The following is a 61,705-nucleotide window of genomic DNA, read 5'->3' as shown; positions in this document are numbered from 1 at the left end:
ACCAACTCCAAGACGTTATGGATGATATGAACTCACATGTTAGACACAACGCCTCGTTTAGTGGAGGGCCATTACACCGACCTCAGGTTGACCTGACGTGGTCACATGACATTAGACGTGGTCACCTGACGAGGTCACCTGACATGGTCACCTGACACTAGATGTGGTCACCTGACGTGGTCACCTGACACTAGACATGGTCACCTGACGTGGTCACCTGACGTGGTCACCTGACACTAGACGTGGTCACCTGACGTGGTCACATGACATTAGACGTGGTCACCTGACACTAGACGTGGTCACCTGACGTGGTCACCTGACACTAGACATGATCACCTGACGTGGTCACCTGACACTAGACGTGGTCACCTGACGTGGTCACCTGACCGGGTCTCTCTCAGATTGGGATGCAGGACGCTCTCTGCCCTCTGAGGGGCAGGACGCTGCCAGCAGGGGGCCGCGGGGGGGGGGGCAGCAGGGGTAATTGGGGGCACGTATTGATCTGCTCATCTGGGCCGTATGGGGGGGGGGGTCACATGAGACCCACACAAAGACCCACACACACTGCTGTAGTTTGACTTGAAGCTGAGATAAAGGGCAGAAGTTGAGCAGAGGGGGGGGATTGGGGACAAATGTTGTTGTTGTTGTTGCTGTTGTTGTTGTTGTTGTTTCAGAAGCGCTGGCTGCTACACGCCGACAGCGACAGATCTCATTGAAGGGTAGTTACGAAGCTTCAGCGTGTGGAGCGAGAGACACACAGACACACACACACACACTCTTAACCTATTTTATTTGGATCAAAATCTGGCAAAATGTTGCCATCTTTTGGCTTTCTTCTTATGTAACCCTTCAACATTTTAAATGTTAAAAGGTTACAACATTGTAACAGCACCATGCTTAAAGGTCTTACAGTCATGTCCTTATTTTTCCTAGATCTTTTGCAACCAGGTCAGCCCACCGCTCATACCTGGCCACATGCAGTCCTTTGTAATGATGACATCCGTTCGGAATGTGCGCAACAGTTTCATTCTCCTGATGATTTTGTCGGCATATGCAGTATGGGTTGTGTTTTGACCGGTACCATATTGCTAGGTTTTGTTTTGTTGGAAGACGTTGCAGTCGCGCTTTCACCATAAAGATTACAAAGTCTTCTGAAATGGAATAATTAGTTATTACAGAATGAGAAACAGAATGATCTGCGTAAGGCAGTGCTGCTAACTTCCCTTGGAGTTTTAGGCTTGACCAGCGCTGCGCGTTGGCGTCCGTCAGCGCTGGGGGAGAGAGGCTCTGCCTGTTAGGTCTGTAGATGTTGGGCTGAGATCTCGTCGTTCAGGATCGATAGAGCGTAAACCTGCGGGTGCGTTATGATGTCGTCGGTCAGGGGAGCTCCGTCGGGGCCTTGCCAGGAGAGCAGTAATCCGGTGCAGGATCCAGGGATTGTTGGAATCCAGCCAGTCGGAGAGCACTCCGAATCCGGCGGCCTTGATGTCGACTTTTCCATTTTGCTTCAGTTTGAACCCGAGGAACTGGGGTTCATTCTGGGAAGCGATGGGTATCTTGCGGTGTAGGAACAATGATTTGCGCACACACACACACACACACACACACACACACACACACACACACACACACACACACACACACACACACACACACACACACACACACACACACACACAGCCCTTGCATTGCATCAGAAGCATCTTAATGGTATTTACTCTGCCAGGTCTGAGACACTATCCTGCGATGTGAGCTACTTTCACTTAACTCACACACACACAAACACACACACACACTGTGCATACACACTCTGTATACCCTCACACACACTGTCCCCTGCGATGGCTGAGTGCTCTGAGCGTAGGGCGGTGGCAGCTGACCTGCCGCTGTGCGACCAGCCAGAGCTACACAATGAGGCTCTTTGTGGCCGCTTCAAAACGCTGACCCTCCCTGTGTGTGGGGGTCTTGTGTTGTTTTTGTGCTTGTGCAATGGGTGTGTGTTTTTTTGTTGTTGTTTGTGTGTGTGTGTGTGTGTGTGTGTGTGTGTGTGTGTGGTTTGTCTATGTTTGTGTGTGTGTGTGTGTGTGTGTGTGTGTGTGTGTGTGTGTGTGTGTGTGTGTGTGTGTGTAAATGCACTGATGCAAAAGACAGGCTTGACCCAGATCATATGCAGACGTAACCAGGCCTGACAGTTTGTCCTTTTGAATGCCTAGCGCCTCACACACACACACACACACACACACACACACACACACACACACACACACACACACACACACACACACACACACACACACACACACAGGCCATTTCCAGCCCCACTCTCCTACCCTTTTAGGCTGGGTTTCTAATGTAAAACACTTCATCTGTGCACACACACGCACACACACACACACACACACACACAGACACACTCTCTCTCTCGCTCTCTCTGAGCGCAGCGGTCTCCTTTGTGCTCCTGGAGCTCTCTTCAGTGCGTCTGATGGTATCAGCGGCTGGGGGGCAACGTGCCGCGGCCCCCGTCAGACGTCGTCTCCCCTGGACTCGTGTGTTGCTCCATGTTTTATTGAGTGTGTGCCGAGCGTCTCTGCGTGTTCCGAGCTGAGCCGTGTGTTGTATCAATTAATATTGATCCCAATGCATGTTGCATCGGGACAGACGGAGGGCCGGGGACAGACGCCGGATGCTATGATGAGACATTAACTCACACTCACACTAAAGCGCCCGTTTAGTGGAAGGGTTGGCAGCACATGAGTGTCTGAGGGGCAGCAGGTTGGGGAACATGGATGTTACTACAGGTACTCCATTACACTGACCTAACGTTGGCACTAATGTTTAGCTCATTATCTCCAGGGGAAGAGGAGGGTTGCTAATTACCAGAGGCTGAATACCAGCCGTGGCGAGTATGGATTTGGACAATCCCTGACCCTTCAATATATATTTTAATTAGCATACCATAGAGCTTGTGAATCTAGTCGTGTGTATATGCTTACCAAAACACCCGGCAGCAGAAGAGGGAGGGGGAAACCCAGCAGATCACGGCACTCCGGCGCTCTCTCTTTCTCCAATCAAGCGCTTGACGGGGGCTGAACAGAGGGAGGGGCTGGCGGGGGCTGGCGGGGGCCGGAGGTTAATGGCACTGCAGAGGTTAAGCAGGGATTCGCTGCTCTGGACGGCGGGGGAATAAAAACGTTGTTCTGGCGCCCGGATCGATACGCACTCTCCCACCGCGAGGAGGGGTCGGGGGGAGGGGGGCACTCTGATCCAGAGGAGAATCTGATTAACAAAGACATCATAAACTTTGCATTGATCAAAGGGTATAATCGTTAGAAAGCAATAAAGCCTTGTGTGTCCTCGTTTCATATCAAAATATGCATTCCAATGAATTTGCCTTTTCAGCACCAGACTAATTCTAATGAATGTGTTTTATCATGTTTTGTCCCGTTAGGATATAACCCCAGATGTTCAGCCGGATGAAGACTGCTTCTTCGCTATTCAAACTCTTCACAATGTCCAAACAACCCAGATATATAATCAGGCCGGGCTATATTATATATATTATATATATCTCTCTTCATGACTCCCACTTGAACCTCCTGGCCATCATATGGAAGGCCACTGTGATCAGAGCGACTGGAGGAAAGGAGAAAGTGGAACACCTGTCCTCCTTCCTCCTCCTGAAGGCTCCTTCTCTCCTCCTCCCTCCTCCTGAAGGCTCCTCTCTCCTGCTCTCTCCTCCTGAAGGCTCCTCTCTCCTCCTCCCTCCTCCTGAAGGCTCCTCTCTCCTCCTCCCTCCTCCTGAAGGCTGCTCTCTCCTCCTCCCTCCTCCTGAAGGCTCCTTCTCTCCTCCTCCCTCCTCCTGAAGGCTCCTCTCTCCTGCTCTCTCCTCCTGAAGGCTCCTCTCTCCTCCTCCCTCCTCCTGAAGGCTCCTCTCTCCTCCTCCCTCCTCCTGAAGGCTCCTTCTCTCATCCTCCCTCCTCCTGAAGGCTGCTCTCTCCTCCTCCCTCCTCCTGAAGGCTCCTCTCTCCTCCTCCCTCCTCCTGAAGGCTCCTCTCTCCTCCTCCCTCCTCCTGAAGGCTGCTCTCTCCTGCTCCCTCCTCCTGAAGGCTCCTCTCTCCTCCTCCCTCCTCCTGAAGGCTGCTCTCTCCTGCTCCCTCCTCCTGAAGGCTCCTCTCTCCTCGTCAGGCTGGTTGACGTGCGTCCGCGGTGGCCCCGCTGCACGTGGCTGTGATCCTCCATTAACGCTGATCGGCCGCTTTAGACGCTGGCACGACGACCCATCAGCTGCCCGCTAAAGGACGGAGATAAGTAGTCCACCATTTCACCTCCACTGCGATCCTCCGGCGGCTCCTTCTTTATTTAACCGCCTGTTTGTCTTTTATTAACCGTTGCGCAGTCAGATATCTTTTACTTTGAAGGGCCCTCGTGTCTTTTACTTTGAAGGGCCCCTACTGTCTTTTACTTTGAAGGGGCCCTGTTGCTCTCATACTCTCCCGAACACCGAAGCAGTAAGAGGCAGACAGACAGAAAGACAGACAACAGCCTGAAGGTAAAACAATCAACTATCAACCAACCCGAGCAGGACTCCAACAAAACACTTCATTTAGATTAAGCTCTCAACCTCGACGAAACGGACAGACCAGGAGGCAGGATGGGACAAGCAATTAGCAATTAGCGAAATGCCTTAATGACCTAAGGGTCCTTTGGGGGGGGGGGGGGGCTCAGAACTTGTGCTTCAGGTCGATGCTCTTCTGTGTGTTTAGAGGGGCCTATCATCGCTTTATTATATTATTATATATTTCTACCTTAAGCTTCAGCAAAAACTTTTGTTGATCATCCCCATAAAAGTGACCACATATTGGTAATATACGCTCTCTGCATCACAGAACTTGGCGTGAAGATGTAGTTGCTCATACAAGCCACCTTGAGATGCTTTTAAGCCGATGAGACAATTATGATTATTATTATTTCCCCCACAGGGCTAGAGCTTATGATTACAGCAGCTCAAGTACATCTCTATCAGAAGTCCACAGTGGGGTCCTCAACACACCTCTGATGTATAGATTCAACTGGATATACCATAGATACAGCTTTAGGCCTACCCTACATCAACTATAGAAACCTTCTCATGGTAAGTAGATGGAGATAAAGACAGATAGACGATCGATGAAGAACGCAGACAGACAGATAGAACACAGACAGAAGAATATATAACGAAGACAGACAAAAAGACAACAGACAGACAGAAAGATAGAACGCAGACAGAATGATAGAATGCAGACAGACAGAATGATAGAATGCACAGACAGAATGATAGAACGCAGACAGACAGAATGACAGAATGTAGACAGACTGATGGGACCACGTTGGACAGACAGACACTCTGCCAGACCTAATGGGTGGCTGACAGACAGACAGTACAGTGTGTTCTGTGTGTACTCCTGTTTCTCGGTGTTGTTGCTGTTTATGAACCCAGCAGCCCTTTCCTGGCAGCAGTCCACCCCTCCGTTTGTTTTGGGCGAACAGAGAAAGTGGTCATCAATAATTGTTCCCATCCCGCCGTCTGCGCGCGCAGCCCTCTCCGATGGTAATTTATGGAACGCTTTAACGTTAGAGCCACATCCATATCCATCTGTGTCATGCTCAATATATTGCAGTTTCCCATTAAAATTATCCACTTAAGCATTGTTTTGATTAATGGCCCAGCGACACATTAGGCGTCGCTGCCGTCTCCTCTCCGGGCGGCTCTCCTCCCGGGTCTGACCCCCCCGGCCAGCGATTTACTGGGCAGGAAAGCCAGGGCTGACCCCGGCTAATTCAGACATTAAAAACTTAATACAGCATTAATAAGTACAACGCTACACGTTATGGATATTAACCAGCGTCTCTGTGGAGGGATGCATTATTCACTATAGGTTGGACCTGCACCTGCTATGGTGATGGACTGGAGCCGTCCAGGGAAGAGTTTAGACCTTATCAGTAGTATGAGAGCGCCTGAACTAATAACTAATAACTCACAACCAATCTGACAGACTGCAGGGGCTAGTCAATCACTCCCTGAGTGTTCGAGGCCCTGTTTAGATAGGATGCCACTGTGTTGGTGATGGGTCGTTACAGCAGAGGACCACAGAGCTGTCAGGACACCAAACATCTCCCAACAGATACAGGCTCCTGACCCACAGTCAGTAGGTCCATCCCAACAGATACAAGCTCCTGACCCACAGTCAGTAGGTCCATCCCAACAGATACAGGCTCCTGACCCACAGTCAGTAGGTCCATCCCAACAGATACAGGCTCCTGACCCACAGTCAGTAGGTCCATCCCAACAGATGCAGGCTCCTGACCCACAGTCAGTAGGTCCGTCCCAACAGATGCAGGCTCCTGACCCACAGTCAGTAGGTCCATCCCAACAGATACAGGCTCCTGACCCACAGTCAGTAGGTCCGTCCCAACAGATACAGGCTCCTGACCCACAGTCAGTAGGTCCATCCCAACAGATACAGGCTCCTGACCCACAGTCAGTAGGTCCATCCCAACAGATGCAGGCTCCTGACCCACAGTCAGTAGGTCCTACGCTTGAGGTTCTGTGAGGTCTTTACCTGAGTCAACGTTTTACCTGGAGGTCCGCTTAACAGCGTTCGATCTTCACGATTGTTCTCCTGGATCTTTTGATTTCCAGCCTTCAGGAGTGTGTTCACGACGGCACGCGCTGACGCTCCGTCCTGGAACACCTGCAATATTTAATGAACGCGTCGTAACAGAAAAGGCTTTCATAGTGAAATGAAATTATACCTCCACACAAAGCGATAGTAAAGCTACCGAGGGCAGCGGCCCAGGGAAGGGAACAGAGGAGCCCACCCCCCACGTAGTGGTCCACCCCCCCATGTAGTGGTCCAGGTCGTAGGGCAGCAAGGGTCTAGGGGGGGTCCTCGCTCCGGGAGGTCTACAGGTGGTCTGTGGACCTGGGGGATCAAACACACAGCCCCACCCCCCCCATCATGGCTGTTCTTGTTACCTGCTCTCTGGATTCGTATCTCTGGATACGATGAAGACGTTGATGAAGACGATGTTAACAGGATACGACATCGGAGGCAACAGGATATGACAGAGGGGGGGTATATCCAATAGTAATCTTTATTTTGCACCACATCTCACGAGGCAGTCTATGATGCCGAATGTTTCAAGTCAAACCTCAGTGCTTCTCAATGAGATCAAGACAATTACAAAATGAAAAAAACAGGAAAAATAGCATTTATCACGACAAAACGAGTCATCAGAATATCAACACCAATGCAAGCGCGGTTCATGAGAAAAAAAAGTGGATATTCTTACTATTTTAATACACAAACGCAATATCTTATATAAAAATACAATAGAGGGGAGGCAGTGAGGAGAGAAACACAAAACACCAAAGTTATACAGGAACTCATAACTCAATAACCAAAGCTGCTCCAGAATATACAAATAAACCAAAAGCAAGATATCTAGCCCATAGCCAAGGCATTAAAAACACAGACAAAATAATCCACTAATTAATAAATACTAAAGAAAGCGCAGCCTTTAATGCTGAAATGTGTTTTATCGATCGATCAGATGAATATTTGTGCTTCATCCATGTAAAAATAAAAGAGTGTATAAAAACAATGCTAGTACTCATTGATTCAAACCCCACATTAAGAGAGAGAGACATATGTACATGTACAAAGATCTGAAATCAAGGTCCTATCTGATTTAAAATACTTTTTTTCAAATCCTCGTCATACTATAATTAGTGACTTTTAATTTGAAGGTGAAATGATGTGCTCTAATTAACGACCAGAAGCCAAAAACATAAACCTAATTAAGGCCAGGGCCACACCACATAAAGCACTTTGAACTGATTGGCTGAGCAGGAGGCTTTGAACACAGATCTGCTGTCTGAACGGTTCATCGGAGTGGTTCAGTTACTGCGAGGTCGACTCGACGCGCCTCAGCTTCCCATCCTCAACAAACTCATTTCCACTACAAATGCCTTTTAAAAAACCACTAAAGTCGAGCCCATTCTGCAGCCTCTCTCGTCATCGATCCTTCAGCAGAGCTCAGCTCAAACCTTCAGGACATTAGACCACCTCTCCCACGCTAAGCCCCGCTTTTAAAGTGTTTAGAAACATCAGGAAACAGATGTTTATCTGTCCTGCCCCATCCCTCGCTCACCATTCGGAGAGGGGAGCATCCTCAGTGAAGCTACGATCCGATGGACCGGGACCCCCGGGACCCCCTCCCCCTGGAGACCCACCCCCGCCTCCTCCTCTGCTGATGGAGGCACCGCCCGTAAGGTTCTCCCGCTCCACCCCCGCCTGTCTGTCTGTCTCCCCAGGGCCGCGCCCTGCCGGCGCAACGCCTGGTTACCAGCTGCACCCCTCAGACCGGGTAACCAGCCAGACCGGGTAACCAGCCAGACCGGGTAACCAGCCAGACCAGTTAACGAGTCGGACCGGTTAACCAGCCGGACCGGTTAACCAGCGGTTAACCAGCCAGACCGGTTAACGAGTCGGACCGGTTAACCAGCCAGACCGGGTAACCAGCCAGACCGGGTAACCAGCCAGACCGGGTAACCAGCCAGACCGGGTAACCAGCCAGACCAGTTAACGAGTCGGACCGGTTAACCAGCCGGACCGGTTAACCAGCGGTTAACCAGCCAGACCGGTTAACGAGTCGGACCGGTTAACCAGCCAGACCGGGTAACCAGCCAGACCGGTTAACCAGCCAGACCGGTTAACCAGCCGGACCGGTTAACCAGCCGGACCGGGTAACCAGCCGGACCGGGTAACCAGCCGGACCGGTTAACCAGCCAGACCGGTTAACCGGCTCAGGTGAGGCCTCTGTTCAGGCCGTCTCAAGCTGAGTGGATCCCAGATGGAGTTCAACCCAGCTGGCAGAGGATCAGAGGACCAGCCCAGTGCTGGACTGGGTTGGGCTGCTGGTTTGCAGACAGGTGCCCTCGTAGCGCTCTAGGTAATGTAATAGTAACTCTACAGGTAATGTAATAGTAATACACAACAGGGAGTAAGCAGGAAAAGGAGAAGATACTAGGATTAAAAACCGTCTGTCGCTGTTGCGAAGTGTCTGTCGCAGTGGCGACCGTTTCTGTCATGTGCAAATCCATGTTTTCACAAGAGTTCCTTTGATTCCTCCGTCTCCTCATCGTAAGTATGGCTTTAGGTCGAGGCCCTTCCCTTTGTCCCCGTGAGGTCAGGTTCACGTCCCACTAAACAGGAACCCCCTTTTTTATATACTTTTGTACAATGTTCTTTTCAGAATGTTATGACATCACAGCAGTCAGCTGACCAGAGAGCTGTGTCATCACAACAGTCAGATGACCTGATCAGGTGATCTACTGTATGACGTTGATCAGCTGATCTACTGTACTAGTGATCTACTCTACTACGGTGATCAGGTGATCTACAGTACTATGGTGATCAGGGGATCTCCTGCACTACGGTGATCAGGTGATCTACTGTACTAAAGTGATCAGGGGATCTCCTGTACTATTGTGATCAGGGGATCTCCTGTACTATTGTGATCATGGGATCTACTGTACTATGTTGATCAGGGGATCTACTGTACTACAGTGATCAAGTGATCTCCTGTACTATGGTGATCTACTGTAGTACAGTGATCAGGTGATCTCCTGTACTATGGTGATCAGGTAATCTACTGTAGTACAGTGATCAGTTGATCTACTGTACTACGGTGATCAGGGGATCAACTGTACTACGGTGATCGGGTGATCTACTCTACTACGGTGATCAGGGGATCTACTGTACTACCGTGATCAGGGGATCTACTGAACTGGTGATCTACTGTACTACGGTGATCTACTGTACTACAGTGATCAGGTGATCTACTGTACTACGGTGATCAGGGGATCTACTGTACTATGGTGATCTACTGTACTATGGTGATCAGGTGATCTCCTGTACTATGGTGATCAGGGGATCTACTGTACTATAGTGATCCGGGGATCTACTGTACATCCCGTCTCCACCCATCCAATCGATTGCATAAGCACGGCAATGAACACAAAACAATCATAATCATAACTCTGTAATGAAATATCCAAATATAAACCCCCCCCGCTGGTCTTCAGGTTCCTGTCTGAACTGTTCAGCCGTTAGAAGAACCTTTGACCTTTGAGTCATCGCCACCCGGCTCTCTCCTCGGGCGGCTCAGGCTAGCAGGGCTAACAGCGCTAGCAGGATTAGCGGCGCTAGCTCTTCTCCGGCGCCACCGGTTGGCTGGGCTAGCTCTTCTCCAGGGCCACCGGTTGGCTGGGCTAGCTCTTCTCCAGGGCCACCGGTTGGCTGGGCTAGCTCTTCTCCAGGGCCACCGGTTGGCTGGGCTGTGATTTGGACTTCTTGACGGAGGCTGAGGAGGCGGAGGAGGAGGAGGTGGAGGAGGAGGAGGAGGAGCTCCAGCGGGTCTCCACCCCCGTGCTGGTCATCTTCAGCTTGCGTCTCTTGGCCAGCGGAGCGTTGTCCACGCTCTTCAGGAAGAAGCCCTCGCGCTTCCCCCGGTTAAATGCCTGGGGGGGGGGGGGGGGGGGTGAGCGAGCGAGTGAGTGAGCGAGTGAGTGAGTGAGCTGTGGGCTTTGTATGCATCAGAGGGCCGTCTTATCACTATCGATATTTCATATGCATTTTGATTCAAACCTTAAAGGGACATATTATACCACCAGGGCTGAGTGTGATTAGCCTTACAAGCTGTTTCGAAAACCTGCCCCATATGACATCACTAGTGGGCGTGTCCACCTAGATCTGTGCTGGATAGATCAGCGTACCCGGTGGACTGAAGTAAACGTTGCTCATCTCATCACGAAACAGCTTGTAAGGCTAATCACACTCACCCCTGGTGGTATAGGTCCCCTTTCATCATTTATGTCTTCTAGTTTGGGGGGGGGTCAGGCTCACCTTGTAGGTGGCGTTGACATAGGTCCTGACGGTGGGCCCGCTGGACTCCAGCACGTCGGGGGTGCAGAGGGGCGTGGTGGACATGGGGGCCCCACCCTGGAGCCAGGGGTCCTGCTTCAGGTCCGCCAGCTTCAGACGCTTCTCAGGGTCCACCGTCAGCAGACCTAGGGACCCCCAGAGAGCAGGGGTTAGACCCCCAGAGACCAGGGGGTGACACCACCAGACACCAGGGAGTGAGACCCCAGAGACCAGGGGGTGAGACCACCAGACACCAGGGAGTGAGACCCCAGAGACCAGGGGGTAAGACCACCAGACACCAGGGGGTTAGACCACCAGAGACCAGGGGGTTAGACCACCAGACACCAGGGGGTTAGACCCCAGAGACCAGGGGGTGAGACCACCAGACACCAGGGAGTGAGACCCCAGAGACCAGGGGGTGAGACCCCAGAGACCAGGGGGTTAGACCACCAGACACCAGGGGGTTAGACCACCAGAGACCAGGGGGTAGACTACAGGGTTAGACTACAGGGTTAGACTACAGGGTTAGACCACAGGGTTAGGCGTAGACTACAGGGTTAGACTACAGGCTTAGACTACAGGGTTAGACTACAGGGTTAGGGTTAGACTACAGGGTTAGACTACAGGGTTAGGGTTAGACTACAGGGTTAGACTACAGGGTTAGGGGTAGACTACAGGGTTAGACTACAGGGTTAGACTACAGGGTTAGACTACAGGGTTAGGGGTAGACTACAGGGTTAGACTACAGGGTTAGACTACAGGGTTAGGGTTAGACCACAGAGTTAGACTACAGGGTTAGGGTTAGACTACAGGGTTAGACTACAGGGTTAGGGGTAGACTACAGGGTTAGACTACAGGGTTAGTTTACAGGGTTAGACTACAGGGTTAGGGGTAGACTACAGGGTTAGACTACAGGGTTAGACTACAGGGTTAGGGTTAGACCACAGAGTTAGACTACAGGGTTAGGGTTAGACTACAGGGTTAGACTACAGGGTTAGACTACAGGGTTAGGGGTAGACTACAGGGTTAGACTACAGGGTTAGACTACAGGGTTAGGGTTAGACCACAGAGTTAGACTACAGGGTTAGGGTTAGACTACAGGGTTAGACTACAGGGTTAGACTACAGGGTTAGGGGTAGACTACAGGGTTAGACTACAGGGTTAGGGTTAGACTACAGGGTTAGACTACAGGGTTAGGGTTAGACTACAGGGTTAGGGTTAGACTACAGGGTTAGACTACAGGGTTAGGGTTAGACTACAGGGTTAGGGTTAGACTACAGGGTTAGACTACAGGGTTAGGGTTAGACTACAGGGTTAGGGTTAGACTACAGGGTTAGGGTTAGACTACAGGGTTAGACTACAGGGTTAGGGTTAGACTACAGGGTTAGGGTTAGGCTAAGCTCTTGATCTCTTGAATAAATAAAGTTGGATTGATGGGTCCTGGAGGTGTCCCCAGTCTGCCTGACCAGCCCCCTGGAGGTTAGTCACCACCAGTCAGGGGTGGATGTGAGGGGGGGGGGGGGGGGGGGGGGGAACCGATATCAAGACGGTTTAAACGTTGCATGCGTGTGGCAGCTGTAGCATAGCAACCGGTGCTTAAACATGTTGGCGTGGTTATCATGATGGATGAAGATCTGATGATCTCCTTTAGTTCCGTCCTGGTTTATACGAGGGGCGGAGCTCAGCCACCTCTCTGTCGACATCGAGCAACGCTGAGGTCCTGACGGACCCCTGCTGAGATCAGCTGACAGCCGTGAGGACGCCCCCCCCCCCCAACCAACGTGGAGCGAGGACGTTTAGAGGAGACAGGAAAACCACGACGCCAATTAGCACGACGGCGATGCAGAGAGCGTCAGCAGATCACAGGTTTAGGCACGGCAGGAATAAAGGAGGAGGAACAGAGAGGAGGAATCCAAAGCCTTCACCGCAGGAAATAAATACTATCTGTGGAGGCCGGAAGCAAACAAAGCATTTACATCGTTAGCTCAAGTGATGGAACGCAAGCACATGTCGTCCTAAGCCTTCTAAACGTGTCTGACAGAGGGGAGGAGGGGGAAGAGGGGGAGGAGAGGAGGGGAGAGGAGGGAGAGAGAGGGGAGAGAGGACATAGGAGGGAGGAGAGGGTACGAGAGGAGAGGAGGGAGAGAGAAGGAGAGGAGGGAGGGAGAGGAGGAGGGGAGGGGAGAGAGAGAAAGATGCAGAGAGGGAGAGAGGGAGAGAGAGAGAGGAGGGAAGGGAAGGGGAGAGAGGGAGGGAGAGGGAGAGGAGGAGGGGAGGGAGGGGGAGAGGAGGAGGGGAGGGAGGGAGGGGGAGAGAGAGAGAGGGAGAGGGAGAGGAGGAGGGGAGGGAGGGGGAGAGTGAGAGAGGGAGAGGAGGAGGGGAGGGAGGAGGAGGAGGGGAGGGGGAGAGAGGGAGAGGAGGAGGGGAGGGGGAGAGAGGGAGAGGAGGGGGGAGGGGGAGAGAGGGAGAGGAGGAGGGGAGGGAGGGAGGGGGAGAGGAGGAGGGAGGAGAGAGGTAGGGAGAGGGAGAGGAGGAGGGGAGGGAGGGAGGGGGAGAGGAGGAGGGAGGAGAGAGGTAGGGAGAGGGCGAGGAGGAGGGGAGGGAGTTTTCTAATATGAACGAGGAAGCCAACATTGCCTCCACTCTGTGCCAATAGGATTTTGGGAAAAAGGAAAACAAACACAAATGGATGTGTCAGCGGCCGAGCGGTCCGGGCCGTGCTGTCACGAGTCGTTAGGAGGAGAGGACGCCTCGCCGGAGCGCCGCCGGAGCGCCGACGCCACGGCCATTTCCTGGACCTTATTAAGAGGCGTCAAACACAATCCCGCGGGCGCCGATCCAGAGGCCCCGCCCAAGCTGCCCACAGACCCCGGCCACGCCCACCTTTCACCAGCTCCTTGGCCTCCTCCGACACGCCCTTCCAGGCCTCGCCGTCCAATGAGAAGTCCCCCTCCTTGATCTTCTGCATGATGTCAGAGGCGTAGGACGAGGTCATCCCGCGCTGCTCGCTGTTGAACGGGACCTGGCCGGACAGCATGGTGTACTGCACACACACACACACACACACACACACAGAGACACACACACACACAGAGAGAGACACACACACACACACACACACAGAGACACACACACACACAGAGACACACACACACACACACACAGACAGAGAGACACACACACAGAGACACACACACACACACAGAGAGACACACACACACACACACACAGAGACACACACACACACACACAGACAGAGAGACACACACACACACACACACACACACAGACAGAGAGACACACACACACACACACACACACACACACACAGAGAGACACACACACACACACACACACAGACAGAGAGACACACACACACACACACACACACAGAGACACACACACACACACACAGACACACACACCCACACAGAGACACACACACACACAGTCACACAAACACACACACACAGACTCACACGTAAGCTACTACAGTTGTCACATTTACCACGGTCCTTACTAAGCTGGTCATGGTTACTATGGTAGTCACGGCAACGGAACACACAGGGTCCGACAGGCTGCCGTCGTCATGGAGACTAAGGAACACACACTAAGTGAAGCGTACAGGAAGTACAGCCTACAGGAAGTAGAGCATACAGGGAGTGGAGCATACAGGAAATAGAGCATACAGGAAGTAGAGCATACAGGAAGTAGAGCATACAGGGAGTGGAGCATACAGGAAATAGAGCATACAGGAAGTAGAGCATACAGGAAGTAGAGCATACAGGGAGTGAAGCATACAGGAAGTGAAGCATACAGGGAGTAGAGCATACAGGGAGTGGAGCATACAGGAAATAGAGCATACAGGAAGTGAAGCATACAGGGAGTGGAGCATACAGGAAGTGAAGCATACAGGGAGTGGAGCATACAGGAAGTGAAGCATACAGGAAGTGAAGCATACAGGAAGTCGATCCTACAGGAAGAAGAGCCTCCAGCTCCAGATCCCGTCAGTGACCGGTCTAAGGGTGAGGCTGGGGCTCACCAGGATGACCCCGAGGCTCCAGAGGTCGCAGGCCTTGTCGTAGCCTGCGGCGTCAAACAGCTCGGGGGCGGCATACTGCAGGGTGAAGCAGGGCGTCTTCAGCGGCCCGCCCCCCGCCGGGCACAGCCGCGCAAACCCAAAGTCGATCACCTTCAGCACCGCGTCCTCCGCCTCGTCCGCAAACAGCACGTTCTGGAGGGAGAGGACACTCAGCACCTCCTCCGCACCTCCTCACCTACTCCTTATCTCCTCCTCTCCTCACCTCCTCCATACACACCACAGTGTGTAGTCCACACGCTGCCCCTTTAAGGAACACCTTGTGCATCTTATTCGATGACCGTCGCGATGTCCACAGTGAGTAGAATCAGACATAGCCTTTAAGTGAGAGGACTCAGAGGCTCCTCCCCCCGGCCTCTACAGGCCTGCCTCAATGACACGCCTCCCCTTTATTAGTGCCAGTGCAGCGGAACCCTGTGTGTGTGTGTGTGTGTGTGTGTGTGTCCCCCAGCTCCACTTTACACACTGCAGCAGTCCGCCGCTCGCCCTCGTAAAGACGCAAGGCCGCACCGCACTGCCCACCACTAGGCTAACGGCTCGTCTCCAGCCCCCGACGCTAGGCTAACGGCTAGTCTCTACCTCCCACCGCTAAGCTAACGGCTAGTCTCCGCCACCCACCGCTAGGCTAACGGCTAGTCTCCACCTCCCACTGCTAAGCTAACGGCTAGTCCCTGCCTCCCACCGCTAAGCTAACGGCTAGTCCCCACCTCCCACCGCTAAGCTAATGGCTAGTCTCTACCTCCCACCGCTCAGCTAACGGCTAGTCTCCACCTCCCACCACTAAGCTAACGGCTAGTCTCCACCTCCCACCGCTAAGCTAACAGCTAGTCTCCACCTCCCACCGCTAAGCTAATGGCTAGTCTCCACCTCCCACCGCTAAGCTAAGGGCTAGTCTCCACCTCCCACCGCTAAGCTAACGGCTAGTCTCCATCTCCCACCGCTAAGCTAACGGCTAGTCTCCACCTCCCACCGCTAAGCTAACGGCTAGTCTCCACCTCCCACCGCTTAGCCAATGGCTAGTCTCGAGGCTTCACTGCTAGGCTCACAGCTAGTCTCCATTCCCCCAACGCTAGGCTAACGGCTAGTCTCCACCCCCCACCGCTAGGCTAACGACTAGTCGTCATTCTCCTCTCTTTCAGCCCCCCACCCCCATAAAGGCTCAACAGGCCGTAAAAGATAAATACAAGGTTATGGGGTAGTTAGTTAGCGAACCAAACTAACGACTATCCAGGGCCAATAAAAATTCACACACACACACACACACACACACACACACACACACACACACACACACACACACACACACACACACAAACACACACACACACACACACACACACACACACACACACCTCTGGCTTGAGGTCGCGGTGCACCACCCCTGCCTCGTGCATGTGGCTGACAGCGGACACCAGGTGACGGAGCAGCTGGCTGGCCTCCGCCTCGCCAAACAGCTTCTTCCTCCGGATGCGCTCCAGCAGCTCTCCTCCACCCAGCAGCTCCATCACCAGGTAGGTGTGGTACTGCAGGAGAACAGACCACAATATTACATCACCAGGGAGGTACTGCAGGAGAACAGACCACAATACTACATCACCAGGGAGGTACTGCAGGAGAACAGACCATAATACTACACCACCAGGGAGGTACTGCAGGAGAACAGACCATAATACTACACCACCAGGGAGGTACTGCAGGAGAACAGACCATAATACTACACCACTGGTACCTGGTCGGTGTACACCTCGTGCAGCTTCACGATGTTGGGGTGGCCTTCACACTGCCGCAGAGCCGCGATCTCACTCTGGGTGTTCTGCTCCATCCTACAGACAGACACCCAGAGTAGGCAGACACACAGACAGAGTCACCCAGAGGAGACAGACCACAGACACAGAGGAGACAGACCACAGACACAGAGGAGACAGACCACAGACAGAGGAGACAGACCACAGACACAGAGGAGACAGACCACAGACACAGAGGAGACAGACCACAGACACAGAGGAGACAGACCACAGACACAGAGGAGACAGACCACAGACACAGAGGACACAGACCACAGACACAGAGGAGACAGACCACAGACACAGAGGAGACAGACACACAGACAGAGTCACCCAGAGGAGACAGACACCCAGAGGAGACAGACACAAAGACAGAGTCACCCAGAGGAGACAGACCACAGACACAGAGGAGACAGACCACAGACACAGAGGAGACAGACCACAGACACAGAGGAGACAGACACACAGACAGAGTCACCCAGAGGAGACAGACACCCAGAGGAGACAGACCACAGACACTCAGGAGACAGACCACAGACACAGAGGAGACAGACCACAGACACAGAGGAGACAGACACACAGACACAGAGGAGACAGACCACAGACACACAGTCACCCAGAGGAGACAGACACACGGACACACAGTCTACCCAGAGGAGACCGGATCAGACCGGTCCTGATCCAGATCAGACCTCACCGTCGGCTGACGATCTTCACGGCGTAGTCCAGGCCGCTCTGGATGTGGCGACACTTCCTGCAGACGGAGAAGCTGCCCTCGCCCAGCGGCCGGCCCTGGAGACACAGCGTGTAGCTCAGGAAGAACTGGGACTCCTGGAACAGAGACATCAATATAACTATAACTATCATATCTATAACTATAACTATAGTTAGTATCAAACTATCTAATATCAATATCTATAACTAGTACTATAATATCCATAACAACAACTATAGGTAGTATCAATAAGACTGAGGACATGGCAAAGGCCCATCTGGGAGATTCTCCAGAGCAAACACGGAAAGGAGTGAGAATCTCTACGAGGTTAAAGAGGGGGTACAAGCTAACAGCTTATGTGAATCTGCTGCACCCTACAGGACGACCAAGGACCCTTTGGGCCTTTAAGGGCAGTAGGACGGCTGGTGAGTAGCTTAGAGAGGCTCAGAGCGCTGCGTACCGCCAGCATGGCGCTGCGCTGGACGCTGGCCGAGCCGGGCCGGTCGCCTCCCATCTGGCTCTGGATGAAGTCGCCCATGACGGCGTTCTTGTTGAACAGGATGGAGGGAGCGATGAACGAGTACCCCTGACAGCAAGCAGCAGAGGTGGGAAGTTGGAGGGGGTTTCAACAGACAGAGAACATGGATTTAAAACATGTAAAGACACAAGAGTCTAAAGATATAAAAGGAACATCTTAATGGATCCGTAAGTGTAAGGATTCAAGAGAAACGGAAAAGGAGAAAAACAAAGTTAGAAAATACTTTTAGCTAGGAGGTTGAATCCCTCCGTCTATTTATTATTGTGATCGTATCGTTCCCTGGACACCAGCGGGTGTAGGTGTGCTAACACCGCTGCACAGCTGGAGTCCGAATCCTTTAACCTTTACCCTCGAAGCAGAATTTAAAATGACTAAACTATTGAGGCAGACAGTTTCTGCTTGTGCAGGAGGGGGGTAGGGTGGAGGAGGAGGAGGAGGAGGAGGTGGGGGAGGTGGAGGAGGAGGGGGCGGAGGAGCAGGGGGTGGAGGAGGAGGAGGAGGGGGCGGAGGATGGTGGGTTGGAGGAGGTGGGGGTGGAGGAGGAGGAGGAGGAGGAGGGGGTGGAGGAGGTGGGGGTGGAGGATGGTGGGTTGGAGGAGGTGGGGGCGGAGGAGGTGGGGGCAGAAGGTGGGGGTGGAGGAGGTGGAGGTGGAGGAGGAGGAGGTGAAGGAGGTGGAGGAGGAGGAGGTGGAGGAGGTGGGGGTGGAGGATGGTGGGTTGGAGGAGGTGGGGGCGGAGGAGGTGGGGGCAGAAGGTGGGGGTGGAGGAGGTGGGGGTGGAGGAGGAGGAGGTGGGGGCGGAGGAGGAGGAGGTGGGGGCGGAGGAGGAGGAGGTGGGGGCGGAGGAGGAGGAGGTGGGGGTGGAGGAGGAGGAGGTGGGGGCAGAAGGTGGGGGCAGGAGGTGGGGGTGGAGGAGGTGGAGAGGAGGAGGTGGGGGCAGAAGGTGGGGGCAGAAGGTGGGGGTGGAGGAGGTGGGGAGGAGGAGGTGGGGGTGGAGGAGCAGGGGGTGGAGGAGGTGGGGAGGAGGAGGTGGGGGCAGAAGGTGGGGAGGAGGAGGTGGAGGAGGTGGGGGCAGAAGGTGGGGGTGGAGGAGGTGGGGAGGAGGAGGTGAGGGTGGAGGAGGTGGGGGTGGAGGAGCAGGGGGTGGACGAGGTGGGGAGGAGGAGGTGGGGGCAGGAGGTGGGGGTGGAGGAGGTGGGGGTGGAGGAGGTGGGGAGGAGGAGGTGGGGAGGAGGAGGTGGGGGTGGAGGAGGTGGGGAGGAGGAGGTGGGGAGGAGGAGGTGGGGGCAGGAGGTGGGGGTGGAGGAGGTGGGGTGGAGGAGGTGGGGGCAGGAGGTGGGGAGGAGAAGGTGGGGAGTAGGAGGTGAGGAGGAGGAGCAGGGGGTGGAGGAGGTGGGGAGGAGGATGTGGGGGCAGAAGGTGGGGTGGAGGAGGTGGGGGCAGGAGGTGGGGGTGGAGGAGGTGGGGAGGAGGAGGTGGGGAGGAGGAGGTGGGGGCAGGAGGTGGGGGAGGAGGAGGTGAGGAGGAGGAGGAGGTGAGGAGGAGGAGGAGGTGAGGAGGAGGAGGTGGGGGCAGGAGGTGGGGAGGAGGAGGTGGGGAGGAGGGCCGTACCTGGAACAGCCGGTCCGTGCTGGGAGGGGTGACGGCGGGGGAGTACACCGGATCCATGCCCGTGAACTCCTCCGCGAAGTTGCCCGTGTCCAGCTCGTTCTTCAGCTCGGGCTTGAAGGGGCTGGCCACCTTCTTCTCCGCCAGCTCGGCCCAGCTCAGCCCCTGAGGAGACACGGGGACAGCTAATGAGCAGGCTGTTCCCCTCGGAGGTCACCCCCCCCAGAGACCTCCTGGAGGACGCGGGGGGGGGGGGAACGGAACGGGAGCGAGGAGGAGAAGATCACCTTGAAGAAGGGGTGGGCCTTGATGTCCTGGGCCCCGCGGGGGCCCGAGCCCAGCCGCCGGTGGGGGTCTTTGACCAGCAGCTTCTTCAGAAGGTCCTGAGCCACCGGCTCGATCATGGAGGGGAAGGGCGGGTCGCAGCGCAGTATCCGTCTGAGGACACACAAGGACATGGAGAAGTTCTGCTAGAGAGGAGCCCCCACGTGGGACACTAAACACTAAGGAGAAGTTCTGCTAGAGAGGAGCCCCCACGTGGGACACTAAACACTAAGGAGAAGTTCTGCTAGAGAGGAGCCCCCACGTGGGACACTAAACACTAAGGAGAAGTTCTGCTAGAGAGGAGCCCCCACGTGGGACACTAAACACTAAGGAGAAGTTCTGCTAGAGAGGAGCCCCCACGTGGGACACTAAACACTAAGGAGAAGTTCTGCTAGAGAGGAGCCCCCACGTGGGACACTAAACACTAAGGAGATGTTCTGCTAGAGAGGAGCCCCCACGTGGGACACTAAACACTAAGGAGATGTTCTGCTAGAGAGGAGCCCCCACGTGGGACACTAAACACTGTTCCTGTAAAGTACTAAAGCTTTAGCTCAGACACTCTGGGCTTGTTAGAAGACCGAATCTGAATGTGTAAGCGTCGAGAGACAGAGTGAGTGGACTGTGTAAATCTGATGGATATAATGGATAGTTAGCAGGAGCGGCCGGCGGTGAGCAGACAGCCCAGAGTGGAGCTGGAGGAGGAACCAGGAGATATGACGGAGAGAGGAGCACCACAGGGTTGGTTGGGAGGGTGATCAGGGATTGTTAGTGGATGTTGGCTGGTGGAGGGGAGAGGAGTGGGTCAGGGAGGGCGGAACCAGGTGATGAACCAGCAGATGGTGCACGAGTTAATGAGCGAGAAATTAAGAGAGGGAGGGAGCGAGGCGGGAGAGTAAAATATAGAGGGAGGGAAAGATAAATATAGCAAGGTAGAGATCGTTACCGTTTCGTAGTACGAGATATTGATATCGTCCCTTTGTTTAATATAAAACGCTCCGGTTTTTATTTCCGATGCCAATGAAGCTCTTTGAAATTGAATTGTGGCATTGGACGCAGATGGAGGGCGGCGTGAGGACCACTCACTTGGAGACCTCGCTCTGAGAGTTCCTCTCCCCCTCCAGGGTGAAGGGAGACGCCCCCGTCAGCAGCTCAAACATCAGGATGCCCAGGCTCCACCAGTCCACACACTGGGGGGGGGAGAGAGAGAGGGGGAGAGAGAGAGAGGGGGAGAGAGAGAGAGGGGGAGAGACAGAGAGAGAGGGAGAGAGAGAGAGACAGAGATGGAGAGAGAGAGAGAGAGAGAGAGAGGGAGAGAGAGAGACAGAGAGAGAGAGGGAGAGAGAGAGAGGGAGAGAGAGAGACAGAGAGAGAGAGGGAGAGAGAGAGACAGAGAGAGAAAGGGAGAGAGAGAGACAGAGGGGGAGAATATACCTTTACACATGTACATACTTTTATTCTAAAACTTGAAGAGGGAGAAAACTTTTACAGATATAGAAGACCACTTCAACCGGTCCGGTGGTATGAATATATAAGAAATATAGAAGTTACAAACCAACCAATAATAGATCCAACTTTAATGATCTGGTTTGGTCTCCAGGGACAAGGCCCTGGAGCAACGGGGGGCCCTGACCCACTGGGGGGGGGAGGAACCACTGGGGGGGGGAAAGGACCACTGGGGGGGGGGAGGAACCACTGGGGGGGGGAAAGGACCACTGGGGGGGGGGAGGAACCACTGGGGGGGGGGAAGGAACCACTGGGGGGGGGGAGGAACCACTGAAGGGGGGGAAGGAACCACTGGGGGGGAAAGGACCACTGGGGGGGCCCTGACCCACTGGGGGGGGGGAGGAACCACTGGGGGGGGGAAAGGACCACTGGGGGGGGGAAGGAACCACTGGGGGGGAAAGGACCCACTGGGGGGGGACAGGACCCACTGGGGGGGACCCACTGGGGGGGGGTGAGGCCCTGGGGGGGGCGGGCCCTGGGGGGGGGCAGGCCCAGGGTGTAGGAGCCTCCACAAGGTGTTTCTGCAGGGGACCCACTGGGGGGTCTTGGGGGTCTCACCATGCCGTGGCCCGCCTTGCCTCGGATGATCTCCGGGGCCATGTACTCTATGGTGCCGCAGAAGGAGTAGGTCCTCTCGCGCTGCATCAGGACCAGAGGGACAGGGTTAGGGTTCAGCACTGTGAGGAACCACCTGGTGGTCTGTAAAGGCCTTCAACCACCAACATGTCAACCAGTCCTGGTCCACTGGCTCCACCCACCTCCTCCTCCAGGAACTCTTTGCTGAGGCCGAAGTCCGTCAGCACGATGTGTCCCTCGCTGTCCAGGAGGATGTTCTCCAGCTTGATGTCTCGGTACACGATGCCCAGCTGTCCACAACAAGAGCAGAGCTTCACCCCCGGAACCACCTGGACCCACCGAGACAGTAGAACCCTCCTCCTCCTCCTCCTCCTCACAAAAGGAGAGCTCCCCACCCAGAAACACCTGAGACCTTGGCCGCCGGTGACCTCGCGGTCTAATGACACGCGCTCTAATGTGAAAATGGGTGGATGATTTACGAGCTCATTCCTGAAGAAGACGTGTAATAAGGAGGAGCTGCACTGTGCCGTGTCACAGCACCATTACACCTCTTGATTGGTACCTGGAGGTCATGGGGGCGATGCGAGGCTAATCAACTGGATTATAGATACTATAATGATGGACCGTTTCTGTAGCACACACATCTTAGGTTCAATTGACCCTTTAAACAGTCGCTGTGGATGAATCACGGTAACGCGACGCAGCGACGTACAGAGAATACAGAGAACCTTATTATTGAGGGGCCCGGTTAATAAGGGTGCCGACGGGAATCGGACCCACAACCTGTGGGAGCGCCCTAGGCCATGCGTTTCAAGATGTGAAACAGAAAAACATTCAATGATCTACTATATATATATATATATATATATATATATATATATATATATATATATATATATATATATATATATATATATATGTGTGTGTGTGCATGCGTTGTCTGATCAATTTCATAAGGAGAACGTTTGAAGACTGAAGAATACATTAAGGGTGAAATATCTAACTTGTTGCTATGGTAATCATGACAATGTATTGCTTAGTGCTCTGCCTATAATCCCGCCTTCCTGTCCATCTGGGAGTACCCGGGACCTCCCGGCGTGGGATTGGCTGAGGGGAGCCGGTGGGAGGGGCCTCACCTTGTGCAGGTGCTCCAGGGCCAGGATGATCTCCCCGATGTAGACCCGCACCTCCTCCTCGCTGAAGTGGTCCCGCTGGTACAGGTGGGTGAACATCTCCCCCCCGCTCACATAGTCTGGACACACACACACACACACACACACCAGGCACCCGGTAACACCCAGATCTGTGCTGAGAGGCGTCTAGATGAGGGGTAACCTCAGCGGGGTGTGTGCGGGCGCTCATCACTCTACCATGGAGAGACCAGAGTAAAGCAGCGACCGCCGGCAGGACGGAGCGCCCCCATTGGCTCTGAGCCATGCGTCAGTTAGAGCGGGGGCCAACCAGAAGCCCTCCAGGCCGCGGGAGAGGAGGTCCTGAACAGTGAAGAGGAAGCGTGCTGCTGCATCAACAGCGCTTCACTTCCTGTTTGAAGCACTTCCCGCTCTGCTGCCAGGACCAGTCCGTCAGGGAGGGGCCTGGGGGGGGGGGGTCTGTCTGGGGGGGTCTGTCTGGGGGGGGGTCTGTCTGGGGGGGGACTCACCCAGGATGAGGTGCAGCTTGCTGTGGGTCTGTCTGGGGGGGTCTGTCTGGGGGGGTCTGTCTGGGGGGGGACTCACCCAGGATGAGGTGCAGCTTGCTGTGGGTCTGTCTGGGGGGTCTGTCTGGGGGGGGTCTGTCTGGGGGGGGACTCACCCAGGATGAGGTGCAGCTTGCTGTGGGTCTGTCTGGGGGGTCTGTCTGGGGGGGGTCTGTCTGGGGGGGGACTCACCCAGGATGAGGTGCAGCTTGCTGTGGGTCTGTCTGGGGGGGTCTGTCTGGGGGGGGACTCACCCAGGATGAGGTGCAGCTTGCTGTGGGTCTGTCTGGGGGGGTCTGTCTGGGGGGGTCTGTCTGGGGGGGGACTCACCCAGGATGAGGTGCAGCTTGCTGTGGGTCTGTCTGGGGGGGTCTGTCTGGGGGGGTCTGTCTGGGGGGGGACTCACCCAGGATGAGGTGCAGCTTGCTGTGGGTCTGGAAGGCGTAGTGCAGCGTCACCAGGAAGGGCGACTGGCGGATGTGCTCCAGCACCTGGCGCTCCGTGCGCGTGTGCTCCGTCGTCTTGGCCTTCTGCACGATGGCCGCCTTCTTCAGCACCTGGAGGGGGGGGGCAGCCCACCGTCAGAGGGGTGGGGGGAGGCTGATGGTTTGTCTGAGCTGCTGCTGCTGGCTCACTGGGAGCGATGGGGGCTCCAGATACCGGGACGCCTACGACTATGAAGGAGTCCCTCTCAGTCTGTAGGCAGTGAGCGGGACTGTACTACTGTGGCCTGAGTGCTGCTGAGGGACTGTACTACTGTGGCCTGAGTGCTGCTGAGGGACTGTACTACTGTGGCCTGAGTGCTGCTGAGGGACTGTACTACTGTGGCCTGAGTGCTGCTGAGGGACTGTACTACTGTGGCCTGAGTGCTGCTGAGGGACTGTACTACTGTGGCCTGAGTGCTGCTGAGGGACTGTACTACTGTGGCCTGAGTGCTGCTGAGGGACTGTACTACTGTGGCCTGAGTGCTGCTGAGGGACTGTACTACTGTGGCCTGAGTGCTGCTGAGGGACTGTACTACTGTGGCCTGAGTGCTGCTGAGGGACTGTAGCAGCACTCAGGCCACATCAACACTTTAGCAAGATATTTTAAATATGTACATCATTCATGGAGTCATCGATTCCAGACACATAATTCTGAACCCCTAGTGAATGGTGGGGGGTTAATAGGGCTGGGTAAAAATATAAATTCATCAATTCACTGCAATGTATTTGTTCTCGATTCAGAACTTTTCTGAAATTGATTTCCATAAAAAAATATATATAAAAAAAAAGAAGCATACTCAGTCATTGTAATCTAGAAGCGAGTAGGCCTAAACCTACATGCCCTTTTACATTTGTCCTTGTTATGATTATTACTTTTATGCTGCAAGTTTAACTCAGGAACAATATTATACACATGTGTATTCCCTTTTTGCTAGTTAAAGCACAATGAAATGGTTAATTCATTTTGAAATGGTTAATTCTAAATAATATTTAGGTATTTTTGTCATCTGCCATTGTCATTTGCACGTATTATTGAATCGATATCGAAGCAATTGTATCACACTCAAATCGAAATCGAATCGAATGAAGACCTAAAGAATCGAATTGAATTGTGAGGTACCTGGCAATACCCAGCCCTAGAGGGCAATATGAAGCTCCTCCTTACCTTCATGGCGTACAGCTGGCCATCGTCATGACCGCTGGTCTTCCTCACCAGGAACACCTTTCCATAGGCTGGACACAAACACCATCAAACACCATCACACACCATCAAACACCATCAAACACCATCAAACACCATCACACACCATCAAACACCATCACACACGATCAAACACCATCACACACCATCAAACACCATCAAACACCATCACACACCATTACACACCATCACACACCATCAAACACCATCAAACACCATCACACACGATCAAACACCATCACACACCATCAAACACCATCAAACACCATCAAACACCATCACACACCATCAAACACCATCACACACGATCAAACACCATCACACACCATCACACACCATCACACACCATCACACACCATCAAACACCATCAAACACCATCAAACACCATCACACCATCAAACACCATCAAACACCATCACACACACACCATCAAACACCATCAAACACCTCCACCTAACCCTTACACTACAGTGATCTACTGCTCCACCTAACCCTAACACTAGTGATCTACTGCTCCACCTAACCCTAACACTAGTGATCTACTGCTCCACCTAACCCTAACACTAGTGATCTACTGCTCCACCTAACCCTAACACTAGTGATCTACTGCTCCACCTAACCCTAGCACTAGTGATCTACTGCTCCACCTAACCCTAACACTAGTGATCTACTGCTCCACCTAACCCTTACACTAGTGATCTACTGCTCCACCAAACCCTAACACTAGTGATCTACTGCTCCACCTAACCCTAACACTAGTGATCTACTGCTCCACCTAACCCTAACACTAGTGATCTACTGCTCCACCTAACCCTAACACTAGTGATCTACTGCTCCACCTAACCCTAACACTAGTGATCTACTGCTCCACCTAACCCTAACACTAGTGATCTACTGCTCCACCTAACCCTAACACTACACTGCTTGCTACGGGTAGAGATATAGCCCACGTCATTCAACCCAATTAGATAAATAATTAGAAACACTTCCTCCACGATGACTAAAGGGTCATTTCACAACATACTACAGCTGCATTGCGCAATACTTAACGCTAGCAAACGGATGTAATGAATGGTTAAGAAATACTAACTGATGTTTCACAATAGGTGTAATCCGGTTGTCTAAGGACTGATCTCTACATCCTAACATCAATCAGCCTTCAGTTTGGTATCTAAATAATTCATGAGCTATCAAGCCACTCTCTCCTCCAGTGGTCTGAACCCCCCCCGTCTCACCTCCGGTGGTCTGAACCCCCCCGTCTCACCTCCAGTGGTCTGAACCCCCCCGTCTCACCTCCAGTGGTCTGAACCCCCCCTCCAGTCTCACCTCCAGTGGTCTGAACCCCCCCAGTCTCACCTCCAGTGGTCTGAACCCCCCCGTCTCACCTCCAGTGGTCTGAACCCCCCCGTCTCACCTCCAGTGGTCTGAACCCCCCCTCCAGTCTCACCTCCAGTGGTCTGAACCCCCCCAGTCTCACCTCCAGTGGTCTGAACCCCCCCGTCTCACCTCCAGTGGTCTGAACCCCCCCGTCTCACCTCCAGTGGTCTGAACCCCCCCTCCAGTCTCACCTCCAGTGGTCTGAACCCCCCCTCCAGTCTCACCTCCAGTGGTCTGAACCCCCCCTCCAGTCTCACCTCCAGTGGTCTGAACCCCCCCGTCTCACCTCCAGTGGTCTGAACCCCCCCTCCAGTCTCACCTCCGGTTCCCAACACCTTGAGCAGCTCAAAGTTTTCCATCCCGACCTTCTCCGTGTGGCCCGTGAGGTTCGCTAGATAAAGGAACAAATATACAATGATATAACTATAACTCACACACACACACACACACACGGGCCAGGCCCACGATGTGGGTGAGGATTAGGGTCAAACTGAGGGTCAGGGGTAAGGGTGAGGGTCAAGGGTCAGGGTTAGCGCTGCTCACCGTTGGTGATGTGATGCTCGACCGTCCGGCCGGCCGTCTGCGGCTCCGAGTCATCGCTGCTGTCTGAAGTGTCCCCCGGCATGCCCACTGTGTGTCGATCAGCCGGGATCAATAGCTTATCAATACTGCTGTTTATCTATGGCGTTCAGCAGACTAACCAGGTTAGTCTGAATAACCAGGTCGACAGTGGTCGTGGATTACAGGAAACAACAAAAGCCCATCGTGACGGAGTCTCTGGAAGCTGTAGTTGCAGGATGTCACGACCACCTGACCTCCTGCGGCGGTGCCTCACTCTCCTGTGGTTCCCCCGGTGATGTCTGACTCCAGGACTCTCAACGTGCCATCACACGACAAGGTCACGAATCCCCACCAACTACTGGGAGGTGTACTGGGAGGCGTAGTGGGAGGAGTGGGCAGCGCGCTGGGGGACCAGTAGCTTCTCGTTAGAAGAAGAACATCAGCCCGGGTCGACTATCTGAGGCTAACGTTAGCATGTTAGCTTTTAACATTTGTTGTGATTTCCAAGCCGTTAAAGACGAGCAACAAAATGGCAGCATCGGGTCTTATCTAACCAGAGAGCCGTCCTATGAAGCTACATAATACCACCGAGACCAGTAACTTACTGGGATAATGGAAAAACCATGTACCCAGCTAGCGCAGCGAGCTACAAGCTAACTCTGTTGCTTTAAAACTTCAAACTCGGCACCGTTCTAGAAAACCTCCGTGCTTCTCTTCTCCTCTCCTTGGTCCCTACGGGTTCATAGACGTCCTTCGGTTCTCCAGATCATGTTACAGATTGTTCTACTTTGTAGTTCCTGATCCCGCTGGGAAGGTAACGCAGTCATAATGAAAGAAACTCTTTATTTTACGAGTCTGTTGTAGAAACGCGTCCGGCGGCCAGGAGGGGGTGCTGTTTGACCCGCCTGTCAGCCAGCAGGGGGCGCTGTGTGACCCGGCCAACAGCCTCTCAAAGGCACAGGGTGGAGATAACGCGAAGTTCGATATCAGACTGGGAGCTGAGGGGCTGCCGCCTGCTGGACTTTTGGATGAGCTGCAGGTGTCCTTACAGCAATAGGATTTATTTTATACATTGCAATTATTTTTATGTTAAATGTAAGGTTATATTAAACGGGGCTAGGCTGTACACAACAGATGATTGTAATCCAAAGGCCAATAATGATTAGACTTAAATAGCCTTTACCCATTAAAACCACAATTTGAATTAAGATTAAGAATCCTAATTCCAATGATAATGAAAGATGCCTTCACTCAGACATCAAACAGGAGTCTGCAGCTATAGGGGCCCTCTACAGCTATAGGGGCCCTCTGCAGCTATAGGGGCCCCCTGCAGCTATAGGGGCCCCCTGCAGCTATAGGGGCCCTCTTGAGCTATAGGGGCCCCCCTGCAGCCGGTGCCGGGGTCGGCCCGTCGCACGCCTTCTCACAAAACAATCAGCAGCAGTTATCTCCGTACGGCCGCCGTGGGGTGTATCAAGAACTCACTGCTGTGGCAAATTGCCTTAACGCCCGTTTAGTCATAAAACCTAAACCTGCTATATCTATACATCTCCTCCCAAGGTAATAAAAAGTGACGCATACTTTCCAGAGTAGAGCACAAGCAAACAGGAATGCGGCAGGCTTTAATATGTCCCGGTAGACCTCTATAAATGCTAAAACAATCCCCCAGGCAATCTGGCAACAAGCATCTCTCTAATAAATGATACAGAACAATGACATCCATTTAACGAGTGTTTTACAGCACTGGTTAGGTCCCATCCCGGCCGAGAGCAGAACCAACCAACCAGTGCCGGGCGGTTAACAGCCGTCCATCAGGGAGGAATGCCATTAGTCCGAGCAATCCCACATCGTTAGAAAAGGTGAAGGACACTTGGATGACACGCGTGTGGTAATTGTTTTGTTGTCGTCGGGTGAAACCACAGTAAAATAATCAAGGCTAGGCCCAGTAAGGTACACAAGAAACATTTATTCCATCAGACAGCCGGCCGTTGCCTAATCCTTGTCAAAGGTTCCCTTATGGCCCCCACCTTGGCCCAGGATTGGAGCCTTCAGAAACACCCACATGCTTTCTCTCGTTAGAGATACGACCAAATGCAATATTGAGAATCCGATTAGAATGACACATGAAGAACACTTGTGCTTTGAAATACTTTTTAAACCGTTTTATGATTAACCACTCGATGAACTTGGACTGTGACAAGGTGCGTTTCAAATTATTGTCATTTTCTTTTGGGCGGGGATCGTTTCTGATAATGACCTAGGGATGGGCAACGTTTTTTCCCCCCAACACATTGCAAACTCTTGTGATCGACAACATATTAAACAAAAAAACATAAACCAGGCGAAATAAACCCTGGTCGGTATATTCTGAGACGATCTGGGAGGCAAGAAAAAGACAATAAGCGAAGCTGGAGGCGGCTGGTCCCCCTGTGGCCGGCTCTCATCACCGTATGGCTATCAGCCCCACGTCTATCAGCTTCTGGATCTTCTGGGCGATGACCGGGTTCTTTAGGTGGCTGCGGACAGAGAACACACTTAATGCTCCGTTCACCAGAACCACAGCGGTACTCTGGAACAGAGCGCTGATCAGAACCACAGAGGTACTCTGGAACAGAGCGCTGATCAGAACCACAGAGGTACTCTGGAACAGAGCGCTGATCAGAACCACAGAGGTACTCTGGAACAGAGCGCTGATCAGAACCACAGAGGTACTCTGGAACAGAGCGCTGATCAGAACCACAGAGGTACTCTGGAACAGAGCGCTGATCAGAACCACAGAGGTACTCTGGAACAGAGCGCTGATCAGAACCACAGAGGTACTCTGGAACAGAGCGCTGATCAGAACCACGGCGGTTCTCGGAGGGGATAGGTTATAGTCTTGGGGACGGAGCCGATATTATGTAGTGTTACGAGTTTGTCTTCACAACAGAAACGAAGCGGCTGAGTTTAGCTCGGGAGCCGACCAAGAGCCAGCGTGGCCGGGAAGGACTTTCTGTTACCAAGTCCAATCAGCGGTGTTGGCTCCGGCCCAGAACACCTGATGTCTACAGCCAGCAGCTGGACAGAGCGCCGCCGCAGCAGCCTGGTTACTGCGCTCTACCACCCCCTCGCCACCCCCCGCTCTCCTTCACGGCCCTCCGTAAAGGAGGAGGGCCGCACTCCAGTTCAGATCATTATGGGAAACATTTGTATGTTTGCCGTTAAACTGCACAGGCCGTTTTTTTAACGTGGGAGTCCATCCAACAGGGGGGGGTGGACCCCAGCGTGTTCCCTGCATACAGAAGAGAGGGGTCTTACTCGCTGAGGGCCTGGGGGTCCTTCTGCATCTGCTCCAGGATCATGCGCATGGCGGGGTCGCTCATGATCTGCTGCACCTCGGGGTCGCCCATCGCCCGCTTCTTCACCTCCTCCGGGGTGTCGTTCCTCACCGCCTGGCTCATCAGGCAGCGCTGGATGCCCTCCGTGGCCTCCTATAGGCGGGGGGGCAGGTTAACATGGGGGGCAGGTTAACATGGGGGGCAGGTTAATGTGGGGGGCAGGTTAACATGGAGGCAGGTTAACATGGGGGGGTAGGTTAACATGGAGGCAGGTTAACATGGGGGGCAGGTTAATGTGGGGGGCAGGTTAATGTGGGGGGCAGGTTAATGTGGGGGGCAGGTTAATGTGGGGGGCAGGTTAACATGGGGGCAGGTTAACATGGGGGGGTAGGTTAACATGGAGGCAGGTTAACATGGGGGGCAGGTTAATGTGGGGGGCAGGTTAATGTGGGGGGCAGGTTAATGTGGGGGGCAGGTTAATGTGGGGGGCAGGTTAATGTGGGGGGCAGGTTAATGTGGGGGGCAGGTTAACATGGGGGCAGGTTAACATGGGGGGGTAGGTTAACATGGGGGGCAGGTTAATGTGGGGGGCAGGTTAACATGGGGGGGCAGGTTAACATGGGGGGGTAGGTTAACATGGGGGGCAGGTTAACATGGGGGGCAGGTTAATGTGGGGGGCAGGTTAACATGGGGGGGTAGGTTAACATGGGGGCAGGTTAACATGGAGGCAGGTTAATGTGGGGGGCAGGTTAATGTGGGGGGCAGGTTAACATGGGGGCAGGTTAATGTGGGGGGCAGGTTAACATGGGGGGCAGGTTAACATGGGGGGCAGGTTAACATGGGGGCAGGTTAACATGGGGGGGCAGGTTAACATGGGGGGGCAGGTTAACATGGGGGCAGGTTAACATGGGGGCAGGTTAACATGGGGGGGCAGGTTAACATGGGGGGCAGGTTAACATGGGGGGGCAGGTTAACATGGGGGGCAGGTTAACATGGGGGGCAGGTTAATGTGGGGGGCAGGTTAACATGGGGGGGCAGGTTAACATGGGGGGGCAGGTTAACATGGGGGGGTAGGTTAACATGGGGGCAGGTTAACATGGGGGGCAGGTTAACATGGGGGCAGGTTAACATGGGGGCAGGTTAACATGGGGGGCAGGTTAACATGGGGGCAGGTTAACATGGGCGGGCAGGTTAACATGGGGGGGTAGGTTAACATGGGGGGCAGGTTAACATGGGGGGCAGGTTAACATGGGGGCAGGTTAACATGGGCGGGCAGGTTAACATGGGGTAGGGAGGGGGGGCAAGGTTAACAAGGGGTTGGAGGTCAGGTCATACATCAACACCCCCAGCATGGCCGCCTTACGTTAAGTCAATGACTAGGGCTGCAACTCACCATTATTTTCAGAGTTCATTACGTCTCGACATACATATACACACATATATACACACACACACACACACACATACACATACAGATCATTGTATGTGTCAACCTGCCCCCACACTGATCATCATCAGTAAGTGGGGGGGGGGGGGTCGAGGACGTTGGTCCTTAACCTCGCTGACTAATTAAATGAGTGGGAACAAACCGTATAAATAACCAGTTCCCCTTTAAAGGTGGAGGCCACGCACCCCATGCTTAATTCCAAATGATGAACAGACGGTATCAGAATGAGACGCTAGCTGACGAGGTTGTGGACGACTGAAGGCCAACAGCAGCGCTCCCTGGAGCACCCCTGGTTCCTGTTGTACGGGGGAACCCCGGCCGTACCTTAGAGGACGGGTCCAGGTCCATGGCCTTCTGGTAGGCCTCCATGGCCTTGGTGAAGTCCTTCATGGCCTCCAGAGCCGCCGCCTTGCGCGTGTAGCCTTTGACTGCAGACGAGGAGAGGAGCATGAATCAGTCTCAACACGAGGTTAGATGTTCAGTCTGTGTCTGGAGGGTTGCTTTAGAGGACTTACTGAAACTGGGTTCCAGTTTGATGCAATCCTCGCAGTCCTGTGGGAACGGAATCAAATAGAAGTGGTTCAGATCACATGCATGAATAGCGGTGAGAAAAATAATCAATTCTTCGATGCATCGCAATTCTCTCTAGAACGATTCCATCTCGATGCAGGTTAATTAATAATCGGAATTAAAAAATAATAATAATAATAATAATGTTCGCCTGCTGCAACATTCTGTTCGCCAGAGAGGGGTAATTTTAGTAATTTAAAAATTATTAAATTTATCTTCAGTGTGTATTGGCCAATCTGATTTGTCTTGACACGATTGCGATTCAGCCTACTCATAGCATGCACGCAAACTCACAGCCAGACACAGGAACTCCTTCTAATTCAAGAGCAGCCTTTTATTTAATGACATAGAAAATAAACAGAAAGAAAATAAAACTGAAACCTATTTTTTACATACCTCCACATTGTGTTGTAATGCAAGCTGCATTGATTATTGCATTGTTCATGGAAAGTCATATTTGTGAAAAAAGCTTTCTCTCCAATAAAATATTAGATAATTTAATTCATCTGTTGATGTCTTTAATGATCATCACAAAAATAGGAATTGATTAGCAAACTCTGAGTAGCAAACTCAGATGTATGTATATATTTTTGAAAATCACGCATGGAAATGTACATAAAAAAAATTGTTGCATCGAGATGCATTGATAATCGCTTTAGAATCTAATCGTTGACCTCGTAATCGGAATCAAATCGTGAGGTGCCAAGAGATTCCCACCCCTACATAGGGGTGTGCGTGCGTGCACGTGCACGTGCCTAACATGTGTGTGTGGTCACCTTGAGGGCCAGCTGGAACTCCAGCAGCTTGGTGTAGCAGGCGGCTCTGTTGCTGAAGAGCTTAGCATCCCGGGGGTTCCTCTTGATAGCCTCAGAGTAATGCTTCATGGCTAAGGGGTAGTCGCCTAGCGGACACAGACATACACATTGGATATGAGGGGAGATGGGGACATGGTCTCCATGTCTTTGACCATACATCTCGCTCAGTGGGCTGCGGAGGTCTTTGGGGAACCATGACAACTCAAATTCATCCTCCACCGGGACTAAAACAACACATCCAGCCTCCATGGTTCCATGATTACACTTCACCTGTTAGCATTTAGAACGCGTGTCGATGGTTTACCCAAAAACAAACCAGTACAGGCCCCAGCTGCCTCGAGCCCACAGGCCAGTGGAAGCCCCAGAACCAGCCCAGAACCAACCCCAGAACAAGCCCAGAACCAGCCCAGAACCAACCCCAGAACCAGCCCAGAACCAGCCCCAGAACCAAGCCCAGAACCAAGCCCAGAACCAAGCCCAGAACCAAGCCCAGAACCAGCCCAGAACCAACCCCAGAACCAACCCCAGAACCAGGCCCAGAACCAGCCCCAGAACCAACCCAGAACCCACCTTTCTGGAAGGCCTCGTTGCCGTGGGTCTTCTCCTCCAGGGCCATGTCAGGGTTGATGTACGCCATCTTCTCCTGGTCCTTCACGATCTTCTCCGCCTGCAGATCAGAGAACATTCAGCGTGCATCAAGGGTCCGTTCCAGAGCGTTGAACCTGAGGAGACACTGAGAGCCGCTCAGAGCTCTGAGTCCAGGGTTACTCACAGTGGAGCACAAGTAGAAAGAACGTAATGAGGAGGTTTAACGCGCTCAAATGGCCCTTCACCTCTCCATTGTGACGCAAACATCGCAGTGTTTAACTTCTGAGTTTGCTACATCTAGCTCAGCAGTAAGGACAGAGGACACATGCTCTCAGCAGTAAGGACAGAGGACACATGCTCTCAGCAGTAAGGACAGAGGACACATGCTCTCAGCAGTAAGGACGGAGGACACATGCTCTCAGCAGTAAGGACGGAGGACACATGCTCTCAGCAGTAAGGACAGAGGACACATGTTCTCAGCAGTAAGGACAGAGGACACATGCGCTCAGCAGTAAGGACGGAGGACACATGCTCTCAGCAGTAAGGACAGAGGACACATGCTCTCAGCAGTAAGGACAGAAGATACATGCTCTCAGCAGTAAGGACGGAGGACACATGCTCTCAGCAGTAAGGACAGAGGACACATTCTCTCAGCAGTAAGGACAGAGGACACATGCTCTCAGCAGTAAGGACGGAGGACACATGCTCTCAGCAGTAAGGACGGAGGACACATGCTCTCAGCAGTAAGGACAGAGGACACATGCTCTCAGCAGTAAGGACGGACCTGTTGACACTTCTTCAGGACATCGGGGGTGCGGTGCTCCGTCAGACTCTTGTTGAAGAACTGGACTGCCTCCTTGTACTTCTCCTCCTTGAAGTACGAGTTCCCGATTCGAGCCAGCACCCTGTGGAGGAGGAGAGATCACATGAGCTTCACTCAGGATGGACAGCTGGGGTCACAGAATGAAGGCATGGGCCACTTCTTCAAATAACAATAAGCAAACAACTGGGGTTTTAACATCCTGGATAGGAAAACCATGCATCTCTCCTTTGGCCACCCAAGGAAACAAGTGTAGCTTTGCTCATAGAAAGAAATCGATCATGGATATATATTTGTGTGGAAACCATAACTGACTTGGCGATCTGTCTGTAGTCCTCTCGGTTCTCTCTGCCCACGTCGATGGCCTTCTCACACAGCTCTCTGCACTTGTCCATCTCTCCTTTCTCAAAGAACACCGCTGAGGAGAAGACAACATCAGGACCTCTGTGGACAGCATCACATCTCCCCACGCCTCCCCAGATATCAAACATACCCCGGAGATACTGGGAGACACTGGTTATTGAGGAGTGAATGTCTTCTCTATTACCCTGTATTTATTTTATTTAGCGAATGCAAATTTCTCAAGACAAGCAGTGGCCTCTTGATCTAAATGGTGGAGGGAGATTAGACCTCCTTTCAGTCTTTGGAAAGGGCAGGCTTCAAAAACATGCTCCATAGTTTGCTTCTCTCCGCAGGCACACATTGAGCTCGGCCTGCTTCCCATCTGGGAAGGCTGGCCAAGCAGGAACCCTGACCAGGGATCTGTTTAAGGTGGACCACTGTCTCTAGGGAGGTTGGGGCCAGGGATCTGTTTAAGGTGGACCACTGTCTCTAGGGAGGTTGGTACCAGTTGATCTGTTTAAGGTGGACCACTGTTCATAGGGAGGTTGGTGCCAGGGATCTGTTTAAGGTGGACCACTGTCTCTAGGGAGGTTGGTACCAGGGACTGGTTGGGTCGGGTCTGACACCAGATGTTTGTTTGGGATGTCTTTGGATTCCCATTCTGTTGCCCAAGTTGGACGTCTAGATGGGAGACGTGCGGGTGGTGGGTTGTAGTGTCGGTATGGATTGGTAAGTGGGGGGAATCTTTGACCTTTTGGAGCATCCTAAAAGTGAGTTTGGTTCGTCTGGTCTCCCAGTATCCCCGTAGATACTGGGACACTGCGGGTTGAGGGGTGAATGTTCTTCCCCATTACCCCGTAGATACTGGGAGTTACTGGGAGACACTGGTTGTTGAGTGGTGATGTTGATCTCCTCCCAGGTGAGTCAGTACCTGCTTGGTTGGAGATGTAGGTCATGTTGCTGGGGTCGTGGCTGACGGCCTCTTCATAGTGTTGCAGCGCTGCCTCAAAGTCCTTGTTCTTATACGCTGCATTCCCCTGTTCTTTAGCCTTCAAAGCCTGCCACAACAATGAGGATTAATCAGAATAATTACCAAAGCAGTTGAAAGGTTAACGCAGGTCTTGGCATTAATTAACAGCCGCAAGTAAGCAAATTATTCATTATTACACAAGAGAATAATAGGTTCTGTAGAATATTGAATATGGACTCAAATGGGCAACACATTAACATATTAACTAAATTAATAAATTGCTTGCAATTAAGTTGATTTATTGTGGCAATTATTCACAGCTGGAGAGCAGAATTTGGTTGTCGTTTCCGCTCGGAGCGTTAATCGTGATGTAGCTGCCAGCCGTTTTGTTTAGGTTGCAGCTTTGCAACGAGAGCCGCAGGAAGCCATCCCGTCCTTCTCCATGAGGGGCCGCCGTCACACGCATCATCGTGATGTCACAGAAACCCGTTTACCGTCCGTAACGTCCTAAAGAGCGTTACCCAGCACCGCGTCCCTAACACACAGTCCCCCACACACACATTACCCAGGCCCCCAAACACACACACACACACACACATTACCCAGGCCCCCAAACACACACACACACACACACACACACATTACCCAGGCCCCCAAACACACACACACACACACACACACATTACCCAGGCCCCCAAACACACACACACACACACACACACACATTACCCAGGCCCCCAAACACACACACATTACCCAGGCCCCCAAACACACACACACACACACACACACACATTACTGAGGCCCCCCCCACACACACACATTACCCAGGCCCCAACACACACACACACACACACCCCCCCCACCCCCCAGTGGGCTCCTCCTAGCTTAACGGCCTGGATCGATCAAAGTGGCCGTTTCAGGTTTTATGGAGAGTTGAAGTGTCGGGTGATTAGCCTCAAGGTGGGATGAGGGGAGACGTTAACGACGCCGTCGTAGAGGTAGACCCACCTTCCTCTTGTTGTCGGGCAGGTCTTCCTCTTTGGGGGCGGGGGCCTTGGTCTCCTTGGGCTTGGGGGGCGGGGCCTGCCGGGGCTCCTCCTCCTCGTCCATCCCGGCCAGGTCCAGCCCCAGCAGGACCGAGAGGGTGGTCATCACTCTGGGGTCCTGCAGCTTCCTGCCAGCGGGGAGCAGGGGACATGCTGAGGCTGCAGGACTCCTCCTCCAGGACCCCGCTATGTAGCCATGTGCTACATAGCGACACTTAGCCATGTGCTACATAGCGACACTTAGCCATGTGCTACATAGCGACACTTAGCCATGTGCTACATAGAGACACTTAGCCATGTGCTACATAGCGACACTTAGCCATGTGCTACATAGCGACACTTAGCCATGTGCTACATAGCGACACTTAGCCATGTGCTACATAGCGACACTTAGCATTATGCTATGTTGAACCATTTTAGCCCAGCGCCAAATAACACATAGCTTTGTGCATAGCAAAACCTGACCCTAATGCAAGTAGCCCCCTTTAGCCGCGTGCTACGTAGCTCCAGGAGGGCTTGGGGCGGTACGTACGTGCCGAGCTCCGACGGCCGGCTCTTGAGCTGCTCCAGCAGCTCTCTGTAGCTGGGGTCGGCCAGCAGGCCGCAGGTCCGCGGGTCGCTCTCCAGCTTCTCCAGCATGTTGGGCATGGAGAAGGGGTTCATCATCTTCTTCTCTGGGGAGGAAGACGCATGTTAGCATGAGGAAGGTACGACACACACACACGGTCTGGGTTCCATCCACGACGTCCGCACTCATTTATTGAGAATGAACCCGCTGCTAGTGAGGAACCTAGCGGACCCCTAGTGAGGAACCTAGCAGAACCCTAGTGAGGAACCTAGCAGACCCCTAGTGAGGAACCTAGCAGACCCCTAGTGAGGAACCTAGCAGAACCCTAGTGAGGAACCTAGCAGAACCCTAGTGAGGGACTAGCGGACCCCTAGTGAGGAACCTAGCAGAACCCTAGTGAGGAACCTAGCAGACCCCTAGTGAGGAACCTAGCAGAACCCTAGTGAGGAACCTAGCAGAACCCTAGTGAGGAACCTAGCAGAACCCTAGTGAGGGACTAGCGGACCCCTAGTGAGGAACCTAGCAGAACCCTAGTGAGGAACCTAGCAGACCCCTAGTGAGGAACCTAGCAGACCCCTAGTGAGGGACTAGTGGACCCCTACCTGCTAGTGAGGGACTAGCGGACCCCTACCAGTTAGTGAGGGACTAGTGGACCACTAGTGAGGAACCTAGCAGAACCCTAGTGAGGGACTAGCGGACCCCTACCTGCTAGTTAGGGACTAGTGGACCCCTAGAGAGGAACCTAGCAGACCCCTAGTGAGGGACTAGCGGACCCCTACCTGCAGTGGTCTTGTTGTAAAAAACACCTGGTGGGATGGTGGATTTTAAGTTTTAGGGACAGACAGGGGCGTAGCCAGGACATTATTACTGTGGTGGGGGGTGGGTGGTGGACTCCATTGTCAATATTTATTCATAATGTCAAATTATAACACAAATAAGAATAATAAGTCAAGGTTAGATCAAACTAATAGGGCATATATTTCAGCTTTCTTTAGACCGTTTTTGTTTGTGATTTTTTAATTAAAAAATATTTAAATTTAATTATATATACAGTGGGGCAAAAAAGTATTTAGTCAGCCACCAATTGTGCAAGTTCTCCCACTTAAAAAGATGAGAGAGGCCTGTAATTTTCATCATAGGTATACCTCAGCTATGAGAGACGAAATGAAAAAAAAAAAATCTAGAAAATCACATTGTCTGATTTTTAAAGAATTTATTTGCAAATTATGGTGGAAAATAAGTATTTGGTCAATAACAAAAGGTCATCTCAATACTTTGTTACATGCCCTTTGTTGGCAATGACAGAGGTCAAACGTTTTCTGTAAGTCTTTACAAGGTTTTCACACACTGCTGCTGGTATTTTGGCCCATTCCTCCATGCAGATCTCCTCTAGAGCAGTGATGTTTTTGGGCCTTCGCTGGGCAACACAGACTTTCAACTCCCTCCAAAGATTTTCTATGGGGTTGAGATCTGGAGACTGGCTAGGCCACTCCAGGACCTTGAAATGCTTCTTACGAAGCCACTCCTTCGTTGCCCGGGCGGTGTGTTTGGGGTCATTGTCATGCTGAAAGACCCAGCCACGTTTCATCTTCAGTGCCCTTGCTGATGGAAGGAGGTTTTCACTCAAAATCTCACGATACATGGCCCCATTCATTCTTTCCGTCACACGGATCAGACGTCCTGGTCCCTTGGCAGAAAAACAGCCCCAAACCATGATGTTTCCACCCCCATGCTTTACTGTAGGTATGGTGTTCTTTGGATGCAACTCAGCATTCTTTCTCCTCCAAACACGACGAGTTGAGTTTTTACCAAAAAGTTCTATTTCGGTTTCATCTGACCATATGACATTCTCCCAATCCTGTTCTGGATCATCCAAATGCTCTCTAGCAAACTTCAAACGGGCCCGGACATGCACTGGCTTTAGCAGGGGGACACGTCTGGCACTGCAGGATTTGAGTCCCTGGCGGCGTAGTGTGTTAGTGATGGTAGCCTTTGTTACTTTGGTCCCAGCTCTCTGGAGGTCATTCACTAGGTCCCCCCGTGTGGTTCTGGGATTTTTGTTCACAGTTCTTGTGATCATTTTGACCCCACAGGGTGAGATCTTGCGTGGAGCCCCAGATCGAGGGAGATTATCAGTGGTCTTGTATGTATTCCATTTCCTAATAATTGCTCCCACAGTTGATTTCTTCACACCAAGCTGCTTACCTATTGCAGATTCAGACTTCCCAGCCTGGTGCAGGTCTACAATTGTGTTTCTGGTGTCCTTTGACAGCTCTTTGGTCTTGGCCATAGTGGAGTTTGGAGTGTGACTGTTTGAGGTTGTGGACAGGTGTCTTTTATACTGATAAGGAGTTCAAACAGGTGCCATTAATACAGGTAACAAGTGGAGGACAGAGGAGCCTCTTAAAGAAGAAGTTACAGGTCTGTGACAGCCAGAAATCTTGCTGGTTTGTAGGTGACCAAATACTTATTTTCCACCATAATTTGCAAATAAATTCATCAGTCATTTTCTGGATTTTTTTTTTCATTTTGTCTCTCATAGCTGAGGTTTACCTATGATAAAAATTACAGGCCTCTCTCGTCTTTTTAAGTGGGAGAACTTGCACAATTGGTGGCTGACTAAATACTTTTTTGCCCCACTGTATATATATTTTTTTTTATCAGAATCGGGGGGCCAGCGGCGTGGCCAACCTCCGGCCAGGGTGAACCCTAGTGAGGCTGTTCCCATGTGGCTACGCTCCTGGGAACAGATCATTTGTGCTGATGACAGCGCATATGGTGGAAGACCAACGGTTTGATAATTATTTTTATTATTATCATTGTTATTATATTATTATATATTTTTTGGGATAATATAAGAGCGATGACTACTGTCATCGATCCCCCAAAACGCAGCTGATCGGACGCATCACACGATTTGGGGGCATGTATCGCATTTAAGGATTTTAAAAACTGATTCTTATTCTTTTTTTTTAAAAATGCATTCGGCAGAGGAGGGAGACAAGAGTTGCTCACGGGTTGGAATGAAAGGGAGAAAAAGGGAAAGAGTTGCCTGCTAAAGCGATGTCTGAGGTGCAGAGACAGCTTCAGGCTACCAGTGTCTGTCTCGTACGGTGTGGAATGAGAGCTCGTTAAGGCACTATTGCGCAAGCACGCAGGCGCGCAGCAAGCGTGCCTGCGCAATAGCATACTGCCCGAGAATGCAGTAACGCTGTCAAATCTGTCCCTGGGAAAAGTAACGTTGCGCCGAATTGAAAAAGGAAACCGCTATAATGAAATAGCGGTAATATTTCCACATTAATAGATAAAATAACAGGGGATGGGAAGGGGGGATGGCTGTTTCAGAAGGGGGATGATTTTGATCATTTTAATTCCAAAGGGGGATGCCATCCCCCTTCAACCCGAGGGCTGCCTACCTGCTAGTGAGGGACTAGCGGACCCCTACCTGCTAGTGAGGGACTAGCGGACCCCTACCTGCTAGTGAGGGACTAGCGGACCCCTACCTGCTAGTGAGGGACTAGCGGACCCCTACCTGCTAGTGAGGGACTAGCGGACCCCTACCTGCTAGTGAGGGACTAGCGGACCCCTACCTGCTAGCCGGGCCTCGATGTTCTGCAGCCCCTCCTTCAGCTGCGGGTTGCTGGGCTCCTGCCTCATGCCCTCCTGGTACGTGGCCTTGGCCTCCTCCAAGCGGCCCAGGAACTCAAGCGCCGCCGCCTTCCGGGAGTAACCCTGGTAACCAGACGGGTCGGAGGTCAGTGTGACGGGACTTGTTACCGGGGGCGCTCTGCACCAGAGCGTTAAGTTACCAAACATTATAGTATTAAGTACAACCAGACTTAATAACAAACGGTAGCGCTTGGTGACAATATGTCGCCTTCTTCAAGTGTTGTGTTAAACGACGAGGAACCATTTGAAAAACATTTTGAAAGCCTTTAAAAGGCCGTCTTCTTCCCAAACCTGTGAGGGGAGCTCGGTTCAGGGCTAAGAGACTCCCCCAGCCATAAGCAGCTGAATAATGGAGGGCATATCGATCTCACCTTGCCCCAGTCGGGCTTGATGGTGATGGTCTGGCAGGCGTCTTGGAGCGCGCTCTCGTAGTTGCCCTTCTTGGCGTGGGCGGCCGAGCGGTTGCTGAACAGGACGTGGTTGGAGGGGTCGAGGGCCAGCGCCTCCGTGTAGCAGCGCACCGCCTCATCCACCTTCCCCGCGCTCAGCGCCTTGTTTCCCTGGTCTTTTAATGCCGAAACCTGGCGACAGAACACCGGAGGGAGCGGATTAGTTCACAACAGGCGGGCTGAGGTGAAGCCCCTCATTCTCCTCAGCCTCCAACACAGATGCTAAAACAGCCACTGGGAGTTCTGGGAAGGAGGGGGAGCCGTGTTCCACGGGGTCACAAACCACAGCTACTCTGATATTTTTCATACATTTGAAGGGACTACATGTTGTCACAGCGAGACTATTTCAGAAGCCTTTTTTGTTTAAATTCTCTTTACATCCAAAGAGCAATAGATCAATGTAAAGCTCTTTCAGGGGAGAGGTCTGAGGAGAGAGGGGAGATTCTTCCAATGTCCACCTTACTCTGGCTGGGTCCCCAGCGGCCCACCTTGCCTCAAAAGGTGCAGCCCGTGTTATTTGGAGGCAGGTAGACTCACTGACTTGGCAGAAATGGAATGTAATATTTAAATATATATTTAATTAGTTTTAAATCCTATGAAAATAAGACTTTTGTTTTCGTTGGCTCAGAATTAACCTTTGATATCTCCATAGGGAGCGGCCTCCTCCTCAACAGCCCAGCAGGTCCCTACAGTAGCCCAGAGGGGACAAACTGTTCTGTGGAGGCTACGACCTAGGAGTCTATCAAGGAACCCTTTCACTTGACCCTACGCTACTCGATGCCGTCAGGGGATGATTTGAATACCTACTGGCAGTGCAGACCAGTGCAGCCCCCCCTGAGTGGTTGGAGAAGGAGTGAGGGGGGGGGGGGATTCAGTTGGTGGCAATCTGAAACCTTACCACCAGATGCCACTAAATCCTTAAGTATGAGCACTTTAATGTGTATGAAATGTGCCAGACATAACACTGTTCATATACAGCTCCGTAAGTGGAGGGGAGGGGTTATTGGGTAAGTGGCGTGGCTGGAGTGGGGATACTTCCTACCCCAGGGTAGAACACTAAGGCCTTGCTGATAAGCCCATATGGTTGCAATGGAGGATGCACCTACACCCATATGTGAAGACAAGTAGGACAACTCCCCAATAGCAGCAGTGTTAACGACACAAATTAAACATAGTGCTCCAGACAGCCTTCTCTCTCACAACCTAAAGCTTAATTACAAGATATCTGGCAACACAATGGCTGGTCTTTTCAGTCAAACGGCCAAGACTCAGCTGCTGCTGACAGACTCAGTGCAGCACCTGGCTGGGGCCCCAGATACAGATGGCCCCTGGCATTACCCCCCCCTGCTTTACACTCCTTGGTATTGGAGAGATTTAATGGGTTCACTTTATGGTTCAGATTGGGTTTACTACTCAGAGATTTACCTTTACATTTAGCAGACGCTTTTATCCAAAGCAATTTACAATAAGTGCATTTGTCATAAGAAAGTTAAACAATATATCGCTGTCGGTACAGTAAGGATGTTAAATAGTTTGAGGTTCATGAATAAACAAACAAAACATATAATGTGAAGCCTGTAGTGAGGTTTAAGTAGAATAAATTGGCTATTTTAATTGATTCTCAAAGTTTAGGGTTTGAATTATCCAGTTCCTAAAAACAAAATGTATAATGCTAATCAGATCATATATTTAAACATGCAATTAATGCAATGAATTAAACTTGAGGAAATGCATTAACAAAACTTTCTCTAAAAGCCAACTTTCTCTATTGACTACAACAGACCTAAGGTGAACTCACGGCCTGTGAAGCGGCGGTCGGTCCAGTCACATCACTACAACTCAAAGGTCGAACGAACATTCGAGACTGCATGTGGAAGCTATGGCCCAAACAGGCTGAGGCAGACCCAGAAAGACCCCTCACCCCTCCCGCTGGGGGGCAGGGATTAGGAGACCCACCAAGTACTCTTCACACTGCATGAGAAGTTAGGGGCTTTAACCGACTGTCCTTGCGGCTAAAGCTAAGAGTACGTGATGCTGATGAGCTGGTTGGGTGGACCTCAATCTGGATAGAGAGCCCTTATGAAATTCTCCTCCAACTTACATGATTAATAATAATAAACCAATAGCCCTAATACTCATAGTTGGAGGCTAGCCGGCCCCATGGTAGCCGCTAGCTACGGTGCTCCCCTAAGACCAGCCCGGAGCTGGACCACCTCATCAGACCCTGTAAACCCAGCCCGTCCATTAGGTGGTGGTCCGCCCCCCCCACCAGGGACCCGGTGCAGAGAAGGGATCCGAGTCCAACAAGGTTCCAGAGTGACGTTGATGCTTGGTTAGTGTTAGCTCGTTAGCTGTATCATGACACAAAGCAGGCTGATAAAGGATCCGAATGGCCCGGGCGGTGAGCACTCAGACCCCGCGTAGAGCGGAGACCCCCCCTGACCCCCCACCCGACATACACCGCATGTTTTAAACCTTTAAACGGGTTCTTTGGGGCTAAAAGGCAGGCTAATGCAGATACTCACTTTCTCCATGGTGCAACCATGAGGTTCCTTCCAGAAGCTACTGAGACCGGAGCGCCGCCCCTAACCAGCCCCGGGTTGCCAGGTTCCGCCTGAGACCGGAGCGCCGCCCCTGAACCAGCCCTGGGTTGCCAGGTTCAGCCTGAGACCGGAGCGCCGCCGCTGAACCAGCCCCAGGTTGCCAGGTTCTGCTTTACAAACCCGCGTCTTCGGCGGGGGATGGGGACACTGCGCCGATGAGAAAGTTAGAAAACGAACTGCCACCCAGTACACGGCATCATATCAGAAATTCAATGTATATATATTGCTTATTCTGAAACATTATTATTAGTAGAAATAAACTAGAATATATTAAATATCAACTAGTAATTATTAAAAGATAAAAAACTGAGTTAATTCATCATTCAAATAAAATATATTTATTAAAGTCCAAATCACCTTTACCTCTGTCTATGACTTGTTATGTATGAGGTTTTGAAAGGGGCCCGCAGTCTTTGATAAACACTGGAACACATGGAGTAGTTTCAGTTTGTTTTCTCCCGGAGCAGAGGTCCAGGTTACAAACGAAACAAAATGATCAATATGATGATGTGGACTAATAACCCTAAGTCAGACTAAGATGATAGATGATGATGAAAGTGTGAAGTTTTAAAAAGTGCGCACATTTTTTTTTTTATTGTTTGTGGATGATTATATACATCAACACAATTAATATGCATGGATTTCGTTCACTTAGTCGACGTCAACTGCTGCGCTGCATCCTCAAAGTTGTCCATGCAGCATCTCTGCTTCGCATCTCGCAGCACCTCTGCAGCGCCTAGCGGTTAGCTCGGTTAGCTCTCTGTCAGCTCTCAACGCCTATACTATTGGCGCGGCGGCCTTTTCCCACAACCCCCCGCGGCCGCCCTCACACAGGACCAAAATGGCGGACAGCGCAGCATCGGTGGGTACCAAAAGATGCTATTTCACTTTAAACGTTTCAATTGTTTTATACGTGTCGATTAACGTCACATTTTCCATAGGTTGAAATCGTTGAGGGCTGTCGCCTTCCAGTTCTCCGCAAAAACCAAGAGAATGAGGACGAGTGGCGTGAGTAGTGTTGTGTTTTTGTCAGCATTAAGCTAACTATGCTAACACCAAGCTAACCGGAGGTGTTGTGAACAAACGCTGTGGCCCCCGGAGCCCCCGCGAAGTCCAGGTCACATGAACCAGAGACCGTAGAGCGGTCCTGGATCATCTCGTTAGACTGAACTATGCACTACGATCGAATCCATGTGTTGCCATGGAGTATGGTCTGTATGTATGGTCATTTTAAAATAGCTTGAATGGAAGAGAAAGTACGTTTCGATTATAAGACGGATTAATGTCATGCACAGTAAATACATGCAATGCTTTGTGCATATCGTACTGAACAGTTTAGCTGATATCTCGGATGAATTTAACTCTTCCTCCTGTGGTGCCACCTGCCTTATTATAGGAGAGGTTAGGGATGACGTCAGGTCGCTACTGATAATCAATATAGTTTCATAACTATCGTTATCATGATTCTGTGGTACATAACATTTTTTTGTAAACTGTACAAAACTGTAAATAATAGCCCTAAACAAACATGTTTTCCAAAGAACTGTTTACCTTAGTAACGTTCTATTTAACATCAGTATGTGCCACACACTTTGCTCTTTTTTTTCCCGCACCATTGACATGTCAAACAGCAATGTAAACACAACCTTCGACAACACTGTCAGGGCATGGAGGGATTGTATTTTGTTAAGGTGTGTATTGTGTGGTAATTTTGAGCATCACAGTGAAACTGAAAATAATAAACAAAACATGTTGTATGCATAATTCTGTACAGACTACTTAAAAAACATTAGTTTAGTATATGACATGTTGCTTAGGCTTTACAGCTCACTCTGTTGACCTCTGCTGGTAAAATCTAAACCGGGGAAACTTTTTCTGCTTTATTTGCAGCACTGGCCGAGATCCTCAGTGTTAAGGACATTGCTGGGAGGAAGCTCTACTATGTCCATTACATCGACTGTGAGTAGAGCCTCTGACACCGTCAGCAGCTTGTTACATCTCGTGTGCGTGTGTAACGCGTTCCTCTGCTGCTCTCTAGTCAACAAGCGTCTGGACGAGTGGGTCACCCCCGACCGGTTGGACGTCAAGAAGCTCCAGTTCCCCAAGAAGGAGGCCAAGACGCCCACCAAGAACGGGCTGCCCGGCTCACGGCCCGGCTCCCCGGAGAGGGAGGGGGTGAGGGCCGCCCCCGCCCCCCAGGATGGCCAGGCCGGCAGCGTCCCGGGCCGGGCCGCGTCCCAGCCCAGCGAGTCCTTCTCCGTCAGACCGTCCCACGTGGCCACCGTGAGTCGGACCAGAGCACACCCCGTCCCCTGCTCTAGGAGTTTGGATTATTATTGTGTGGCCACTACCCACCTCTAAGGATATATCGGTTTTATTTAAGTATGACTCTAGGAACCAATGCTTACTTGGTCTAAAAAACATCAACTGCGTGTTCAAAGCTAGGGGTTCTTTAAACTTGTTCCAAAGGGCCGTGATCGATTCTAAATGAATTGTGTGTTAATATATTTGAATCATATAGGGCTATGAAACGATGAGTCCCGACGGGCGGGGGGGGATTTCGCGATTGCTCATTTAGCAATATGTAAATAATAATAAAAATAATGGTGTATAATAATAATGGAGTGAGACGAGGAGGCCTGACGGGGGGGGGGGGATGTTCAATATCAATAAGGTTGAGTTCATAAGGCTAACATTATCTTTTCTGAGTCAACAATAATTTTGGGCAGATGTGTTTGAGCACGCATTGGTAAACTCCAGATGTCGTCGACCGTCTTCACTGTGCCAAATATCCCGCTGCTTCAGGTTTTCCTTTGTAGGCGCGTTGAGAGGAGGAGCGGGCCAATCAGCTGTCGTACATGCAGCGTGTGCATGTATCAGTGATACGCGGGTTGATCCAATAAGTGGTAGTGTACCCACGCACCATTGGCATGTATGCGCGCTTGTCTATGTGTGTCTGTGCGAACAAGAATGACAGGGAGAAAGAGTGCTATGCGGAGATAAATGAACGGAACGCGTATAAAAAATAGAAAAAAAAGCAGAATCAATTTGTGGCGCTGCGCCACAAATTGGTCTATGTATGGGAAACACTGGTATCTAAATGATGTGTCTTCTCTTCCTTCCTGTTCAGCGGAAAAGTCTTGATCTTAACCTACAATCAGCCACAGCGCCGTCCAGAGGCAAAACCCTCCCCACACCGGTACGTCCTCTGAGCTTCTCCTGAGCTCGGTCTCTGAAGCTCGGTCTCTGAAGCTCTGTCTCTGAAGCTCTGTTCTGATGTACTGAAGCTCTGTTCTGATGTACTGAAGCTCTGTTCTGATGTACTGAAGCTCTGTCTCTGAAGCTCTGTTCTGATGTAGTGAAGCTCTGTTCTGATATACTGAAGCTCTTTTCGGACCCTTGTAGGTTAATGCCTCGGTGTGTGAGGATGGTGAAGCTCCGGCTGAGCAGGGGTTGAGGGTTGAGGGTTGTGCTTCCCAGACACCTAGTGTAACACTACGGTGTCCTGATGCAAGTTGAACCATTTCTGGGACCATACTGTGTTTCAGTGTTTTTCCTTGAGCTATTTGAAAGACAGATTAGTGCAATTAGTGGCAATTCAGTTCAGCACAGATTACTTATTTTTTTCTCAAAAGATCCGTCGATCCGTTTATCCGTTACAATTAACGTGTTCAAACCTTCAAATTGAATGCAAAGATTAACCTGTTAATTTTGAGAGATATATATATATATATTTTTTTATTATTGGTGCGGTCATGAAAATTTAAACATGACGACTTTAATTATTAATTCAAATTGAAATAATGCTGATTGCCCAGCTACTCTTCCAGGACCAGCGAGTGTTTCTGATGTGAGTATACTGACCATGACTCCCACGTGTATCCGAACGCTGTACCAGGGCCCCCGGGTTTACTGCTCGTTGATCTGGATTCATATGAACATTAAGCTCCTTGTCGTCTACTATCTTTAAGTGTGTTTGCTGTGTTGTCAGTAATGGGTGTGTATGCATGTACCAAATCAAAATGTCAGACATATCTCAACTTAACCCATGTCGGTTCCCCCGCAGAAACGGAAAGCGGAGTCCGTCTCCCTGGCAACGCAGGCGTCCCCGGCGACCCCGGTGCCGTCGCTGCCGGACTCGGCCGAGGCCTCGCAGGGGTCAGCGTACCCGGTGGGACGCCACGGCAACGCCTTCAACAACAAGGGGCGGGACGACCACGACCCGCTGTCCCTGCTCACCACGGTACGGGGAAGGAGGGGGTGGGGGTGGGGACAGACCTCCTGTATCTGTCTGTCACAGGCCTGTCCACTCACTGCATTCAGCCAGACGGGTGGACTGTGTGTGAGCGGGCCCTCTCTGCTGCTGCTGAAGCCGGTCAGGGTGCTTTGGGGAGTGGTTATCACGCTCCCTCCTGACGCTGTTGTCTTCTCCTCAGAACGGCACGGCGCGCCGCCTCATCCCCTCCCAGCCCGGCAGGAAGAGGAAGGCCAACTGCGGTGGAGGCGATGAGGTTTGGAGCCCCCCCTTCCTCCCTCCACCAGCTCTTTATCTGTCCCTGATGAGGGCCACTAGCGGAGGCCCATACAGTAGGAACGCCATACAGGAAACAACAACATATACCTCAAATAAAAAACGATGTTCAAATTAGGATGGTAGCATACTGCGTCAAATAACAACACCAATTACAACGACCTGGTTGTCTCCATGGACTCCGGGTCCCCGTTCAACGCTGTGGGGTTCTCTGAGGCTCGTTCTCAAGCTCATTATGTAAAGTGAAAGGAGGGACGTTGATAACAGAGGAAACTGGTGTCAGAAATCAGGGATCTGGAGACCGTGGAGGCTTTCTCCGCAGAGGTGTCCAACTGTATCGGCGCAGACCCAATATGTTAAGGACTTGATTTGCATTTCCAGCCGTCTAGAATAGTGCTTTCTGTGTTGAATCCGATCAAAAAAACATCTTAAAATATAGACTGCAGTGCTAAAAATACACATAGTACTATTATTATATTCTTCTTTTTTATTGCATTGTGAACTCTTGAAGAAAAACGTGTCTGTTTCTAAATTCCCCATAGGCAAGAGGGTGAAGCTGCTGAAGCACTGCTGTCTCTGGTGTATTATCTCAGGAACTCTGATGATTTAAACCTATAAAGAGTCCCTAAAAAAGGTTCAATAGTAGACATATTCATCTGATACGGCTTAGAACACACACAGACAGGCAGACAGACAGTTGAATTGTTCTTTCCAAAAGCCTGCGTCCGCTCTGGTTTCCTCCGTCAGATGGTGAAGGTCTTCCAGTACGACAGCCCCCGGTGCACCAGCATGTTTCTACCACAAGCAGAGGTGTGTTGGTCTCTAGCCGGCCTGGACTGTGTTGGTCTGTGGCTCCTAGCCACCCTGGACTGTGTTGGTCTCTAGCCGGCCTGGACTGTGTTGGTCTCTAGCCGGCCTGGACTGTGTTGGTCTGTGGCTCCTAGCCACCCTGGACTGTGTTGGTCTCTAGCCGGCCTGGACTGTGTTGGTCTCTAGCCGGCCTGGACTGTGTTGGTCTCTAGCCGGCCTGGACTGTGTTGGTCTCTAGCCGGCCTGGACTGTGTTGGTCTCTAGCCGGCCTGGACTGTGTTGGTCTGTGGCTCCTAGCCACCCTGGACTGTGTTGGTCTCTAGCCGGCCTGGACTGTGTTGGTCTCTAGCCGGCCTGGACTGTGTTGGTCTCTAGCCGGCCTGGACTGTGTTGGTCTCTAGCCGGCCTGGACTGTGTCGGTCTATAGCCGGCCTGGACTGTGTTGGTCTGTGGCTCCTAGCCGGCCTGGACTGTGTTGGTCTCTAGCCGGCCTGGACTGTGTTGGTCTCTAGCCGGCCTGGACTGTGTCGGTCTATAGCCGGCCTGGACTGTGTCGGTCTCTAGCCGGCCTGAACTGTGTTGGTCTGTGGCTCCTAGCCGGCCTGGACTGTATTGGTCTCTAGCCGGCCTGGACTGTGTTGGTCTGTGGCTCCTAGCCGGCCTGGACTGTGTTGGTCTCTAGCCACCCTGGACTGTGCTGCTGTCGGCCTTTGCTCCCTCAGACCAGGGCTGGCCTTATCACCACGCCTCTCCCGTGGTGATCATGTGTGGGTTTCTGTCCCTCCTCCATCTCGCTTTCTCTCTGTTTGTCTGTCCAGCTCTTCCTCCCTCTCAGTCGACCTCTCCAATGAGACAGGCTTTATGGCCAGTGCTCAAGCAATCAAAGAGCAAAAAGTAAAACGGGTTACAACAATTTTGATCAAGAAATGTACAACACATTAAAGAAAAGTTGTGTTGCCTTTGACCAATATTATAGGAAAGTGTTTTCAATGTAAATTTTCCAACCTCATGTCTCTCTCTCTCTCTCTCTCTCTCTCTCTGTCTCTGTCTCTGTCTCTGTCTCTCTCTCTCTCTCTCTCTCTCTGGGTCTGTCTGTCTGTCTCTCTCTGGGTCTGTCTGTCTGTCTCTCTCTGGGTCTGTCTGTCTCTCTCTGGGTCTGTCTCTCTCTGGGTCTGTCTGTCTCTCTGGGTCTGTCTGTCTGCCTCTCTATCTGGGTCTGTCTGTCTGTCTGCCTCTCTCTCTCTCTGGGTCTGTCTGTCTCTCTCTCTGGGTCGGTCTGTCTCTCTCTCTGGGTCGGTCTGTCTCTCTCCCTGGGTCTGTCTGTCTCTCTGGGTCTGTCTCTCTCTCTGTCTCTCTGTCTCTCTGTCTCTCTCTCTCTCTCTCTCTGGGTCTGTCTGTCTCTCTCTCTCTCTGGGTCTGTCTGTCTCTCTCTCTCTGGGTCTGTCTGTCTGCCTCTCTATCTGGGTCTGTCTGTCTGTCTGCCTCTCTCTCTCTCTGGGTCTGTCTGTCTCTCTCTGGGTCGGTCTATCTCTCTCTCTGGGTCGGTCTGTCTCTCTCCCTGGGTCTGTCTGTCTCTCTGGGTCTGTCTCTCTCTCTGTCTCTCTGTCTCTCTCTCTCTCTCTCTCTGGGTCTGTCTGTCTCTCTCTCTGGCTCTGTCGGTCTGTCTGTCTGTCTCTCTCTCTCTCTCTCTCTCTCTCTCTCTCTCTCTCTCTCTCTCTCTCTCTCTCTCTCTCTCTCTCTCTCTCTCTCTCTCTCTCTCTGGGTCTGTCTGTCTGTCTCTCTCTCTCTGGGTCTGCCTCTGGGTCTGTCTGTCTGTCTGTCTGTCTGTCTCTCTCTCTCTGAGTCTGTCTCTGCCTCTGGGTCTGTCTGTCTGTCTGTCTGTCTCTCTCTCTCTGGGTCTGTGTGTCTGTCTGGGTCTGTCTCTCTCTCAGGACTCTCAGGACAGCTCTGACGGCGTTCCCACGGCGCCCCGTATGACGGGCAGCCTGGTGTCGGACCGTAGTCACGACGACATCGTGACGAGGATGAAGAACATCGACTGCATCGAGCTGGGCCGCCACCGCCTCAAGCCCTGGTACTTCTCCCCGTACCCCCAGGAGCTAACCGCGCTGCCCATCCTCTACCTCTGTGAATTCTGCCTCAAGTACCTCAAGAGCCTCAAGTGTCTGCAGAGGCACCTGGTGAGTCCCCCGCAGGGCTAGGGGTCTGGGTGGGTCCCCCTCAGGGCTAGGGGTCTGGGTGGGTCCCCCTCAGGGCTAGGGGTCTGGGTGGGTCCCCCGCAGGGCTAGGGGTCTGGGTGGGTCCCCCTCAGGGCTAGGGGTCTGGGTGGGTCCCCCTCAGGGCTAGGGGTCTGGGTGGGTCCCCCGCAGGGCTAGGGGTCTGGGTGGGTCCCCCGCAGGGCTAGGGGTCTGGGTGGGTCCCCCTCAGGGCTAGGGGTCTGGGTGGGTCCCCCGCAGGGCTAGGGGTCTGGGTGGGTCCCCCGCAGGGCTAGGGGTCTGGGTGGGTCCCCCGCAGGGCTAGGGGTCTGGGTGGGTCCCCCTCAGGGCTAGGGGTCTGGGTGAGTCCCCCGCAGGGCTAGGGGTCTGGGTGGGTCCCCCGCAGGGCTAGGGGTCTGGGTGAGTCCCCCGCAGGGCTAGGGGTCTGGGTGAGTCCCCCGCAGGGCTAGGGGTCTGGGTGGGTCCCCCTCAGGGCTAGGGGTCTGGGTGGGTCCCGGTCTCCTCACTGGTTTAGTGAACCCCTCTCCCTCTCAGACCAGTCCTCACTGGTTTAGTGAACCCCTCTCCCTCTCAGACCAGTCCTCACTGGTTTAGTGAACCCCTCTCCCTCTCAGACCAGTCCTCACTGGTTTAGTGAACCCCTCTCCCACTGGGACCAGTCCTAACTGGTTTAGTGAACCCCTCCCAGACCAGTCCTCACTGGTTTAGTGAACCCCTCTCCCTCTCAGACCAGTCCTCACTGGTTTAGTGAACCCCTCTCCCACTGGGACCAGTCCTAACTGGTTTAGTGAACCCCTCCCAGACCAGTCCTCACTGGTTTAGTGAACCCCTCTCCCTCTCAGACCAGTCCTCACTGGTTTAGTGAACCCCTCTCCCACTGGGACCAGTCCTAACTGGTTTAGTGAACCCCTCCCAGACCAGTCCTCACTGGTTCAGTCCACATTGTCCTACTGGCTCCCTGTAGTTTAGAGGGCAGCTTCTGGAGCTTCTAGTCACAAAGTTTCTTTGTGATTTTCAGACTATTGACAAAGTGCTCCGTTCTTCATCTCTCCAACAGACTAAATGTAATCTTCGTCATCCTCCCGGGAACGAGATCTACCGGAAAGGCACCATTTCCTTCTTTGAGATCGACGGCAGAAAAAACAAAGTGAGTGTTTCCCCAGGTCCCAGTATCTCACCCCGTACCTCGGCCCGTACCTCACCCTGTACCTCATCCCGTTCCTCAGCCCGTACCTCACCCCGTATCTACATACCTCACCCCATACCTCACCCCGTACCTCACCCCATACCTCACCCCGTATCTACATACCTCACCCCGTACCTCACCCCGTACCTCACCCCGTACCTACATACCTCACCCTGTACCTCACTCCGTATCTACATACCTCACCCCGTACCTCACTCCGTATCTACATACCTCACCCCGTACCTCACCCCGTTCCTCACCCCGTACCTCACCCAGTATCTCACCCCGTATCTACATACCTCACCCCGTACCTCACTCCGTATCTACATACCTCACCCCGTACCTCACCCCGTATCTACATACCTCACCCCGTACCTCACCCCGTATCTACATACCTCAACCCGTACCTCACCCCGTACCTCACCCCGTACCTACATACCTCACCCTGTACCTACACACTTCACCCCGTATCTCACCCCGTATCTCACCCCGTACCTCACCCCGTACCTCACCCTGTTCCTCACCCCGTATCTGACCCCGTACCTCACCCCGTACCTCACCCCGTATCTACATACCTCACCCCATACCTCACCCCGTACCTCACCCCATACCTCACTCCGTATCTCACCTCATGTGTGCCTTGTGTTTCCAGACGTACTCCCAGAACCTCTGCCTGCTGGCCAAGTGCTTCCTGGACCACAAGACGCTGTACTACGACACGGACCCCTTCCTGTTCTACGTCATGACCGAGTACGACGCCAAGGGCTTCCACATCGTGGGCTACTTCTCCAAGGCACGGGGGCACTGGGGGCTGGGGGTGTGTGGTGGGGGTCTGGTGTGTGTGGTGTGTGTGTGTGTGTGTGTGTTGTGGGTCTGATGTGTGTGTTGTGGGTCTGATGTGTGTGTTGTGGGTCTAGTGTGTGTGTGTGTGTTGTGGGTCTGATGTGTGTGTTGTGGGTCTGATGTGTGTGGTGTGTGTGTGTGTGTGTGTGTGTTGTGGGTCTGATGTGTGTGTTGTGGGTCTGATGTGTGTGTTGTGGGTCTAGTGTGTTGTGGGTCTAGTGTGTGTGTGTGTGTGTTGTGGGTCTGATGTGTGTGTTGTGGGTCTGATGTGTGTGTTGTGGGTCTGATGTGTGTGTTGTGGGTCTAGTGTGTGTGTGTGTGTTGTGGGTCTGATGTGTGTGTTGTGGGTCTGATGTGTGTGTGTGTGTGTGTTGTTGGTCTGATGTGTGTGTGTGTTGTGGGTCTGATGTGTGTGTTGTGAGTCTGATGTGTGTGTGTGTGTGTGTGTGTGTTGTGGGTCTGATGTGTGTGTTGTGGGTCTGATGTGTGTGTGTGTGTTGTGGGTCTGATGTGTGTGTGTGTGTGTGTGTGTTGTGGGTCTAATGTGTGTGTTGTGGGTCTGATGTGTGTGTGTGTGTTGTGGGTCTGATGTGTGTGTGTGTGTGTGTGTGTGTGTTGTGGGTCTGATGTGTGTGTTGTGGGTCTGATGTGTGTGTGTGTGTGTGTTGTGGGTCTGATGTGTGTGTTGTGGGTCTGATGTGTGTGTGTGTGTGTGTTGTGGGTCTGATGTGTGTGTTGTGGGTCTGATGTGTGTGTGTGTGTGTGTGTGTTGTGGGTCTGATGTGTGTGTTGTGGGTCCTCCCCCAGGAGAAGGAGTCAACAGAGGACTACAACGTGGCCTGCATCCTCACTCTGCCCCCCTACCAGCGCCGCGGCTACGGCAAGCTGCTCATCGAGTTCAGTGAGTGGGGGGGAGCGGGGGGGCCGACCCAAGGGTTCCTGGTTTCATCAGTCTGGGAGAAGTGCCCTTGAGCAGGGAACTCCATCCTCCTAACTGTTCCCCCCCCCCCCCCCCCCAGGCTACGAGCTGTCCAAGGTGGAGGGCAAGACGGGGACGCCGGAGAAGCCGCTGTCGGACCTGGGCCTGCTGTCATACCGGTCGTACTGGTCCCAGACCATCCTGGAGATCCTCATGGAGCTGAAGCCCGACAACGGGGAGCGGCCCCAGATCACCATCAAGTAGGGCCCCTGGGATGAGACCCCAGATCACCATCAAGTAGGGCCCCTGGGATGAGACCCCAGATCACCATCAAGTAGGGCCCCTGGGATGAGACCCCAGATCACCATCAAGTAGGGCCCCTGGGATGAGACCCCAGATCACCATCAAGTAGGGCCCCTGGGATGAGACCCCAGATCACCATCAAGTAGGGCCCCTGGGATGAGACCCCAGATCACCATCAAGTAGGGCCCCTGGGATGAGACCCCAGATCACCATCAAGTAGGGCCCCTGGTTCCCCCAGATCACCATCAAGTAGGGCCCCTGGGATGAGACCCCAGATCACCATCAAGTAGGGCCCCTGTGACCCCCAGATCACCATCAAGTAGGGCCCCTGGGATGAGACCCCAGATCACCATCAAGTAGGGCCCCCGTCATGAGACCCCACATTACTATCAAGTTGGGCCCCTGTGACCCCCAGATCACCATCAAGTAGGTCACGACCTTCTCTAGGGGTCACATGACGTCACGGACCAATGTCATGTGACCCGTAGTGAAGGTCGTGTGACCCGTAGTGAAGGTCATGTGACCGTAGTGAAGGTGGTGTGACCGTAGTACTAAGGAGCAGGTTGGGGTCAGACAGTGAATTAAAGATGTTTAATGTTTCCATCCATTCGTCGATGCTTCTCATTATGAATGGTTCAGTGTTTACTCTTCATCGTCTGGGCGTTGTTCCAGTGGTCTGAGGTCAAAGTGAGTGTCTGACCTTGTGGTTTCCCGGTTCCTCAGTGAGATCAGCGAGCTGACCAGCGTAAAGAAGGAGGACGTCATCTCCACGCTGCAGTACCTCAACCTCATCAACTACTACAAGGTCAGAGGTCACCGCAGCACGCCAACGGACTCAACATACACACACCTCCTAGGGACCGCAGTTCGATTCCCGCCTGGCCCTACGGCCCTGGCATCCTGTTCAGCGGATGTCTCTCTCACAATTCTCAACCATAAAGGCATAGCAAGCCTATGAATATTATATCAATGACAAATGCTAGTTTTATGTATGTCTTGTTTATACAGATTGAGAACCAGTGTGATTTAAAGGGGATAAGGATTAGCTGAGGCTGTGGTCTCTCCAGGGTCAGTGAGTGTAACAGGCTGTGGTCTCTCCAGGGTCAGTGAGTGTAACAGGCTGTGGTCTCTCCAGGGTCAGTGAGTGTAACAGGCTGTGGTCTCTCCAGGGTCAGTGAGTGTAACAGGCTGTGGTCTCTCCAGGGTCAATGAGTGTAACAGGCTGTGGTCTCTCCAGGGTCAATGAGTGTAACAGGCTGTGGTCTCTCCAGGGTCAATGAGTGTAACAGGCTGTGGTCTCTCCAGGGTCAGTGAGTGTAACAGGCTGTGGTCTCTCCAGGGTCAGTGAGTGTAACAGGCTGTGGTCTCTCCAGGGTCAGTGAGTGTAACAGGCTGTGGTCTCTCCAGGGTCAGTGAGTGTAACAGGCTGTGGTCTCTCCAGGGTCAGTGAGTGTAACAGGCTGTGGTCTCTCCAGGGTCAATGAGTGTAACAGGCTGTGGTCTCTCCAGGGTCAATGAGTGTAACAGGCTGTGGTCTCTCCAGGGTCAGTGAGTGTAACAGGCTGTGGTCTCTCCAGGGTCAGTGAGTGTAACAGGCTGTGGTCTCTCCAGGGTCAGTGAGTGTAACAGGCTGTGGTCTCTCCAGGGTCAGTGAGTGTAACAGGCTGTGGTCTCTCCAGGGTCAGTGAGTGTAACAGGCTGTGGTCTCTCCAGGGTCAGTGAGTGTAACAGGCTGTGGTCTCTCCAGGGTCAGTGAGTGTAACAGGCTGTGGTCTCTCCAGGGTCAGTGAGTGTAACAGGCTGTGGTCTCTCCAGGGTCAGTGAGTGTAACAGGCTGTGGTCTCTCCAGGGTCAGTGAGTGTAACAGGCTGTGGTCTCTACAGGGTCAGTGAGTGTAACAGGCTGTGGTCTCTCCAGGGTCAGTGAGTGTAACAGGCTGTGGTCTCTCCAGGGTCAGTGAGTGTAACAGGCTGTGGTCTCTCCAGGGTCAGTGAGTGTAACAGGCTGTGGTCTCTCCAGGGTCAGTGAGTGTAACAGGCTGTGGTCTCTACAGGGTCAGTGAGTGTAACAGGCTGTGGTCTCTCCAGGGTCAGTGAGTGTAACCGTCTGTGGTCTCTCCAAGGTCAGTGAGTGTAACAGGCTGTGGTCTCTCCAGGGTCAGTGAGTGTAACAGGCTGTGGTCTCTCCAGGGTCAGTGAGTGTAACAGGCTGTGGTCTCTCCAGGGTCAGTGAGTGTAACAGGCTGTGGTCTCTCCAGGGTCAGTGAGTGTAACAGGCTGTGGTCTCTCCAGGGTCAGTGAGTGTAACAGGCTGTGGTCTCTCCAGGGTCAGTGAGTGTAACAGGCTGTGGTCTCTCCAGGGTCAGTGAGTGTAACAGGCTGTGGTCTCTCCAGGGTCAGTGAGTGTAACAGGCTGTGGTCTCTCCAGGGTCAGTGAGTGTAACAGGCTGTGGTCTCTCCAGGGTCAGTGAGTGTAACAGGCTGTGGTCTCTCCAGGGTCAGTGAGTGTAACAGGCTGTGGTCTCTCCAGGGTCAGTGAGTGTAACAGGCTGTGGTCTCTCCAGGGTCAGTGAGTGTAACAGGCTGTGGTCTCTCCAGGGTCAGTGAGTGTAACAGGCTGTGGTCTCTCCAGGGTCAGTGAGTGTAACAGGCTGTGGTCTCTCCAGGGTCAGTGAGTGTAACAGGCTGTGGTCTCTCCAGGGTCAGTGAGTGTAACAGGCTGTGGTCTGTCCAGGGTCAGTGAGTGTAACAGGCTGTGGTCTGTCCAGGGTCAGTGAGTGTAACAGGCTGTGGTCTGTCCAGGGTCAGTGAGTGTAACAGGCTGTGGTCTCTCCAGGGTCAGTGAGTGTAACAGGCTGTGGTCTGTCCAGGGTCAGTGAGTGTAACAGGCTGTGGTCTCTCCAGGGTCAGTGAGTGTAACAGGCTGTGGTCTCTCCAGGGTCAGTGAGTGTAACAGGCTGTGGTCTCTCCAGGGTCAGTGAGTGTAACAGGCTGTGGTCTCTCCAGGGTCAGTGAGTGTAACAGGCTGTGGTCTCTCCAGGGTCAGTGAGTGTAACAGGCTGTGGTCTCTCCAGGGTCAGTGAGTGTAACAGGCTGTGGTCTCTCCAGGGTCAGTGAGTGTAACAGGCTGTGGTCTCTCCAGGGTCAGTGAGTGTAACAGGCTGTTGTCTCTCCAGGGTCAGTACATCCTGACGCTGTCGGAGGACATCGTGGAGGGCCACGAGAGGGCCATGCACAAGAGGCACCTGCGCATCGACCCCAAGTGTCTGCACTTCACCCCCAAGGACTGGAGCAAGAGGGGCAAGTGGTAGAGCCCCCGGAGGGCTGGCCCCCAGAACCCCCCCCGGGGGCTCCTCTGGATCTCTTCACCGCGCTGTAACAGAAACGTTAGATGAGCTCCAGACCCACAGGTCAGGGAGGCAGGATTCAGAACCTTCTACCTCTGGAGATATGAACACCTTGGGGTGCGCCGTCTGTGTCGTGCATTTCTCAGTTTTGTAAAAAAAAAAAAGAACTAGGGTAGAATTCTAGGTGAACACTAAATATTGGAATGGTTCCACGCTAGGGCAAGGAACCTTTACGCCCAGGCGTGGAACCTTTACGCCCGGGTGTGGAACCTTTACGCCCGGGCGTGGAACCTTTTGCGGGAGAGCCGGCGGCCGTTTCTACCACTACAGCGATGTCTGTCACTCAGACGTTGTTTTGTATGGTCAGGTCGTAGCCCACAGTGAGGTTCTAGGGGGGGGATTGGAGCCCACAGTGAGGTTCTAGGGGGGGGGATTGGAGCCCACAGTGAGGTTCTAGGGGGGGGATTGGAGCCCACAGTGAGGTTCTAGGGGGGGGGGATTGGAGCCCACAGTGAGGTTCTGGGGGGGGGGGATTGGAGCCCACAGTGAGGCTCTGGGGGGGGGGGATTGGAGCCCACAGTGAGGCTCTGGGGGGGGGGGATTGGAGCCCACAGTGAGGTTCTGGGGGGGGGATTGGAGCCCACAGTGAGGTTCTGGGGGGGGGATTGGAGCCCACAGTGAGGTTCTGGGGGGGGGGGATTGGAGCCCACAGTGAGGTTCTGGGGGGGGGTGGATTGGAGCCCACAGTGAGGTTCTAGGGGGGGGGATTGGAGCCCACAGTGAGGTTCTAGGGGGGGGGGATTGGAGCCCACAGTGAGGTTCTGGGGGGGGGGGATTGAAGCCCACAGTGAGGATCTAGGGGGGGGATTGGAGCCCACAGTGAGGTTCTAGGGGGGGGGATTGGAGCCCACAGTGAGTTTCTAGGGGGGGGGGGATTGGAGCCCACAGTGAGGTTCTAGGGGGGGGGATTGGAGCCCACAGTGAGGTTCTGGGGGGGGTGGATTGGAGCCCACAGTGAGGTTCTGGGGGGGGGGGGATTGGAGCCCACAGTGAGGCTCTGGGGGGAGATCGTCGTTTTGCGATATTGGTTTTCTAGAGTTCAGTTGTGTACGTTGGTTTTCTAGAGTTCAGTTGTGTGCGTGTTTAACGCTCGGTTATGACAACTGTATCTGTGAGATTGGACGACTCAAACCCCCGATAACCTTTCAACTGTAATTATTGCACATATTGAAATCGTTTTGTAAAAAAAAAAAGCCATGTTGAGCTGTTCAGAATGTATATTATGTGTACAGTTATCTATACATAATTTTTTACTTTATGTAAACTAATGTGGCATAGTATTTGATTTAAAGACTATTGTACTTATTTTGTGATTTTAGGAACGTATTATGTTTTTTTTTCTTTCCAAGTTCTGTTCAAGTGTGTTCAAGAAAGTGAAAGTGTTATTCCAACCGATTTTGAACTTTCTAAATTTGGTTCCAGTAGAAAAAATAAACGATTTTTGGTTTAACATTGTCTTGGATTAAAAAAAATGTGATCGTGTAATTGTTGTAGTCAGGGTTATTTGGCAAACAATTGAATCAACCTCGATACATTTTTTGCACTTATTTTTTTTCATTTGGAAATATGAAGTGCAAACCCACCAAATCGGATTTTGGTGAATCTTATTTTTTGCCTGTTGGAACAAAAGGACAAATGAGTGATTCCCATCTCTGGCTAAAGACACGCACGTCATTATTATGGAGGGGACTTAACTTAGCCCACTGCTCCTCCTCACGCCGCTACTGTGGTAAGTACAATAGCCTGTTGGCAGTAAAACTCAGATTATGGCAAATACCTTTTAATGACAAACTAGCCGACACGTTTTAAAACTCGTATGACTTCAGCGAAGGTTGGGCGATGCATTGTTCAGTCTTATAAATTAGGTAACTGTTGAACATTAAAATGACTTGACTCCAAGAAAAAGGCCTTTTATCTAACAAATCGCTTTGCCATATCCGTACAAATCAGCAAATCAAACGATGGTATACTTCTATTTTAGGACTCCACATACCACGAAGTGAAATGATACTTGTTAAAAAAAACTTAATTTGCTCTAGGTTAGGGTAGCATTGGTCAATTTACTGATTCAATAATTTAGATCTTTAACTTGATCGCCGTGGAAGTGGTCGCTCCCCAACCAGGGGGCAGCAGGGAGCGGTGTCTCGCTCCTCCACCAGGGGGCAGCACGGAGCGGTGTCTCGCTCCCCCACCAGGGGGCAGCACGGAGCGGTGTCTCGCGCCTCCACCAGGGGGCAGCAGGGAGCGGTGTCTCGCTCCTCCACCAGGGGGCAGCACGGAGCGGTGTCTCGCTCCTCCACCAGGGGGCAGCACGGAGCGGTGACCTATCTTCATATGAGACAGGTGCTTCTCCCAACAGGTTTGATGCTGCAGTTAATAACTCGGGGTGTTCGATGGGATGACAGCTTGTCACTAGGTGTCTGGCCGTAGGTTATTAAATGTTCTAATCCAGACTGATACTAATGGCTCCAATAGTAATGCAGGAACACTTGGCATAGTCTCCATTTATGCTGTCCTTTACATGATCTATATTTCGTAAACAGCAGACAGGTTAATGTGCTAAATATAGAGCCATGTTCTGATAATATCTCATTAAAAAAAAAGGGTTAGATAAACTATCAGATTCCTATGACTTCTAATGTAAGTATGATTACTTATTTGCATAATGCAGCTCTAAACCCTGGGTCTGGCTGCTCCCAGCGTAAACTTCTGTGGAGCTGGCCTTCAAAGGTGCAGCTTTACTATGTGACAGATGAGTGAGTGACGGATGAGAGAGTGACAGATGAGAGAGTGACAGATGTACTGAGCGGCCGATAGCCTTGACCTGGGGTCCGTCCGGTGGTGAGGGGC

The 61,705-nt window shown here is 52.3% G+C and overlaps 3 protein-coding genes across 4 annotated transcripts; 1 reads left to right on the top strand and 2 right to left on the bottom strand.

Annotated features, from left to right (window-relative positions):
• Positions 1 to 8,316: 8,316 nt before the first annotated feature.
• Positions 8,317 to 28,287, bottom strand: rps6ka4 (ribosomal protein S6 kinase, polypeptide 4). Its single transcript, XM_079738833.1, has 18 exons — positions 27,417 to 28,287; positions 27,193 to 27,264; positions 25,460 to 25,527; positions 24,216 to 24,366; positions 23,250 to 23,365; positions 22,296 to 22,403; positions 22,096 to 22,176; positions 21,118 to 21,221; positions 19,998 to 20,148; positions 19,714 to 19,875; positions 18,026 to 18,151; positions 17,548 to 17,681; positions 16,796 to 16,889; positions 16,419 to 16,589; positions 15,010 to 15,201; positions 13,851 to 14,010; positions 10,950 to 11,113; positions 8,317 to 10,564 (listed from the first exon to the last, which is right to left on the bottom strand). Exons 1-18 carry the CDS (start codon positions 27,496 to 27,498, stop codon positions 10,349 to 10,351), a joined length of 2,352 nt encoding a protein of 783 aa, XP_079594959.1. The 5' UTR covers positions 27,499 to 28,287; the 3' UTR covers positions 8,317 to 10,348.
• Positions 28,288 to 29,380: 1,093 nt separating this feature from the next.
• stip1 (stress-induced phosphoprotein 1) lies at positions 29,381 to 44,622 on the bottom strand. Its single transcript, XM_079738836.1, has 14 exons — positions 44,564 to 44,622; positions 41,961 to 42,170; positions 41,511 to 41,652; positions 37,885 to 38,026; positions 37,315 to 37,480; positions 36,265 to 36,391; positions 35,307 to 35,409; positions 34,956 to 35,076; positions 34,154 to 34,250; positions 33,545 to 33,669; positions 32,714 to 32,750; positions 32,523 to 32,626; positions 30,732 to 30,904; positions 29,381 to 29,950 (listed from the first exon to the last, which is right to left on the bottom strand). Exons 1-14 carry the CDS (start codon positions 44,570 to 44,572, stop codon positions 29,878 to 29,880), a joined length of 1,629 nt encoding a protein of 542 aa, XP_079594962.1. The 5' UTR covers positions 44,573 to 44,622; the 3' UTR covers positions 29,381 to 29,877.
• An 843-nt stretch (positions 44,623 to 45,465) lies between these two features.
• Positions 45,466 to 59,188, top strand: kat5b (K(lysine) acetyltransferase 5b). 2 transcript variants are annotated; one of them, XM_079738834.1, is made up of 15 exons: positions 45,466 to 45,503; positions 45,583 to 45,649; positions 46,532 to 46,600; positions 46,680 to 46,924; positions 47,772 to 47,840; positions 48,708 to 48,884; positions 49,078 to 49,152; positions 49,920 to 49,982; positions 51,914 to 52,162; positions 53,256 to 53,345; positions 54,037 to 54,177; positions 55,035 to 55,128; positions 55,247 to 55,406; positions 56,173 to 56,254; positions 58,625 to 59,188. In XM_079738834.1, exons 1-15 carry the CDS (start codon positions 45,483 to 45,485, stop codon positions 58,757 to 58,759), a joined length of 1,737 nt encoding a protein of 578 aa, XP_079594960.1. In that variant the 5' UTR covers positions 45,466 to 45,482; the 3' UTR covers positions 58,760 to 59,188. The 2 variants fall into 2 exon arrangements, with proteins under 2 accessions (XP_079594960.1, XP_079594961.1); XM_079738835.1 differs by lacking the exon at positions 49,920 to 49,982.
• The last annotated feature ends 2,517 nt before the right edge of the window (positions 59,189 to 61,705 follow it).

This window comes from Pollachius pollachius (genome assembly GCF_949987615.1).
Source record: "Pollachius pollachius genome assembly, chromosome: 6".
NCBI lineage: Eukaryota > Metazoa > Chordata > Actinopteri > Gadiformes > Gadidae > Pollachius > Pollachius pollachius.
This window is presented reverse-complemented; position numbering and strand designations above follow the sequence as displayed.

Excerpts from the sequence above, each read along its gene's own strand:
- kat5b (XM_079738834.1), top strand. The coding sequence starts at position 45,483 with ATGGCGGACAGCGCAGCATCG. Across the intron at positions 53,346-54,036 it reads TCGACGGCAGAAAAAACAAA|ACGTACTCCCAGAACCTCTG; the intron begins GTGAGTGTTTCC and ends TTGTGTTTCCAG. Across the intron at positions 55,129-55,246 it reads CAAGCTGCTCATCGAGTTCA|GCTACGAGCTGTCCAAGGTG; the intron begins GTGAGTGGGGGG and ends CCCCCCCCCCAG.
- rps6ka4 (XM_079738833.1), bottom strand. The coding sequence starts at position 27,498 with ATGCCGGGGGACACTTCAGACAGCAGCGATGACTCGGAGCCGCAGACG. Across the intron at positions 17,682-18,025 it reads AGCGCAGCGCCATGCTGGCG|GAGTCCCAGTTCTTCCTGAG; the intron begins GTACGCAGCGCT and ends TCTCTGTTCCAG. Across the intron at positions 16,590-16,795 it reads ACGAGGTGTACACCGACCAG|TACCACACCTACCTGGTGAT; the intron begins GTACCAGTGGTG and ends GTTCTCCTGCAG.
- stip1 (XM_079738836.1), bottom strand. Across the intron at positions 38,027-41,510 it reads CATCGAGGCCCGGCTAGCAG|AGAAGAAGATGATGAACCCC; the intron begins GTAGGGGTCCGC and ends CTTCCTCCCCAG. Across the intron at positions 29,951-30,731 it reads GACCCCCAGGCCCTCAGCGA|CCACCTAAAGAACCCGGTCA; the intron begins GTAAGACCCCTC and ends CTCTGTCCGCAG.